This window comes from Nymphalis io, chromosome 10 (assembly GCF_905147045.1).
Source record: "Nymphalis io chromosome 10, ilAglIoxx1.1, whole genome shotgun sequence".
NCBI classification, from domain to species: Eukaryota; Metazoa; Arthropoda; class Insecta; order Lepidoptera; family Nymphalidae; genus Nymphalis; species Nymphalis io.
This window is the reverse complement of record NC_065897.1, coordinates 8,125,269-8,197,357: the sequence shown is the minus strand read 5'-3', so window position 1 is coordinate 8,197,357 and position 72,089 is coordinate 8,125,269. Positions and strand designations below refer to the sequence as shown.

General features: G+C 33.0%; 3 protein-coding genes across 9 annotated transcripts in view; 2 read left to right on the top strand and 1 right to left on the bottom strand.

Annotated features, from left to right (window-relative positions):
• Positions 1–35,440, top strand: part of LOC126771051 (multidrug resistance-associated protein 1) — a 36,351-nt gene extending 911 nt beyond the window's left edge. For 2 of the 5 annotated variants that reach the window (XM_050490726.1, XM_050490728.1), the window contains exons 3-27: positions 218–523; positions 9,226–9,492; positions 9,575–9,768; positions 9,943–10,128; positions 10,556–10,810; positions 11,568–11,808; positions 12,964–13,101; positions 19,752–19,901; positions 21,038–21,122; positions 21,213–21,407; positions 21,825–22,001; positions 23,248–23,381; positions 24,472–24,682; positions 24,893–25,009; positions 25,637–25,743; positions 26,042–26,185; positions 26,469–26,544; positions 29,029–29,252; positions 30,444–30,661; positions 30,981–31,179; positions 31,852–31,950; positions 32,055–32,257; positions 32,328–32,542; positions 32,629–32,795; positions 32,908–35,440. In XM_050490726.1, the coding sequence (XP_050346683.1) occupies positions 218–523; positions 9,226–9,492; positions 9,575–9,768; positions 9,943–10,128; positions 10,556–10,810; positions 11,568–11,808; positions 12,964–13,101; positions 19,752–19,901; positions 21,038–21,122; positions 21,213–21,407; positions 21,825–22,001; positions 23,248–23,381; positions 24,472–24,682; positions 24,893–25,009; positions 25,637–25,743; positions 26,042–26,185; positions 26,469–26,544; positions 29,029–29,252; positions 30,444–30,661; positions 30,981–31,179; positions 31,852–31,950; positions 32,055–32,257; positions 32,328–32,542; positions 32,629–32,795; positions 32,908–33,102 (4,503 nt within the window). In that variant the 3' untranslated portion in view covers positions 33,103–35,440. Of the gene's footprint in view, positions 1–217; positions 524–9,225; positions 9,493–9,574; positions 9,769–9,942; positions 10,129–10,555; positions 10,811–11,567; positions 11,809–12,963; positions 13,102–19,751; positions 19,902–20,571; positions 20,719–21,037; positions 21,123–21,212; positions 21,408–21,824; positions 22,002–23,247; positions 23,382–24,471; positions 24,683–24,892; positions 25,010–25,636; positions 25,744–26,041; positions 26,186–26,468; positions 26,545–29,028; positions 29,253–29,643; positions 29,865–30,443; positions 30,662–30,980; positions 31,180–31,851; positions 31,951–32,054; positions 32,258–32,327; positions 32,543–32,628; positions 32,796–32,907 lie in introns of all 5 variants that reach the window. The other 3 variants (XM_050490731.1, XM_050490729.1, XM_050490730.1) reach the window with 3 other exon arrangements.
• Positions 35,441–43,038: 7,598 nt separating this feature from the next.
• LOC126771061 (A-kinase anchor protein 200) lies at positions 43,039–65,329 on the bottom strand. Of its 2 annotated transcripts, none has more exons than XM_050490746.1 (7): positions 65,191–65,329; positions 58,221–58,404; positions 57,406–57,600; positions 56,194–56,316; positions 46,836–47,210; positions 45,193–45,270; positions 43,039–45,103 (listed from the first exon to the last, which is right to left on the bottom strand). In XM_050490746.1, the coding sequence occupies exons 2-7, from the start codon at positions 58,389–58,391 to the stop codon at positions 45,071–45,073; spliced, it is 975 nt and encodes a 324-aa protein (XP_050346703.1). In that variant the 5' UTR covers positions 58,392–58,404; positions 65,191–65,329; the 3' UTR covers positions 43,039–45,070. The 2 variants fall into 2 exon arrangements, with proteins under 2 accessions (XP_050346703.1, XP_050346704.1); XM_050490747.1 differs by having other exon boundaries at positions 65,270–65,302.
• A 679-nt stretch (positions 65,330–66,008) lies between these two features.
• On the top strand, positions 66,009–71,426 carry LOC126771059 (transcription factor AP-4). 2 transcript variants are annotated; one of them, XM_050490744.1, is made up of 3 exons: positions 66,009–66,395; positions 66,992–67,157; positions 67,567–71,426. In XM_050490744.1, the coding sequence occupies exons 1-3, from the start codon at positions 66,307–66,309 to the stop codon at positions 68,305–68,307; spliced, it is 996 nt and encodes a 331-aa protein (XP_050346701.1). In that variant the 5' UTR covers positions 66,009–66,306; the 3' UTR covers positions 68,308–71,426. The 2 variants fall into 2 exon arrangements, with proteins under 2 accessions (XP_050346701.1, XP_050346702.1); XM_050490745.1 differs by having other exon boundaries at positions 66,298–66,399; positions 66,995–67,157.
• Positions 71,427–72,089: the final 663 nt, after the last annotated feature.

Sequence of the window (72,089 nt, the reverse complement as noted above, 5' to 3'; positions counted from 1 at the left end):
ATAAATTGGTACATTTTATTTATTTTTCTTGAAGATGACATTGTCCATTAATATGAAAGATGAAATGAGATAGTAAGATTTACAGATTGATAATTACTTATCATTAAGGAAAATAGAATTGTTTAAGTTAGTTAATGAGCAATAAAATAATAATAATAATTGTAAGTGTAAATAAATATGAATATAAAACTTTATTAATATTGTAATAAAATTTTAGGACAGTAATTTAACATGGTATACTGAGAATCCCGAGTTCACACCATGTTTTGAAAAGACTGTGTTGGTATGGATACCATGTCTTTTCCTTTGGGTGGCAGCTCTATTGGATGCCTATTACATTTATAATAGTAAAGAACGAAATATACCATGGAATGTATTAAACATAACCAAACTAGTAATAACATGCCTTTTAATAGTGTTAAAATTTGTGGATTTGGGTGTTACTGTCCATAAGTCATCAAAAGAAGAGGAGTATGTATTTAATGCAGACTATTACAGCCCAATCGTGAAGATTCTGACATTTGTAAGTATGATTTATATAATTATTGATGTTGCCTACTGATATCCATCTATTCCAACCACAGCAGGAGTAAAGACAAATAAGCAACTTTAACATTGAGTTGACTTGATATGATTGATTGAATGATCAAGATCTTGAACAATCTATCGCATTCATCATAGAGACACGAGAACATGTCATTTTCAATGTTGGTAAAGTCATCATTAAAATTTTTGAAGTAAAATTTATGTGGATATTTATATATAGTTGAGTGAAGCACTGTTCTTTTCTAAATAAAGATATATTCATGAAGAACTGTTTATAGTACATAATATAGCAGGGCTTTATAATCTGATGAAATATTAAGTCTAAGGTTTGTTTAGCTCTACCAATCCAATCAAAAGATGATTGGAATAGGTTCAACAAATTAATCATCAGTTTGATTTGCCAATCATTCTCTTTCAGTGTAAAGAGTGACACTTATTAAACATACACTGAAATAACTTTAAACCTATGGCAGCACATAAACAACAAACATGATTTGATTTTCTGATTACATTTACAACCTTGACAATTTCTACTGCCAAATGTTGATTAAATAGTCCTCCAAAAAATGTTTAAACTATTCTCTGCCTTACTTTAAAAGCTACTTATTATGCAGTGTTTACTATTATAAATTTCACAGAATTTAATAATACGAGAGGGAAGCCTTAGCCCAGCAGTGGGACATTCACAGGCTATTACTTACTACTACTACTCAAACTCACTTTAATATCTGTTACAAACATTATTTTAAAATCTGATTAATTAAAGTTATTACACATATTTTGCATACTATTATAACATTTTCAATCAGAAATAAATTATTATGTATGTCTAGTGTCTATATCAGAATGGTGAGAAGTCACATATCGCAATTAAAAATTCATATTCAATTGTCTTGCATATTAGGTTTTAAATTGATTATTATTTACTATTCATTCATCCCATTAAACAAAAGTATACAGTTTTTTAATTATAATATTTTCTTAAATAATTTGGTACTCATTGATGGCTTTGTAATATTTTAATTTATTCATCTAAGCAAACTGTGCCTGTACATTTTACCAAAGCCACATCTTAATTTATGAGATGCAGATTCTGTTTTCGTGGGTTGCTAAAAAGTTACTCAAACTCCCTCTGATTGTATTTTATTGCCGTCCTATCTTATGAAACTGAGTTTGTTTTTGTGCACATACTAATGTGCTATATATATGTTATATCATGCGCTAGCCTAGGTTGTTCTCGAAAGAGAATAGCCACCATAGTCGAGATTGCTTAGAAAAACATCACCTATATACATGTAACATAATATGCGCGACATATACATCTACAAGAATCAGTAATGTTGGAGCCCATTTCAAGGCAGTACCAATAAACTGTAGTCTTCAATGACAATCTTGCCATGCGAATGTAGATTTACCTATGATATTAGATTAGCAACTTAATACTGCATTATACAAAAAAAAAAAGAAAACAAAATATTTTATTCAATATACACTTACTTATTGTTTGTCAATATGAAACAGCCACTGTACCGGTTTTGAAACGAAAATAGCCTGACCTAAGAAGAACCGGCGAAAGAAACTTAGCGGGTTTTTTTGTGAGATAAATTGTCTCCTCTCCTATTCGGTGGAGCAGTTCAGTAGAGGCCTCTTCCTCGCGCCAACACACTACCGTACTAATAGAAAGAGGACATCGTCGTACCCACAGATATCCGTAGTCGTCCATCACCTCACGTGGTCAAGCATAGAACTAACTATATTTAACAGTGAGAGGTCCACCAATGGCCTCTAAAGCAAAGTGCTAAGGACATTAAATGGTACTCCATCGGGGTAGTCGATGGGGTATGACGCACCATGTTCATAGGCGTGCATGTTCTCCTGTAGAACGCTGCTGCATCCTACTTGAGGTCGGAACTGTTGCCCACCGCCACCCTCTTACGGCATATTATTTCGATTTCGGAGGTTTGCCTCTAACAGCCGCATAAAATACGTCGGCATCCCATGGTATCGAGGTCCGCCCTCAAAGGCTCAAACAGTTGACTGACTTGACTTCGATGTTCTGGCGACCTGCCCTGAGCCCGAAATACTATACTATTCTTGAGTAAATAATATATGAGTATGTTTTATAAACATTATTCACTAATTTTGTACGTTTCTGCTTAGTAGCACTTCAGAACTGCAATTACTATTATTTACTATATTCGGGTTTTAACCATTATCATATACTTTCAAATTTGCTTGAAGTTTCGACAGATTGGCATCTGCATGGCGTGGTTACCAATTTTCTTCGTCTACGTTCATTTTACTTTTTTTATTTGTCGATAATGCTCAACAATATATAATTTATTAACCGTTTATTATTATTTTTTTGGTTTCTTATATTTTTACTTTTTCTTTATATTTCTAATTACCGTGTCTTTCAGTTAGTCAATACAGAAACTGTATTCGTAATGTTAGGTTGTTGACTTTTCAGTGCGTTTTTTGTTTAGTGATCTACTTTTTTATTACAATAAATTTTTTTTTTTTTTTTTATATCGCCGGGAGGGCAAATGACTCTACTCCACCTGATGGTAAGTGGTAGTAGAGTCCAAACGCGACGACGGCCAGTACAGACGGGAAAAACGTTCTGCACTAGCCGCCCTCGCCTTGCCGGCCCGCAAGATGCCTCTTCACGCCTCGTTTGAAGGAACCCGGGTTGTAAGAGGAGGGGAATACGTGAGCTGGTAAGGAATTCCATTTTTTGGAAGTGCGACAAAGAAAGGAGTTGCCAAATTTCTTTGTTCGCGATGGAATTGATGTCACAGTTAGGCGGTGACATCGAGAACCAGCTCGCGTGGACTTAAGAAGGAAGGGGGAAGCAGGAATTAGAGAGAATAATTCCTCAGAGCACTCGCCGTGATACAGTCGATAGAAAGCGCTCAGTGCTGCTATCTCACGACGCAATTGTAAAGGTTCAAGGGTGTTTGTGACCTTTACGTCGCCAATAATGCGTACGGCACGTCGCTGCAACCGGTCCAAGGCCTCAAGTAGGTACTTAGCGGAGCCATCCCAAAGGTGCGAGCAATATTCCACGCAAGACCGTACCTGTGTTTTGTACAGCAGGCACAGTTGTTGTGGCGTGAAAAAGCGCCGCACCTTGTTCAGAACTCCGAGTTTCCGTGAAGCTGTTTTTATAACAGCCTCGATGTAATACCTTGGACTAAGGTCGCAGCGAACGTCAATCCCCAGCATGGCGATTTTGCTTTGCATCACCAGCGGAGTACCACAGAGGGAGGGAAGAGGGGAAAATGTTGACTTTTTCGCCGTGAGAGCGCATACCTGTGTTTTCTTGGCATTAAACTCAACAAGATTATCAGAGCCCCATTTGGCGATGAGATCTAACGTCCTATCGAGTTCAATGACAAGATTCTCCCGCCTCTCCTCAGTTTCCGCCCGCCCAGCCACTGCGCGTCCGTGGTATCCACCATGCACTGTACTATCATCTGCATGGCAATGTATGTTCCCAAGGGAGAGCATATCATTGATATGCAAAAGAAAGAGTGTGGGAGATAGCACAGATCCCTGGGGGACCCCAGCATTCACTACATAGAATTGTGAAGCGCAACCATCTACTAAAACACGAAGGCTACGCTTGTGTAGGAAGCTGGCAATCCAGGTGCATAGCTGAGCAGGCAGACCATATGCCGGTAGCTTGGAGAGAAGACCTCTGTGCCAGACCCTGTCGAAAGCCTTGGAGATATCGAGGCTGACAGCCAACGATTCTCCATGCTTGTCGATAGCTTCACCCCAGAGGTGTGATACGTACGCTAGAAGATCACCTGTGGACCGTTTTGGTCGAAACCCGTACTGACGTTCATTAATCAGACAGTGATCCTCTAGGTAATGGATCAGTTGGTTGTTTAAAATCCGTTCCATCACCTTACAAAGTACTGAGGTGATAGCTATTGGCCGATAATTTGCCGGGTCAGACCGATCCCCTTTTTTGGGAACCGCTTGCACATTAGCTCTTCTCCAAGCCTCCGGCACACTTCCCGAAGAGAGAGAAAGTTGGAACAGGCGCGTTAACACAGGAGACAGCTCCGCTGCGCACTTCTTCAGCACTATGGCTGGTATTCCATCGGGACCGCTAGCTTTCCGTACATCAAGTGATTGCAGCTCCGCACGCACATCACGTTGCCTGATTTTAATGTCAGGCATCGTATGGCCACATGCAGGTATTGTAGGTGGCAGTGCACTACAATCATCGATGACGGAATTGTCGGCAAAGAGTTTAGCCAGGAGATCAGCTTGCTCTTGCGGACTGTGAGCTAGCGATCCGTCCGGATTTCTGAGCGGTGGCAGCGAAGGTTGACAGAAATTGTTTTGCACAGACTTGGTCAGACGCCAGAAGCTACGGGAGCCCCTAGGATGCGAAACAAGGTCATGACCAATCTGTACAATGCGCTGTGCATCCGCTCTCGTGTATGCCTTTCTACAGGACTTGGAATTTTTATTATAGTTTGCTTTCAGTGAGTCAATGTTAGATGCCCCGCTAATGCAGCCGTTGATCCACTTGCGATATGCCGCCTGCTTAGCTGATACAGCATCGGCACATTCACGAGTGAACCAACGGTTACGCGTACTCCTACTGACGAGATCTGAGCTAGGAATGTAGTATTCCATTCCCAGCATGATCTCGCCAGCAACAGCAGCGGCACTAGCTGTCGGGTCATTCCCACTGAAGCAACGTTCCTTCCAAGGGACCGACGCATAGTAATCGCGCATACCGTCCCAATCCGCCGACTTATAGTGCCAAACGCGACGTTTGCATACCGCTAGTGGCGGCAGCTTGGCCTGTGGCACTCTGGTAGAAATAAGGCTGTGATCCGAAGAGCCAAGAGGAGCCTGAACCACAACCTGATATTCCACCGGGTGAGAAGTCAGCAGAAGGTCCAGTAGAGAAGGTGCTTGCCCATCAATGTCTGGGATCCTGGTGGGCTGATCAACCAGTTGGGTCAAGTCATGTGTGAGAGCAAAAGCATGAGCAGTCCTTCCAGCATGGTCAGTTTTGAGGGATTTCAACCAGGATTCGTGGTGAGCATTAAAGTCCCCCAAAAACACCAATTCCGCGTTAGGAAATTGCTCTTGCGCAGCATCTGCCACCCGACTAAGATGGTCAAATAGTCGGCTTGTCTCCAAGTCACCATTGTGGGATCTGTAGAGGCACACGTAGACTCGGCTCTGACGAACCAGGTCTACACGTACCACCAACATGGAGAAGGAGGGGTCCTCCAAGCAATAATAATATTTTAATAAATTAAAACGTAATCCTAACTGCTAATTAAACGTAAATATGGTTCTATGATAACATTTATAAATAATTTACGTAATGTTTTTGTTGACATCTAATACAATTCTGCATAGTAATATTGTACATTATTAATTTAGTTCGTACTTTTTTTTCGGGTTCACGCAAAAATAACGCATACCAATGTTATCTCATGTTATAATAATTTGTAATTTCAAAAGTGATACAGGCTATAAATAATAATAATAATGTCCATGTAGCTTACGAGACAGCGTCTACATATCAAAGTGGTTAAAAGAAAATTGTCAGTCCTGCTTGCGAATGCTACTAGAATTATACACAGACATATAAAATACCAAAACAATGAAAATTTTAGGTTAATTAATTTGCCATATAGTATTAATTCTTATCAAAACGAACATTTAAAATTTTAAACGTTTGTATAAAGAATGTCACCTTATTTTTAGTCGCATATCTCTGGTTGTGTCGAGACGAGTACGTTTCGTTTGTTGTTTTCCGGTTTGTCGCTAAAACTTCGAAACCGATTGATATGTAACTTTCATATTGTTTTAGTTTATAGTTGCAAGTCGGATAGTAATCGTATATAACGATTAGTTTGTCAATTAACCCGTACTAACTCGGGACGGGCAGCTAGTACAATAATATGTTGATTTAACATTGAGCTTTCGTATTCTAGAGGTCACGTCATCGTAATCTGTTACGTATTTGATGTAATGATACTCTGTAACAATTAAATATTGTGAAACTTCATTTTAACTCTTGTAGCCTCTAGAGGCCATATAAAAAGTCATAATACAATGACATTTAATAATATTATATAATATGAGGGAGACAAGTGTTAGATACCCTTATGTCCTGCACCCCTAACAACATGTATGCAAAATTTTAAAATTTGATTGTTTAAAAAGAGTAGCAAATAAACAAACTTTCGTACATATCATATTATTTAGAATATAAATACAACTATTGGGAACAAATCCCTATTTATATGTATAGTACACAAATAACAAAATTTAAAATTATAGAAATGATCTGTTGTGCCTGTTATAAAGCTTGCATCATGTTACAAAATAATAATAATTTATGCATTAATGAAAAATAAATTAAAATATTCTAAAATTTATTTGCATATAGTTTTGTTTAAGGAATCAGTCATAATATAGAAACGGATATTTCGGACACATAATTATTTAAAATCAAGGTTCACCGCATGTTTGTAGATGTCCGTTTTTTTATCTACAATATAAAAAAGTATCGTAGTATTATGCTGTATAAAGATTGTATAAAGTTTACATGACAATAATTTGTTGTTTTGGTGCTTAAGGCCTTGTATAGACCGGGCAGGTTACGTAACATCACTTCAACTGAGCTAAGCAATGATGCTTTTAGTTTTCTTGTTCCGGTATAATGAATGCTTAGGGTGATTGAATAGGTACTTATGACAAAGCACAATATTTTCCTACCAAATTGGTCCACGTGATGACCCCATGGTAATTATAGCGATGAGGAAACTCATCTTAAAGAGTTTGTACTATTATATCTATGTCTATATCTTGTGATATTGTTTCTCGTCAGTTGTCTGTTTGTTTGATGTTAGAATTATTATTATGTAATTTTACTCTTTCGTGAATTTATACTTGTCAATACCACACAGGCATTATATATGTTCAATGAATTATCTAGCTTATTCGTCATTAAAACATGTAATTATGTGATATATACGTCGTTATATAGTTTTGTAAGGATTTTTTTTTATTTATTAATAACAGAAAGGCAATAAAAATATTGATGACTTCCGCATCAGATACGTGGTCACTTACTACGGGCCACAAGACGGCTCAAGGTCGTAAGAGCAATGGAGTGGGCTATGATTGGGTTTAACATGCAAGATCGAATCAGAAATTATGAACTCCGCTGGTGAATCTAAATAACCAACATAACCCAAAAAATGGCTAAATCAAAGTTTAGTAAGAGGAGCACATCGCTCGTGGAACCGCTGCTGGGGTAGAAAGGTTCTTGCAGCGGAGAACGTAACATGCGCAGGCAGGCATCGTGTACCGACGATCTCGTAAGGGTCGCGGAAACCTGTTGGATGCAGAAGAACAAGTCGGGCTATTGTGGAAAATTTTGAAAGAGGCCGCTGTCCAGCAGTGGGCGTCTTCCGATTGAAATGATTGAATCGTATTGCGCGCAAATGATTGACTTTCAACTAACCACCTCTGCCAATAAGAATAGTGAAACTAACATATTTATAAAACTGCCTCGTTGCTCTAGTAGCTAGATAAAACAGTAGATCCCAGGTTGAGTCAGTAAAAAAAGTTATTAGGTTTTTCTGTTTAAAATTCTCAGTAGCAGCCCATAGTCTGGAATATGGAATGTAGTGTTTGTCCTGAGCTTGAACTCATTTCAGTCGAGTTGGATAGTCGTCCCATCGGATTTAGAATGAGGAAATAGACTGCGCCTGTGCTTACGCACCCACTTGAGCACTATAATATATCCTGCCCAGTTGGCCAATCTCTCTTGAGATTTGCCGCTGTTGCCGGATTCAGGTCAGCAGAACGTCAACCATCAACATTATTCCGTACACCGTCAATGTGGCCAATCTTGATTTTGATGGGATGCTTTATTTATTGTAAAGGAGAAGAAAATTTGCAATTTCTTATTATCAATATATGCAGGTAAATAAACATGGGTCGCAGAATAAAAATTCGTCTTCGAATGTTTGCTACATTGTGTAGACTAGGAAGCCAGTCTATTTAGAAATCCGCCATTGAATTAATCACTAACCAATAGGTTAGGCAATAGCCTAGGTCTATGATTCTACATCCCTCGTGCCTGCAATAACATATTCACTCTTTAATTAGAACACACTACAAGTTTGGCAGTAGAATAACTGATGATTGCGCGGGTACCTACCGACAGTCTAGTTGCTGTTGGCCTCTACAGCCATTAGGGCGAACAGCAACTAGACAGTTCGAAAAAAAAACCGGCTGTTTGAATATTCATGTGTCATGTATATTATACCTACCTTAAGCTTAAAATGAAGCGACTGTTTTTATTATTGTAAAATGTATATTATATTCTTCAGTCATAATTATTCGAAAATCGTAATCGAGATATTTTTTTATTTTAAAAGTATTTCTGTTATTATCTTTATTTAAAACCATTAGAACATTAAAACTGTTTGTAGTTTTTTATATTAAAATAAATACTTGAATAGTTATTAGTCATCACTTTATATATGTACGCGTGATGTAAGCTTCGTCGCTTATATTTTATTAAGATCTCATTGACTCATTTGATTCATTCATATAAACTGAAATTTTATTTTGCTAAAAAAGTAACACAGGATTTATTAAATTTTTATCTTTCAGATTTTATCGGCAACATTACTGTTTTACAATAGAAAGTATGGTATGAGAGCCTCGGGGGTGCTCTTTTTCTTCTGGTTGCTTTTAATTTTAGCGGGGCTACCTCAGCTTAGATCTGAAATATTGTTGCATTATAATTTAACTGAAGATGAGAATGTACAATATAATTTTGTTAGCTATGTGATATACTATCCGTTGATAATAGTGATGTTTATACTAAATTGCTTCGCGGATTTACCACCGAGGGATTCGCCTTACAAATTTGAAAAGGTAAAGCATTTACGAATATTTAATAGTTTGCTAGAAGTTTCTTACTGAAAGAGTACTTCTTGTTTTCTTATATCTGTTTTAGAATCAATGCCCAGAAAGTGCGTCCGGTTTCCCGAGCCGCTTAACCTTCAGTTGGTTCGATCCGCTAGCTCTCACCGGGTTCCGAAGAAGTTTGACCGAAAATGACCTTTGGGCTTTGAATCCTCAAGACTCGTCGAAGGAAGTTGTTCCAAGGTTTGATAAGTTTTGGGAGAGAACATTGAAGAAAAAAGAAATGTATGTATACTATATAAATATTCACGGTCAACCTAGAATTAGAATCAATAATAATAAATATCTTGCCAGTGTATCATGTATATAATAAATAATAATATTTTAAGTAAATATAGTGAACAGTTTCGAATGATTAGAGGAAAAGAATATGTATACTAGTTCAGTAATTTTCCTTAGCGCGAGCGGTCCAAAAGCAACATATAGTAAGACATCAGCCAGCGTAAACTTCAAGCCCGACAAAGAACGGAAACCGGCGTCCATATTGGGCGCGCTGTGTCTCGCCTTTGGAGGTCAATTTCTCTTTGGAGCTCTTCTCAAACTTATCAACGACACACTCATGTTTCTATCGCCACAGCTGCTCAAGTAAGACTGCTCAGTACCACTTATGTAATGATAATTGAATTATAACGGTGACTTGATATATCAATTAAATAAATTAAACTTTAAATAGTATTATTAGTTCTTATCATTAATATATAACGATGAGTCACGCTTAGTATTTTTCAAAGACCTATTATAAAATTATATACCTACAAGTTAAAAATATTGAAAGGTTAACATCAATCATAATAATCGGTATTACTTAATTGTGACTTTATGTTTCGTGATCATAGAGGTCAAGGTCCGAGTGAAATCCGGTTATTAGAACTTATATTCCAACAAATGTAAGTTGTAAGTTACATAAAAATACCAATTCACAAGTAAGGAGAGCTATAACTCATTATTTATTTAGACAATAAAATTAATATATATGAGCGTGTTTAAATGTTCTTTTGTTCGTTTGTTTTAGACTTCTTATAGGATTCGTCGAAAGCAAAGAAGCCGTGTGGAAGGGCTATCTGTATGCGTTGGGTCTGGTCGCGTGCGCGACTGCACAGACGATGTTACTTGCACATTATTTCACAAGAATGTACCTCGTGGGAATGAGAATAAGGACAGCACTCACAAGCGCGATCTACAGGAAATCGCTCCGTATATCTAACTCGGCTAGGAAAGAGTCGACGGTCGGGGAAATTGTCAACCTCATGTCTGTTGACGCGCAGAGGTAAATAAAACATGCCGAAAGTACGACAAGACTGTAGTTTATATCAAAATAGCATTGACAAGGTCGATTATCGACAATGGCAAACGAATAAAAATAATAATAAAAGATACCAAAGCCACTTGTCAGTTGTAATTTATATAGAATCTTGTATGAAAACCTGTCGAAAGACCATTTTCGAAATAATATCGAACAAATTTATTGCGTATTTAACAATGAAATAAGTAAAGTTAAGTTTTAAATTCGTCTGTGTGAATGCCATTTCTGTAAATTTTGGTCTTTTCTACTAATGATATTGTCAATTGTCATAACCGTCTCGGTCCACGGTTTCGCATGACACGGTGACGTCTATTATTACACAATACTCGTTATATTGTGAAATTATGATAAATGTATTATTGTTAAATTAGAAAAGTACTCTAGCAATATATTATAGGTATTCATAAATGTCTCAGATCCAAAAGCCTTAATGAAATTCAACACTCTCCTCTATTTAGCATTTTCATTCAAAAACTATATCTATGATCCTACATTCAAAGATATCTTGTTAAAAATATTGCCGTGCTAATTGATTGGTTTGTCAAATGATTGATCATTGGCACACATCGACATGATTGGTTTAAGTTCATATATCCAGCGGTTTAAGATTAGAATGACTTGCATTTTCAACCGTTAAACGACATCCATTATACTTAGATGTGGTAACCACGGAGTTACTTCTGCTCGTTACCAAATATACGATGATTACTATATATTTTAGGTTCGTCGAGCTGACAGCCTACTTGAATATGATATGGTCGGCTCCTCTCCAAATCGCATTGGCTCTGTACTTCCTCTGGGGCATTTTAGGCCCCTCTGTATTAGCTGGTTTAGCGGTGATGATAGTACTTATACCCGTTAACGGGTTGATTGCGAACAGGGTCAAAACTTTACAGATAAGACAAATGAAATACAAAGATGAAAGAGTCAAGCTAATGAATGAAGTTTTGAATGGTATCAAGGTAAGATCGTTTTTATTATGCAATATAATTATATGTTGCGAAAATTATACACATATTAAAATAATTGTTTAGCTTGTTTTGCTTAGAGATTTTTATCACTCAATCGGATGATAAAAATGAAGATTGTAGATTACATCACTATATTGTATATATTTTCAACTCTAAAGCTATAGCAGCTTTAACGTTTTCATTTCAACTAAAACCAGGCCAATGGCTCTGATAATGGCCATCGGCGAATAAACGGATACAAATTCAACTGAATTATATTCATTTTATTTTATTTGTGTTAATTTATGTCTATGGTATTGAAATGTCGCGTTACATTGGTGGCTAGTTTATAAGGCTGCAAATCTTCAGATTTTTACCTGTCAGGTCGTGCAAAAAAAAAAAGGTTTTATTCTATTTTTTTTTAATGTAATTTTTGTAATATGTAATAACTTAAATAAAAGTATAATTGAGCATGAACATTAAACTTGTTTCTAGTATAATATAACTTATTTAAACAGTCTCTGCATTCACTGATTACATATATTTGAAATATTACTGTAAACGATACGAAACTAATTTTCAAGGTTCGGTGCGTTATCATCGGTTATCTTTGCTTGTATCTGTACTATATCTATAAGGCGGTGAAATATATAATAATAATAATGAAAATTTTACATCTTATTCGAAAATTTAATTTACAATATGCTTTAAAACAAGTTTTATAAGAACAACTTTCGTTAAAATATTATGTAATCTATAAATATTAAGCTAAGCAAGCTATTTCAAGAGTTAACAGCTAACATTGTCTGTCGCACGCATAAAACCATGCCAAATAATGCTAGGTAATTGCCCTACTAGCATGCTGATACGAAGCATGTTAGTAGATAGCAAGGCAAGCACGTGAGATTTAAATGCCAGCTACACGCATGCAAAACATTTCGTACGATTTGGTAATAGATCGCATATGGATGCAAGCAAATGTATGGTCTTCAACTGATATTAACTGACGAGAAAGCTAACACACGTAGCCAGCATGCCGTAGTTTGCAGGCGTGTGTATCACAACCAATATAATCTTCTATAATACAAAACAACGATGACAATAATAATACAAACTTAACCTCACACCTTATGTTTATAACGTTTAAATAACTTATTATTCTTTTAGGTACTTAAAATGTATGCCTGGGAGCCTAGTTTCGAAGATCAAATATTAAAAATAAGGAATGAAGAGATGAAAGTCTTAAAACAAACCGCCTATTTAAACTCTGCCACGTCATTTATATGGTCTTGCGCACCTTTTTTGGTAAGTTACATGTAGTATATAGTTATACAATATTATCGACTTTTTTTTATAAAATAGGCGGACGAGCATATGAGCCACCTGATGGCGAGTGGTCAATCGCGCTAACGCTTTTATCGCCAATGCGCGTCCAACCTTGGGAAGTAAGATGTCCCTTGTGCCTGTAATTACAATGGCTCACGCACGCTTCAAAACGGATCACAACGATACCAAGTACTGCTGTTTTGCGGTATAATGTCTGATGAGTGGACGGTTGACTATAAGCATTATACAACTTTTTTTTATTTTTAATAATATAATGATTATTAAATTGATGGTAAGATGGTCTCAGACCGCATTGCACAAAACTCGGTAGATTTTTATTAAACTCGACTTCAATATATTTTATATCCTGGATATTGAAAAAAATGTCTACTGGAGAATTGTCAAGAAATTACACCCATATTTTGTCTTATACAATATAATCAATATACTCAGGAAAATAAATGCGCAACAATATAAATATACTAACTTTACAGGAGAACAAAAGAAACAGCTTAACCCTTTTGTTTGATCGTATTATATTGTCATATGTATATCTTTACAAATATTATATGAACCAAAGTTTGTATGTTTATTTATAAGTTTGTTACCCTTTCACATCTTAACTATTCAATCGATAATCCGTCGGATACTAGTTCCGTTTATAATTCATCTCGTGCTTTTCGGTGAAGGAAAACATCGTGAGGAAACCTGCATGTGTCTAATTTCACTGAAATTCTGCCACATATATATTATTGTACTTGGTATTTTTAAAATAATTTAAGAAAAGAGCTAAAATAAGAGATTTCTTTACGATTTCATTACTTACCACTACTGATACTAGTATCCGAAACAGCCTGTAAATGTCCCACTGCTGGGCTAAGGCCTCCTCTCCCTTTTTGATGAGAAGGTTTGGAGCTTATTCCACCACGCTGCTCCAATTCGGGTTAGTAGAATACACATGTGGCAGAATTTCGATGAAATTGGACACATGCACAAATTTGTAAATTGAAGCGTGTTGAATATTTTAAGTTTTACGAAAGTTTTCCTTATAATTATATTATTATTATAATATTTAAGACAAATTCTCAAAAGTCCCCTAATCAACGTTTTCAAAATAATTGTAATACATATTGTAACTACACCGAGACTATGACTATTTACGGTCTATTTGGATTTATTTTGTTTCACACAAATGTATACGAGGGTATCTTTATTTGTCAAAAAATATAAATACAAGTTAACGTTAAGAGTAACAGCCTGTTAATGTCCCACTGCTGGGCTAAGGCCTCCTCTCCATTTTGAGGAGAAGATTTGGAGCTTATTCCACCACGCTGCTCCAATGCGGGTTGGTAGAATACACATGTGGCAGAATTTCAATGAAATTATACACATGCAGGTTTCCTCACGATGTTTTCCTTCACAGTCAAGCACGAGATGAATTATAAACACAAATTAAGCACATGAATATTCAGTGGTGCTTGCCCGGGTTTGAACCTACGATCATCGGTTAAGATTCACGCGTTCTTACCACTGGGCCATCTCGGCTTAACGTTAAGCCTGAATTAATTATTTTTTTCGCAATATGTTTAAATACATTATTAATTGTAAGCAATATTATTAAACCATATATTCTCTGTTAAACGTGAGAGTTGACTGGAAGAGAATTGGCATTAGGTCTACCTATAATCATAATTTATGCGAATAAATACTTATTAAGTAAATATTTCAATAGATTTTAGCAAAAAATATGTTTTATTTTATATTATATATTTGATATTGCACTTTGCTATAATAATAAACTGCAATATAATAAAAAAAACATAAATATATTACTATTTATAAACTCCAGTTACAATTAATGATGAAATGGTTACATTATAAAAAATGCGGGAAAACAATAAATCGTGCTATCAACAAGTAGGTACTTGAAATAAAAAAAAAACAGGATTATAAAATGTATGTATGTATTTATAAGTACACCGATTCATTTTATAAATGTAAAGTAATTGCTGATTTTCTTGTCGATTTTCTCAATAGATTCAAAGCGTCTACCACGTAACTTTCATTACGTGTTTTCTTTTATAATTTGCCTCAAGTATTAAAATTTTTACTAAAGATATATTTCGTTTATTATAAATAGCGATTCTAATTATATGTAATAAAAATTTAGCCTACATAAATGTAATGTTATATCAAGAAATGTTTACAAGATAAACACAAGTTTCAAGTAGTCTGATAAGCAATACGAAAAATCAACAGTGTTTTATACACTGCAGTAATAATACATAGTTAAAATTGATATATTACTAGCTATCCGCCCCGACAACGCACGAGTAAAGTTAGTAATGGTAATAATGGTGCTTAAATAAAAATATTGATTAAAAAATTATTAATGTTGCAATGCTGATAATTGTAATATATGATATTTTTATGTGTGATATCCAGAAACATTAAAGAGAACCTTTAAAAAATAGAAAAAATATTATCGGTCAAGTCGTTTAGTATGAATAAAATTACGAACACCGGAATTTTATATTGTAAATGAAAAAGTGAATTTGTTTGTTTGTTACGCTTTCCTATAATAATAAACCTATCATTATGAAATTTTGCATACACATTGTCAGGGGATCAGAAAAGAACATATATTAACTGCCACCTGCCCTCTCACACGCGAGTAAAGCCTCTGGCGGAAACTAGTTATGTTTATAACGTTAAAGAAATCTATATTATTTTACGTAAAGTATTAAGATAATAGAAATTATGAAATGTTTCTCATAACAAATATGTCACCATTATATATTAAATTAAATGTAATATTTAATTAAAACATAAGTATTCTAGTTCCCTGCATATTAGGGTTATTATATTTTAGTACAATTTTTATCAAAGTTACTAATACACAGTAAATTTCAATAGGATTTGTAAATTATACAAAGGAATGATAATATTATTTATTTTGTTTAGTTTTATTATTTTAGTTTGAAAAACATTCATGAATATGTATTATGGACGTTTTAACGGTTTTTACACTATACAGCTAAATGTAATTTTGTTGTTTTTATTTAAATTTATATTAAAATTGTCGATTTCATCATAAGATAATACCAAAAAACGTTATAATGTTCTTTTGAATTGTAAATGAAGTCTTTACATTGTTATTTTGAATAATGACGTACGTATAGAACAGGCCCGATGGCTTGAATCCAGTCGAGTACCACTTTATCTTCTAAGCTCTCAATTTGACTTTATAAATCAGCTCGTACTCTAAAGTCCAAACACGCATGTGTGATTTGCTTGCTTGTAACGAACCCACACTTAAACAGCGTGCTGGAATGAGCTCCAAGCCTCTTCAAGAAGAAGAGTTATTTTTAATATCACCACTTAAATACAAACAAATTAAAGCCTTATCAAATAGGCTGGTAAACACGAATGTAATATTAAAATAAATACGACATAATAGCATGGTTGTATCAAGGTGAACGAGTGTTAGAGCACAGGGAAAAAACATTCATTTTATATTTTTCACGAGCATCTTTAAGATCTCTAATAATTTTAACTATAATATTCATTTCAGTTTTTATATTCTGTTTTTTGATTTATTTCAACGTTTGCATAATGCATCGCTGTTAATGCGATTTCACCCGCGTTTACGTTTAATGCGATTCGCCAGCTGATTGTCGTTAGCATATATATCCTTTCTTGGGATCCAAGCTTGTTTCGTACCAAATTTCATCAAAATCGGTTCGGTGGCTTTGCCGTGAATGCATAACAGACAGACGAGAGTTACTTTCCCATTTATAATATTAGTATAAGTCCTTTCTCAATAAATTGATTATCTTAGGCCGAAATATGCTTTCATATTGGCGTGGTCTATTGGACACTGATGTTAGCGCGAATATTATAAGATATAAACGAGCAAATAAATATATTTATATGTGCAATATTCGGTTTAGATACACGTGATGTATCTGTTCTATCACTGGACTGTCTTTTCTTTCGCAACAATAGATAATGTCCATATAATGACTTATCGCATTAGTAAATATATCGAGTAGATTATTTGGATTGATTGCTTGAAATCAATGCAATAATCGCCGTGTAAATATATCAAGATAACATTAATACCGTTATTTAACGTCAATAAACAATACAAATAATTATTTAATTGATAACGATTATAGTACGCCGTCCTTTTGAAATTATCTGTCGATGATTATCATTTTAATTTTATATTTATCCAAGAGTCTTCTGTATTTTATTAAGGCAATGACTGTTGTTTGTATTTTTTGTTTGTAGTATAATAGCAAGAGGAATAAAGATAACCGAACCATAGATTTACATATTCCTTGCGATTTGTTAATAGCTATTATAAGAGTCAATAAAATTGTAATATATAATATTAAACGTAATACGTATTATAATTAAATTTTGTTTAAACAATAATATTCTACATTTTTAATCTGTAAACAAGAACAATGACAGATACTCTTTACGGCGGGAAAGGGATAGACTTTAAAATTATCTTACGAACATTGCGCGCTAAATTATAATACAAGGATTTTATGATTGCAAAGAATACTATTATAATTAATAATTAATACGTATTATAATTAAATTTTGTTTAAACAATAATATTCTATATTTTTAATCTGTAAACAAGAACAATGACAGATACTCTTTACGGCGGGAAAGGGATAGACTTTAAAATTATCTTACGAACATTGCGCGCTAAATTATAATACAAGGATTTTATGATTGTAAATAATACATTAATTTCATCGAAATCTCGTTTTATTTCTGAGAATAATCTAGTTCTTTCACTATGCTATGTTATGCGCTACAGACAATTCTTAAACATTCAACTATGTACTTTTATTCAATTTTTTCATATTTTAATTCATAATGAATACCATACATAATTAATTGATGTCCATTCAAGGTCAAATGTTGTTTAATTATCTTTGCCCCGCCTGCCATTAAATAGGCTATACGATGTGACGATCGTCCGCCTCATTGACATAGGGCACCATTCTGCTAACAAATTGTCATTATCGCAATCGAATCGAGGCATGATCGTTGCCGTGTATCCTATTCTTTAATTATCGACTATTTGTATAAAATTTAACAATTAATGCTTCGACATAACTGTATATGTTAACATCGTATCGGTTCGGTTACGATCCGAATAATTATAGAATAGTCAAAGTTCGTAATCGTTAAAGATTAGTAGAATTCGGCCCCAACATACCTTTTATCCTTTATATAACGCAATTACACTAGACAACGCTAGTCGTTGATATTTTTTTTATATAGAGTTATCGTTCTAAGCTAAAACGTGTTTAGAGAGAAAGCTTAGCCCCAAATTCACATTGAATCCATAAATATTTCATATTAACCATTATCTATTTAAAAAAAAATTAAGTTGTCCAATGTGGCACTGTTTTGCCTGTAAATACTTTTAAGAACACTTAACCTCTAAAGAACTCATTTAGATGTGGATGAAGACTATTTCCGACTAAATAGAACATTGATATTAAATTACTTTGGTATCTTGTTCACTGTTTTGCGAACAAAATCTTGTTCTGTTCAGGAAAAAAAAACATAGGTGTCGACCATAAAACTACTCCTTTTTAATTGATTGGTTATTAAAGTCTTAATAGTTTTGCTCTTCAACGTCCACCATGATTTAAATAATAAAAACAGACTAAGACCGATGAACGCACAAGGGATTTAAATCTGCGATCAACGTTAGTTTTTCCACACAAAAAAAAATAATAGTTTTACAAAATTTAATTTTATCATTACGAACAAAGTTAATCAATACTTTAATTTTTGAAAATCAGTTTTTATACAAAGGACGTAGTAGGTATTATACATTTATTGACGATACAATAAATAAAATTATATTTTAGTAAATAGATGCGAAATTGTGTATCTTTGTTTGTACGTTCTACTTTTCGCTAAGATTATAATATATGTTTATATACGCTTTATCTCATTAGATACCTCTATATATATAATATAATTATATCTATGCTAGATACGATCGAAGTTAATACATTAGTATTCATGTATACCTGTTTAATATTTACTATACCGTTATGATAGTTTTTTTAATTTAAAGTTTTTAATATGAACCTATTTTTAACAAATATACCTCGTTCTTTGTCGTATTTGAATGATCAATAGGAACAAAATCATTTAATCTTTTACGTATACTTTGTTTGAAATTTAATTTTCAACAATCTGGTAACTACCGATATAAGGCCATTGTTGCACAACCCCAAGGTTGAAGTTACCAACAATGAATGACATTTTGTAAATCTTCTCTATTTGGAATTGACAATTCGAAAACATCGATATTTTTTTTAATGTTTTTTTATTAGTTTTTTTTTTAAGTTACTCTGTATGACACCTTGGTACTTTTTAGGTTATTGACCGATTTTTAAGGTGCTTTAAAAGCCGGTTTTGTAACTTTTTGGTGGTTTTAACATTCGAATGTTACATTTTATAATATTTCAAAATTCATTTAATCAATTATTTAATATATTTTATTATGGTTTTTACATTTCAGGAACAAAAATAATATAATTTGAAACTAAAAAATGTATGTTAATTTTTTTTTTAAGGTAACGTTCCTAACTTTCTTCACTTATGTGATATCTGACTCCGACAACCATATTCTGCGACCTGATAAGATATTCGTGTCGATGTCTCTGTTCTATATTATGCATTTGCCTTTAGGCTTGCTCCCACTCATCATCGTCTCGATAATAGAGGTAGAACCTCAAACGTAAATCTTCCTAGCTTATAAGAGGCTGTGGTTCTATTTGGAATAAGTCATACTAACATTCACTCATTAAACTTTGAATGTAGTTGAGCTTAGTGGCGAAACTGTATTATATTGAAACGAATATTATTCGTTATCAATATAAGAAAAATAATTGCAAGAATGCTATGAGCGTTATGATGACGAATATAAATGTCTTGCCAAGTGACAGACTTTATACAACATAATAATATTACGTAACATTACAAATGTGAAAGCTATTTATTGTAACACAATGCCCAAAAGTCTGAACGAATTTAATGAATTAAATTATTTATTTTAATTTTATTATTATTAATTCGTAAAAAGGTAAAATATAGCGAAGTTTAATTTACACTAAACGAATCTCTCCGGTATTAGCTATATAACAAAAACTTATTTTCTTGTACTTTTGGCGTAGTGTCCAAACTGCGACACGGCCATGTCATTTCTAACATTCACGGCTGAGACTAAGTTTCATACACGGCTGCTATTCAAGTTATAGTAAATCGAGCTTCGTGCTTTCATATCGAGACTATTGTAAATTTATTCAATATTTATAGTAACTTAACTTGCAGCAGTTCACATAACACAACCATGATAGGTATTTTAATCCTCTTTATTTCCTGGAATGGTCGTAGGTGTCGCTGATGTCATTTGGGTGCTTTGTTCTGGTGAATGATAAGGAAGTTCTGGACTCTAAACGCGCTTTCGTTGCGTTGTCTCTTTTCAACATACTACGTTTTCCACTATCAATGCTGCCTAATGTTATATCAAATGTAGTACAAGTAAGTTCATGTTAACAATAGTCGAAAATATGTAGACGTTCAAAATTCACATTGTTAGTTTCATTAATGTTTAATTTTCACTTAATTCTAACGCATGTCCGGTGAATGGATTTTTTAGATTTATATAATTCAACGGAGGAAAAAACTACTCTTAATCAATATTCTAATAAACGACCAAAAAATCCAGAACATGAAAATGTATGTGAAATATGTGACCGTGACCAATTTATTGAGATCGATCAATCGTAGCATTTTTTCCCTCCGTTGTTTAGAAAATGTGACAATAAATTCGATTTATAGCTGCTTATTTATGTTGTAGACATCTGTGGGTATTAAACGATTAAATAAATTCATGAACTGCGATGAACTGAACGTAAGCTCCGTGGAACACGACCCGAAAGAACGTAAGTACGATTAGCTGAAAGTGATGTCTTGCAATATTTACCAGTACCAACGCTTATGATGTCAAATGAAACGTACTATTCAATCGTCAGCGAACCCCCTGGTGATCGAGAACGGTCACTTCACGTGGGGCGACGACTCCGAGCCCGTGCTGAAGAACATCAATGTACACATCCCGAGCGGGAACCTCGTGGCCGTGGTGGGCACCGTGGGCTCCGGAAAGAGCTCGCTGCTCTCCGCGCTGCTGGGTGAAATGAACAAGATCTCTGGACGTGTTAACACTACTGGTACACAATTAACTTTATTTAAATTATTTATAATTAACAGCGCTACAGAAAATATATTTTTATTTGGGCTAAAACAGACGGATTGAAATTAACTGGACTTTTAGTCCATCAGTTAAGTACCGATGGGTATATCGTCCAGTCATCAGCTATTACACAACAAAACTTAGATTTGTGTATTACTGAGTTGATAAGTGAGCCATTGTAATTACAGGCACAAGACATATCCATTGATTTCACTGTCGACAGCGCGTTGAAGACATGCCGTCAATAGTCACTGCTCTCATGAATTATTGTGAAAAACGTATGCTTTTTACTCGACCATATTACATTAACGATTTGAATATGTATAAATTATTTCGTTTTTGTTGTGGTTTAGTTGTAAGCTGCTAATTAAATTAAATATTTTGTTTCGTACAGGTAATATAGCATATGTGTCGCAACAGGCGTGGATTCAAAATGCGACCCTGCAAGACAATATTATTTTCGGCAAGTCACTCGATAAGAGCAAGTACAACAACGTGATCAACGTGTGTGCACTCAAACCGGACTTCGATGTTTTGCCCGGAGGTGATCAAACGGAAATTGGAGAAAAAGGTGAAACAAGAATCAGTTTTCTTACGACTCTGTTACGTTTTGTTTACCGTTTTATCCTAAATACATGAAAGTGATATTTTTTAATTATAGTTTTGTTTTCATATTTCTAAATTCGTTTTAAATTAGTATCATCCTTTTCTTGTTCTTTTTCTATTTAGTTGCAAGCAATGCATCGGATCCGGTATCAGATTTAAACGTACGACCACCATTGGCGCTTGTATGACATATGTTTCGCGTATCCCGTTATCGTTCACATGTATTTTATCAATATATTTGCTAAGTTGTAGACATGCTCTAATACTATGAATTATCGTCGTTAATTGCCTTTTTTGCTACTTTACATCGATGCGGTTTTCACAATTATTTAGATAATTTGTAATGAAAAATATAATACATTTAATTAATAATATAATAATATATTTTATTTGATAATAACAAATAAACGATGTTTTTATGGCTTACGTTGGCAAACTATAATAAATACATCAAATCTAAAATTAACATTAAATTATATTAACTTATCTGTGACATAGAATTCATTCTTACGTTAAATATAAATAACAATGTAATTTTAAGCGTTTCCTGTAAATTTGCCATGTACCTTTGTAATTTAGACCAGTATTAAGCGAGGGTTTTACATGAGAATTGAATAACCAAACAACGTGCAGTGTGCTTTTAGGAATAGGACGGGCGGAGAGGTATAGGGATTAGGCCTATCCTGATCCCTATACCCCGAAGAGGCTTAATGGTATGGTCTGACATCGAAAGGGACGGGACAGCGACGAGGCTTATTTTATTTGTTTTTTTTTATTGTTGTTTCACATCTGCCGAGCATCCCAGGCGACTTCTTTAATGATATGTGTTTTAACTTTAAATAATTATGTTTGTCAAGGATTTATCAAGTGAATTTTTTAATGACCAAAGGTACAGACTTATCCGGATCGTTTATACGAGTACTTGTCTACAGTTTTTCATATTCGCGTAAAGTGCTGAAGATGCATAATCATAGCTTGCGTAGCTATGTAACGGATTTTATAAAATTATTTAACTGAATCGTTTATACGTGATCAGTGCATTAAAGATCACAGATTCAATGGTTATATGATATAATGTAAAAATATAAATTTCATTTTTTCATCATTCAAGATGACGATTGACTGTATACTGTTTTTAATGAGATATTTCACAATATAATACAAATTGTATTTTGTAATAACAAAGTATGTGAAATGTTTTATACTTTCAGGAATTAATCTGTCGGGCGGTCAGAAGCAGAGAGTGTCGCTGGCCAGAGCGGTGTACTACGACGCAGACAATTACTTCCTCGACGACCCGCTGAGCGCGGTCGACTCGCACGTCGGCAAACATATCTTTGATAAGGTACTTGTGTTGATATTATGAACAAACAAACTTTGGTAGTAGAAAAAAAGTGAAAATCTCACTGACAAGAGTAAGAGTCAAAGACCATTTACAATTACTGCAAGTCCTCTGTGACGCAATATTAAAACTGTTCAGGATTGACCGGTTAGCGTGTCGCATATTTTAATTATATTATGTACAGTTTCACTTTATATTATCTACATTTAAATAGGCAACGACAAACCAATTCAATGCCTAATTCTCAACTTATAGACATAATATTCGTTGACAAGCGAATAATATATACTGAAGGATATAAAAAAATCCACAGATCATAGTTAAAAAACATATACTTGAAACATTTCTCATACGCGTTTTAAAGATATTGTTATTCGGTTAAATGAAAATTATAAATTATATTAAATATGAATGCAGCTCAATGGACAAACACTTGTAATTTTTTATCCATTTTGCATCGATAAGTAAACAAGCTCTTGTAATTGAAGTGCAGTAATAATCTTTGCCCTTGCGTAGTCTTATAATTAAACAAGAAACTTTATCATCTAACGCCTAATTTGTACTTTAAAAACTAATAAATGTTTTATCTGTTACATGAAACAATTATACAGTAACAGTAACAGCCTGTTAATGTCCCACTGCTGGGCTAAGGCCTCCTCTCCCTTTTTGAGGAGAAGGTTTAGAGCTTATTCCACCACGCTGCTCTAATGCGGGTTGGTAGAATACACATGTGACATAATTTCAATGAAATTAGACACATGCAGGTTTCCTCACGATGTTTTCCTTCACCGTCAAGCACGAGATGAATTATAATCACAAATTAAACAAATTAAACAATTATGCCGATTGTCAAATATCTTTTTAGCTACTTCGTTAGGTTTGCTTATTAGGCTGCTAAGCCAGAGGTCCCTGGGCTTGAAAAGTTCGGGCCGATATAAAGTTATTGTCGACTTTCTGTAAAAAAACAGTGTTTAAATTCCGTTCTCTCGGAAATTCTCGCTAACATCGGTTAAGGCAAACAAAAAAATTTTCAATATCAACTAATTTATTTTTTAGTGTTTAGATATTTACTCCACGGCCTAACTTATTGCAGGTTATTGGCCCGAATGGCTTACTGAAAAATAAAACTCGTGTGTGGGTGACGCACAACGTGTCGTACTTATCGCAAACCGACCACATCTTAGTTCTGCGCGATGGTGAAGTCTCCGAGGCCGGAACGTACCAACAGTTGCTGGAGAAGAAAGGCGCTTTCGCTGAATTCCTTTTGCATCACTTGAGTGATGCAGAACGTACTTCTCCTGAAGGTAAAATAATATAATATTTAAAATAGCATTTCTGTCCAATAGATCTCTTTAAATCTTCACAAAAATCATTTTTAATTTAGGGTTCCTATTTTTAAAATATACATCAGAGGGTTTGCTATAATATTTATATTTTTTGTAATACATATATAAAGTTGTTTGGTTCTATTGTACATGTTTCATTAATACATATTTCTTTTTTTTTGTTTACAGAATTGATCGAATTAAAGCATGATTTGGAAAGTAAACTCGGATCCGAGTTCCAAAATAAACTGCAAAGAGCTCGTTCACTTTCGGAAAGCACTTCAGAGTCTGAACAACCGGCCGCTGGTAAGTTCAACTTCTGGAATATACTCGATACTTATACTTCAGTTAAATTACAAATTACTTCAGTTTACAGCTTTAGCCTTAGACTAAAATGGCTATAGTACGTTTTTGTGTAAAATGAAAACCGCATTTTGCCATTTGCCAGATCAATTTAAAAAATAAAAAAAAAAACTGTGCTAAATAGGTATAAGTTTACCATTATCATACTCAAAATATTGCGCAAATAGGCTTATGTATTATATAAAACAATTAACATTAGTTCATTGTTTCGCTTCTCATTACCATAAGCCCACTGCCTGTTTGCCTCCTGATATCCCACTATTGGGCTAAGGTCTCTCTCCTGTTGGACAAAAGGTTTGGATCTCATTCCACTATACTCGAATGCGGGTTTGTCGATATATGTGTAGCAGATTTTCATCCGACATATACAGGTTTTCTCACAATGTCTTCCTTTGCCGGCGAGCACGAAATGAATTATAAACATACAATTAAGCACATTAAAGTTTAGTAATTCAAGTAGTAGTTGCCCGGATTTACTTTGGTTAAGATCACGTGTTCAAACAATTGCGCCACCTTAGCTCTTTTACATGTAAGCTAATTAATAATTATTGAACGTTTCGTTTATCGTAGGAGACCGTCGCGGTAGCAGCATGAAGAGACGTACTCCTGAAGCTACTCCCAATGAATTGAAAGAAAAGAATAAATTAATCGAAGCGGAAAAAACTGAAACTGGCAGCGTAAGTTTTTACTATCGTAGCGGTTGCACAATGGACTCAATACTGTCACGTCGGTGTTGATATCTCTTGTATTGATATTACTATTAAAGGAAAGTACTTGATATTATGTATAAGGTAGTCGAAACATTAAAATTATAACTATATAATTATTATTAAAAAAGAAAATGTTAATATATTTGTTTTTCCAATAGAACCGTTTAACCGTTAGGTATTTTGTTAAGATCGTTGTAGATATTTACAAAATGGCTCAACAAGTGCGAGAGGTCAGCTCGATGAGTAATAAGCGTGTCGTGTGCAGGTGAAGTGGAGCGTGTACAAGCACTACCTGACCAGCGTGGGCGTGTCCGCGTCGGCCATCACCGTGCTCATGAACCTCGTGCTGCAGCTGTTCCAGGTCGGCTCCAACTACTGGCTGGCGCAGTGGTCCAACGACGACTCCATGGTGACTAGCTTTTATTTCACTTTTTATCTTCACCCCCATAGTAGTCATAAGAAAAAACATCTCAGATTCCATGGTTGACATCGTATTAACCGAGTAAGGAATGACTTATATGTTATCGGCGATGGTGATAACTTACCACCAGATGGCGCATTTGCTTGTCCTTTCTGTTCAATATAAAAATGACAACTAACTGACGAACTCGAGAGTAAAAACTTAAAAACTTAAAAAAATATATCATAAAAATATTTTTATCTTTGTCAATAAATAATACTTAAAATTACAGTTGGTTAACGGTACCGTAGACAAAAGCAGGCGTGATCTGTACCTCGGCGTTTACGGAGGACTCGGCATTGGACAAGGTAAGTTTAGTTAATAAGACTCATTAGGGCAGTATGTACAGACAAATATATCATTTAAACGAAAGTCAAACGCTTCGCACTCAACGTCACTAAAAATTATTATGGCTAATTCACATCTATTATATTAACATATTAAGTTCGTTTTTCGGAACGACAATGTGATCCGTATTTTTTTTTACAAACAAGCGGTTAATAGACGATTCGATTCCGTTTTATCGCTCAGAACACGTTCTGAAATTAAGACACAATGAAAAATTTAAAATTGTTTTGCTCAAATGGATCCAAGCAAAATTAAAACTCGGTATCGCGGGTGCGGTAGAGATTATCAACTTTGTTTAAAACAAATTTTTATTATTTCTCATAAACAATTTCTTATTGTCTCCTTAATGTTCTTCCTCCGTAAAACTTCGTAAACTGACAAACTTGAAATGCACGTGTGTCGTTAACCGAGGCTTGAGAGCCACAGGTCTACACAATTATACAAGTTTTATCACAATTTGTTTATATATCTCTTTCATGTGATTTTAATGGTTACGGACTAACAATCCTCATTAACTCTTGGCAATATTGTATTTATACTAATAATATTAACGGTAATATTATATGTCCTACGAACATTATCTGTTTTATTTTATTAACATAAATATGGTTGTGGTTTAAAATCGTTATATACATATTATTTAATAAGATTCTTTATATTAATTTTGTTTTTATATTTATATTATTACGTCAATTAAATAATGAATACATTATTTCAAGGCTTTTTGGATTTATATTTAAAAAAAAAACTAATTTCCGTATTAATTTATTTTCAGTGTTACCTAACTTGTTATATTTCGATTCAAAATTTATTCTCGCATGTGTCATTTAAAATATATTTTATTAAAGTTAAAATAAAGCTTGCATGCATTATGTTTATACGTTACTTTTTTATTTTAATTATGTACTTGTTGTATAATTACTTTTTACGATTTGCATGGTCTTTAAGAATCTAATAATAAGTTAGTACGACCTCCGTGCCCTTATAACTTTATATTTATAACTGGCAATGAATTTATCGGCAATACTTTATCCGCCATTAGTTTTCACCCGCGTGTGAGGGGTGGACGGCAGTTTGTCAGGTATTAATTACCCTATGTCCTTTACGTACCCCTGAGAACGTGAATGTTAAATTTCATGATGATCGGTTGAATAGTTAATATTTTTATTATAAATAAACAAAATTTGATACTCGATCGTTGAGCAGTTATTTCCTCCGGACAGTGGCCTATGTTCCTCTTATGAGGAAATGGTTTTAATTCAGCTAACAAGATTTGACCTTGTAAGTCAGTCTATACTTATGATGTATACTTTAATTTCTGAGCTAGTAGCATTTTCACCTAAATATGTATATATATTATATACGTAACTATCCGCTCGATTGAATTGAAATTTGTCACAGTTACTGCTTCCCCGACGTAGACGCTCACTAAGAACGAATTGTACACAAATTCTATTCAAAATACATATTTCTTATTATCTACGTGGGAAGCCGGGGCGATTGGCTAGTATATCTTTACTAATATTATAAAGTCGTTTTTTTTTTGTTTAAAGGTCCCAATCCCGAGATTTATCAATCCGATATGAATAAATATTTAAAGTTAGGCGGTATATTGAGCAACGTTATCAACTAACCATTTTATACGAGTTTATTACGAGCAGTAACGTTTAACGCCGGTAAAACTGCGAGGAGCAACTAGTTTTAAAAATAGAGACTCAATTTATATAATACGCCTTTTTGAATTATTTTAAACTTTATTACGTAATACGTGATTGTGTTCCGTTCCTGTGAGGGCAAATTAATAAGTTTTATTATTTTATGTATATAATTAGTAGATGTTTATTTATAATTCGTTAAGAACTATTGTTTTGCTATACAAAGAGTTAGTGAGATTTGTATATCAAAACAATTTAAGTATGCATGTTTACGGAACACTCACGCGCGTACATCAAATCGTGATTTGAAAACATTAATCGAAGCGTCAAGCCACAGGTATTATGCATACTTCTTTGTGTTTTCGATGACTTTTTTAAACGACACCAGAGTTTCATTTACACCAACATTCTAATATATCTGGTTATGTCATCTATATCTGTGTCGAATAAGCAACATAATTCATACATTAACGGATTTTTTTCTAAATATTAAAAATTATTTATATGCAGTGTCTTATTTTTGAATACGAGTAGAACACGTTTCATAAGATATTGAGAATTTAATATAGTTTAATTGTCAAATCAATCTTATTAAAAACCATCTGCCCACTCGATTTTGGAAGATAAAACAAAACTCGAGGTAATAATATCAGTGTGAATTTAAAGAGATGAATTCCAATTTCAAATGCTTCGGAATGATTAGTCGGTCGGACGTAACGGAGCCGTCTATGTATAAAGTCCGATGAGAATGTGCGGCGTGAGTGTACGAGGTCCGTGGGTGGTGCGCAGTGGCGTCGGTGTCGGTGTCGTCGCTGGTGCTGTACCTGGGCACGCTGGCGGCGGCGCGCGCGCTGCACGCGGGGCTGCTGGCGGGCGTGCTGCGCGCGCCCAGCATCGGCTTCTTCGACTGCACGCCCGTGGGCCGCGTGCTCAACCGCTTCAGCAAGGACGTGGACGTGCTCGACAACGTGCTGCCCATGACGCTCCGCGGCTGGACCTCCTGCTTCTTTGCGGTACGCCACCCGAGACTCTAGCCCGCTACCCTCGGAGGCGATTCGTTCGACGCATTGTAATGCATTTGGGATCAGTTTATTGTTACGCGTGCGTTCACCTCGAACCGATTCCATTTCTTTGGCCCTTTACCATGTAGCGTACCGGTCGGTAATCTCACTCTGGCTTGCTTAATTTTCAGTTCTTTCGTTAAATCTTAGAGCATGTTTTTTTATTAGAAAATCTAGCGCACTCTGTCAAGTTCGACTATGCACTTCAATAATTTCTTCGTTTCGTTCGAGCGATCCGACTGTTCGACGAACGCCGTAAATGATGTATTCATTATTTTGTTGACTGAAGCGAATCGAAGATTGTATCGGGATAGATTAATGTATTTGGTGGACGTTTTTACAGCGCTATCGTCATTTTTCACGGACTTAATGCCATATTTGGCGTGCTGGCGGGCTGCGCGTATTCTGCATGAGCTTCTGTTGGACAATGTACTTAAAGCTCCTTTACAATTCTTCGAAGTGACGCCTGTCGGCCGGATACTCTCTAGGTTTTCTAAAGACGTTGACGTTGTGGACACGTCGCTTCCTTCGCAAGCCTCGGACGTTATATATTGCGCGTTTGAGGTAATCAGGCCATCTTGATCTTGTAATATCTGCAATATCTCTTTTTTATTTGACTACACTTTCATAACATAACTTAAAATTATATTTTAGCTTGTCATTATTGCTAACTAACCGCACAATTAGAGGGTAAAAGCTGATGTTGTGCCCTTAATATACACATTGAATATCAAAGCGGTATTTAATTTATTCATTTCTGTTCACGGCACTATAATTTACACTTTCTATTATATATTTAAATTGCTTATTGCTTTCATGTTCTAGCCTTATATTCACATTTTCATGGAATAATGTGATACTCTTAACAATTACATTACCACGTGGTATGATATAAATTATAAACTGATCCCAAGGTATGTTTTTAAATTCAAACTTATTAAAAGAACGTTTACGCAACATTTTATTATTCAATTACGAGTATATGCAATTCTATAAGGTATTTAATGCTTTTAAGAAACGGGCACAGTATTCGAAGTAGATTTTGTGCAATAAGTCAAGGGAAATGTATTTCTGAGAAATGAAATTGTTTTGCGTAAGATTTAACGTTTGTCAAATATATAATATGTTAAATGTCTCGTATAGGTTCTTGGAACTCTTTTCGTGATAAGTTTCTCGACACCGATATTCATGGCTGTGATCCTGCCTATCGGCGTGGTCTACTACGTCATACAGCGTTTCTATGTGGCCACTTCGCGACAGTTGAAACGACTCGAGTCAGTTTCGAGGTCCCCAATCTACTCGCACTTCGGGGAAAGTATCACCGGGGCGACTACAATTCGAGCGTATGGAGTCACGGAACGGTATTTCTTTTTGTATTAATAACAAACTTTTTAATGTATTTGATATTTTTATCGCGTAAATTTTGTAGCAATTTCTCGTCTCTTCTAAGTGTCGAAGAACGATTAATACAGTATTCAATAATTACTTGTTATATAGAGCGAGAACAGTTATTTTAATCGAATTCTTAAAGTTATAGTTATTTGAAGAGCCAGTCGCATTATTATTTTATTTTTAGAGCTCAATGTTACAATCAACATAAAACGCAAACCGAATTCGATACGGCATTGGTGTACGGCTGTCCGATCTCTCGTGGTCTCGAGTTCAGTGTGTCGCCCGCAGGTTCGTGGAGGAGTCTGAGCGCGGCGTGGACCACAACCAGTCGTGTTACTACCCGAGCTGCATCGCCAACCGCTGGCTCGCAGTGCGGCTCGAGATGATCGGCAACCTCATCATATTCTTCGCGGCTCTCTTCGCCGTGCTGGGCAGGGACACCATCAATCCTGGCCTCGTCGGACTCTCCGTCAGCTATGCCCTGCAGGTGAGTATTCACTTCGTAGTACAGTTGTAAGAACCCGACTGTTTCAAGCTTAATAAAATGTAACTACGATATTATGCATCCATATTTGTATTTCATAATCCATAGTATGCTAAAAGAGCAGTTAAGTGACAATCGGAACTCATTAAAACTCATCAAACTTAACAAAAGCTTCCAAACGAGAAATAGCTCGGCGCGCACACGACAGTGAAAGTATTAAGAATGAACACTGAATTGCAGTGTAACAAAAGTAGGGTCTACTTTTGTTCGACATTGCCGTTATACCATATGTCGATATTAATAAGACCTTGATACCATTGCCTATTTTGCTGAACACAAGTAAAAGTAACCTATCTATTAACGCTATGTCTAATTAACGGTCAATCCATTGACATATTTAAGTATTAAAATCTACAAATTTTATTCACTTACCTTGAAGCCGTCTTAGGTTCCTGCTTTGATTTAACTTTATTGAATTTCATCAATAAATGTACGAATTAGCACCGAAATTAATGTTATAGTTTGAGAGTAGTAATTATACAGAAACGTGTTTATAAAAGGTAAAACATCAGTTTTGGTTTTGAATTCAAACATCTTAAATTTTTTTTCACATTTCTTTTATAAATTGAAATGAAAGGTCGGCAGAGACACTGATTAACAATTTGTCTTTGCTAGATAACACAAACACTGAACTGGCTCGTGCGAATGACCTCCGAAGTGGAAACCAACATCGTAGCCGTCGAGAGAATAAAAGAATACGCAGAGACGACTCAGGTAAATATATCGTCGAACGAAAGCAACGACATTAATGAATACCGGTGACCAAAAGCGAACACCGCTTAGACTCGTCCGGTGCTCTGAGAAACGTCCGTGCGCAGGAAGCGGCGTGGACGGTGGCGAAGGGCCCGGGCTCCACGTGGCCCGAGACGGGCGCGCTGCAGCTGGAGCGCCTGTCGCTGGGCTACCGCGCGGGCGAGCCGGCGCTGCGGGACCTCACGTGCACCGTGGCGCCGCGCGACAAGCTGGGCATCGTGGGCCGCACCGGCGCCGGCAAGTCCACGCTCACCCTCGGCCTCTTCAGGTACCTCCCGCCCCCCGCCGCCCGCCGCCGCCAGCTTCGCCCACTCACGCTCACGCTCTACCTGTTGCAGGATAGTTGAGGCGATGAGCGGCAGGATACTCATCGACGGAATCGACATATCCACGATCGGCTTGCATCAGCTCCGTTCGCGTATCACCATCATCCCGCAGGACCCCGTGCTGTTCTCGGGCTCTCTGCGAATGAACTTAGACCCGTTCGGCGTCTACACCGACGAGGAGATCTGGCGGTCCTTGGAGCATGCGCACCTTAAATCGTTCGTGCAAGGTGGGATGTTAAAGATTACGTCGAAGTAACATATTTCACAATAGAAACATATTTAAACGATTCTGTCGACGCTCGCTCTCCCGCAGGTCTGCAGGCGGGACTCCTGCATGAGATCTCTGAGGGTGGTGAGAACCTATCGGTCGGTCAGCGGCAGCTGGTGTGTCTGGCACGCGCGTTGTTGCGCAAGACGCCGCTGCTGGTGCTGGACGAGGCCACGGCCGCCGTCGACTTGGAGACCGACGACCTCATACAGGTCCTTCTTACATTTCTTAAGTTCATTATTACATAAAAAATATAATCAATGTGGATTGAAGTAGATTATGAAAACTCCAAAAATAACGCATATTGACATTTTATTATTACAGAAAACAATCAGATCGGAATTCGCATCCTGCACGGTTCTGACCATCGCACATCGTCTCAATACTATCATGGATTCCACTAAAGTCATGGTACTGGACAAAGGTCAACTAGTGGAATACGCTCCACCAGAACAGCTATTGCAAGACAAAAACTCAATTTTCTACGGTATGGCTAAAGATGCCGGACTTGTTAACTGAGTTTCATAATAGTGCATTTATATAAACACGTGTCCAGTTTTCTATTTGTTACTGACCTGTCGAGTAAACCGATAGGACGATGTTTTTTACATATATACTTAAACTTTAATTCCTAATTTGAAAATATAACCTGAATAGCTTTATAACTTTAGAATATATTTTATCGAAACGGTTTTCTCGAAATGTCACTGACAAAAACTTATCTAAATAAGAACGATGAATGGGCGATGTACATTAACAAATTTTATAATGTTTGACATTAAAATACTTTACGTCTGGTGTTATATAATACAGCCTCTGTGAATAATTAATATATATCATTCAAAACTCAAGACATTTGTACTATTTACATTTAATTGATATGCTCGAAACAGAAGCAATAATTATTCATATATAGTTACCACTCCAGGCCGCCCATTAATTACTTAATTATTTATATTTTATATAATTTCACATTACTTATATATAGTACTTACTTTTAAGTAATTTAAGTATTCATTATTATAATCCCGTTTTATAAAGGATGACATTAACTATACAATCCATTATCCGTCTCATTAATTTTTTATGAGAATATTGTTAACAGTATCCATAATCATTTCAGTATTTTTTATTTTCATAATGTGTGCCAATGTCATCCTCTTCATACACGAGATTTTTCTAAATGTTGCTGATTAGTTTATATTAGTAGATATGTTATATTCATTTGATTATTTCGTACCTGTTTATTGAAAAATGCGTACTTATTGGAAATTAAGAATTTAATTAATAAGTGTTTTAATTAAACCGAATAGTATCAATACATATTAAAAGAACTATTTTTTTTTTTAAATGAGACATGGGTTAGATCTTACATACACTTGAAACTAAAATCCTCGAATTTATTTACCTTTTAAAAGCCTCTCAAAACTGTGCGACTTAAAAATTTACAAAAAAATATATATAATATTTTAACGTTTATTTTGTTGATAAAAACTTTACCATTTGTTTTTTTTCGCTTCTTGTTATCTCAACTATAATAAAAGAAATATTTAAGGATCTTCCAGCACTGCCAGATAGCAGTTAACAGTTGGCTATTCTTACACATATGATATGCTTATAGTTCTTTTATACAATTCACAGGTGCAATCCACATATTGTTGTATATATGACTTGTTGAAGGTTTTTATTTAATGATTAGTAAATAGTGTTCATTCTAACTAAAAAGTTTACACAGTACACATATTTTACGAATTAAAATAATTAAATATATATTTTAATCAGAGTTTAAAGCACAAATCACCTACTGACAGTCTTCTGAAATGAAGAGCATTTCATATTTACTAATCAGACTAAATACTGAAAGCTTATTGGTCGCGTATTACTTCATCCTCTGTCATTGACCAATAAACAAGTAGATTGTAGTCAACTAATTAATATGACTTAATCAACATTTCAGAAGTTGGACTCTATTTTTGTTATATGATCAAACATAGTCTCTAAACAATGTTATGTTACTTGTTTACATTTTGTTAAGATACGCCATGCCTGTAGTTATGTTGCCTGTTCCTTAGGATTAAAAGTCTGTGTACCTCTAACAAAAAATAGTTTTACAAAAAAGCATTTTGAATAAATCGTGGAACTTATTGATTTAATTTAAATAAATACGTACTTATATTATTTTCGTCATAAGATATTACAAATTATTTACAAAAAATTGCTTTAGTTACCTTAATTGTTAACTGAACGATTAGTGTTAATATTATTATTTCCATGATAAAAGCATATAAACGTAAATTGAAGGTTTAAGATTTTGTGCCTGAGACACTAAGGATTTACTTAGTTTTGTAATAGTTTATATTAGAATATCCATCATTTTTCGATGATTTTTTTCATTCAAATATAATGCTCATTAACAGTATAAATTACTGTCTAAGTTTGCGATATATCTACATTAATAAAAGCTGCATAAACAGTTAAGTCAATTTTACTTAATAAATATGTTAAGCCATTTAAATATAAAAACTTTTACCATGTTTTGTTGAAAGAACTTATTCAGTTATTTCTAAGGCTAAACTTGTACTTATTTAATTATAAAAAGTGTGAAAAGTAATGACATATATATGTCTTTTGTAGGTTGATTCGCAGCTACAAATAATTCTGTATTGTATGATGTATCTTGCCTATACTGTTTTTTTTAATAATAATATAATTTTGTAATATAAAAATAATTTTGTGTAATTTTATAATATAAGAGTTAATTGTAAATAACTGTAATAATATGAAAACTCTTAACAATAAATTCTTATTGGAGCAATTATACAGTTAAATTTTTGTCAATAAAATTTTTTTCAAAATTTACATTTTTTTTTTTACAACAAACAAGTATTTCAGCAAGCAACATGAAAATTTTTAGGCTATGTTTACGCAAATATTCACAATACAGGAATAAAAAAATCGTAATATAAAGTTGTATTTATTTTATTTTCCATATTTCACATCAATAATTTATTCTTTAATAATAAAAATTAGCCGGTGCTAATCGACTACATCAACAAAGAGTCTGTTAAAATGTGAAGTATTCATAAAAATGTTCGAAAGTTAATAATACTTCTTTGCTGTCGTTATTTTGAGCAATGAACTATATTGTTTCATCACATATATACTAAACGCTATTGTATAAACACAAAACAAAAAAAGTCATTTAAGATTTCAACAGTCGCTATCGTTATCGCTAGTCGATAAAAAAATACCCAAGATCCGGAGGCGAAAATGTAAGAATAAGCTGTGGTATTGGTGCCTTACACCTGATAGAAATGCCCCCGGAACTGGTTCTATTATATGTTGATCCAAGATTAATCTTTCACACGCATTCACGATCACCAAGAAAAAATAATTCACTAAGAGCATACATTCTACTTCTACTCTTTTTACATGTATAATAAACTCATTGACTAGCCTTACCTGTGAGTCTGCTTGTATTTATTTCTATTGTGGACTTTTTTTAATTTTATACATTCATATATATATACTTTTTTTTATAAAACAGTACAATTTAATCGTTAAATATAATATTCATTAGTTCGCAATGATTTTATAAATACACATACCTCGTTAATATACGGGGTTATTGTTAATTCGACGTATTCCCGTATTAGGATGTGATAGGGACTATTTTGCGATAATTTTAACCCCCATATGCATCATGCAAAAGTGAACCATGTTTGAGTTAACAGGTTTTTTAGATTTTTTCAAAATAAGTCAAAAATGCAACATCAAAAATTTATTAAAATAAAAGTATCAATTTAAATCTCATTTTTTCTTCTGATTTATAAAAATGATTAAACACTTGTCAATATATATAATATCTTATCAATATTAAAACAACAATGATCGATCCAAATTTAAAAATGCGAAACGAAAAACGATATTATTTCAATATTTTTTTGAGATTTTTTTCCACTAAAGTTCCTTTAAAAACAAAATAAAACGTTATGAAACTTGGCTTGCAGATTTTTTTAAAAACACAACCGTTTTCTTATTTCTCCAACAATGTATAACAACTAGGAACTTGTTTCAAAGAAACTGAAAAAAAATCATCACAAAGGAAGCAGGCGGTAAATGAATATTCCTATTCAAACTAAACTTAAGGTCGTTCTTTAAAATTTCTATAAAATTTTAAAGAACGAATTTTCTATAAAAAACAATACCCCAATGTAAATAAAACAAAAAATACTAATTTAAAATATAAATTTAAATGACAATAACAATTAATAATAAGTAACAATTAAGACATTTTGTGATTAAGCCTCATTGAAGTTCTTGATCGATGTGACTTCCCCTATTGCACATATTTACACAAAGTCGCAATGTGTTGTGACTTAACTACCAAAGTATTCCGCATTGCATTTGCTGCATTTATAATTCGAATTACCAATATCCCTGTATATTATTTGTACAGTGTTAATAATTAACAATATTATATTAGTTACAGAGTCAAATTTCTCAAACATATTAAAGTTTGCCACAATAATAAACGTAAACGTGGGTACTGACCAGTGTTACGGGGCGTAATGTACCTTACTATTCGCAGCGGGTATGATATTATGTTACGCCGAGTGCTAAAATCTGTGTGACACGTTCGTTTCGCTCGCCCGTGCTCCAGATTCCTAGCCACTCTTCAAGATATCCCGGGTTCTATAAAACAGGTTCTTCTCTATATTTTTCTATGAAATACAAAGTTTTTTTTCGTCCCACTCCATCTTTTTAACAACAAATAATTATAATTAATAAACTAAAGGCCCCAACTACCTAGAAACGACGCTTGAGCACTGCTGCTTGAACACTTTTACTCATACTCAGAGAGAAGAATGAGTCCTCCATACAAATTTTCTTTAGCGATCTGGTCTATGTTCTGCACACTAAAAGTATAGATAGAAGTTAGGGTGGGAATTTCGAATTTATTGCATTTTATGCACAAGTACAGTGCATTTCTCGATAGTTTCCTACAAGATGGCTAGTTTTTGCTCAGCAATGCTAGCATCTAAACAGAATCACAATCTAGAAACACAGTGTACTTGTACATAAAATACTAAAAATAATCTGTAAAGAGTAATAAAACAAAGATTAGTACTTTAGTTTTTTATTTACCATGATAATAATCATAATTTATCACATTCATTTAGGCGACATATATTATCACTGATTTTGTATTAATTCATGAATTTATTCACAAATCATATATATCATGACATATAATGAATCACAAAATGTCGGCAAATCTAGAACACAAATTAATCATGAAAAGAAAAATGAACAGTATACCAGCGATATTCAATCTTTTCTTTATAGCAAACAAAAATATTTAGGTAATGATTTCGCAAAACCAATAGACGCAATGACGATTTGCTTCTCAATTACATAAGAAAGAGAACGATACGTTACAAATGGCTTAGACATAGCGAAACAAACTTGACAGTTGGTGCGTTCATTGTGCTTATTGCTCAATTTTTGCTTATTTTTATGTCAGAAAACGATTCTAAAATCCTCATATAATATTGAAGGTTATACAATGGTGCATTGTCGTATTATTTCATGTTAAAGCGTTTAAGCGATAGCAAGAAGAAATTTGCCGGCGTGTGTTTTAACGCGCAAGTACGACGGTTTTGTCCATAAATATAGTTTCTCAGTGATATTTATTTATGCCATAGCATGACGGAACCTTATATTGCATTAAAGTCCTGAAGATAATAGGATTTTCTAGTTTTTATCATTCATAACCTATAATTATTTATCTTGTAAGTGTTACCAGCGACAGCTAAAAAAATGTCCCGATTTTCAATAAAAATATCGACTCGTGTACAATCTAAACAAATATTTTTTTTACGTTTTCCTATTTATAATTTATTTATATTTTAGGAACAATAACAATAACAACATTATTTAACATTCTTCATGAATTTATAATATTATTAGTTTTCGTTTATCAAGAGGTTAACATTGAAATATATGTGGCAACCATTCTTTATTAATAATTTAATTGATTGTTTTAGATTTCAGCATCTGAGGAGAATGCTAATCCAGTACCACTTAAAGAAGCTGAAGATAACGGAAACAAAAACAAACAATGCAACGGTTTTTGGGTGTAGTTGGAAAAACAAAATATTTGACCCCTTGGTCTATTAGTTTTTCCGTTTACGACCCCATATCAATTTTATTACTTAATAATCAAATAAAATATTATGTTATATTTCTTACTAAAATATGAGTAGAGCTGAGTGAGCCAGTGTAATTACAGGCACAAGGGACATAAAATCTTAGTTCCCAAGGTTGGTGGCGCATTGGCTATAAGCGATGGTTGACATTTCTTACAATGCCAATGTCAAAGGGCGTTTGGTGACCACTTACCATCAGGTGGCCCATATGCTCGTCCACCTTCCTATTCTATAAAAAAAAAAAAAACAGAATTATGTATAAAAGGTATTTTCAAAGGAAATTTAGAGAATACCAAAAATACACTTGTATTTTTGGTGGCTAAATTATATAAATGTATATATTCATCGCTTTAACTCTGATATCGTTGTCTCATTGTTGTATAAAAGCCCACCTGGTAACCGTTTATAGAACAAAGTAGACAGGTCCTGTTACTTACTGAATCGCGTAATACTCAAAGGATTCACTAAAAACCAACAGCGGAGTGGAGTACACGCAGCGAGCAGCGAGCCGCTCGTTGCGAGCTCCCTGTTTCTTCGTACGGTCAGTACCCGCCTTTAAGCCAACAAAAATTGACAATGACATGACATTAGACATTATGCATCCTAGCGGGTGTCAGCTGTCATAACTAAGCGAATTACGCCTTCCGTAGAAACGCTATTTAACTTTTTAAGTACCATATTTTTTTTATAATTAATTGTTAGTGTACTACTAAAGTAAGATAATTTAAAAGACAATAGTAGTAAAAAAATATATAATCTCAAGAGTATATAATAATATGTTTTAGAATACACAACACTCCAAGAATAAGAAAAAGATTTTTTTTCAAATCTAAGACAATAACTAAATTATAAGTTAATGAGCGATTATGGATATTATATTTAATGTTGATCTTGAAGAAAAATTTAAAACCGTAGGTATCGTTTCTTAAATAACCAGGGTTAATTTGCTAATAATTTTATTTATTACAAATTAAGCATTTTTTAGGTAATTGAAGATACTATAACACATTTATATGACAGACAAATTAACTCTACAATATTAAATGAGCAAATTGTTAAAACGGCTAAAGAAGAAATTAAGGAAATTCTTATCAAAAGCAATTTCAACAACCAGAAGGTCCAGGAGTTATTATTATTGAGAGGTTACAATGAAGAACGGATAAGCGCTTTTTCTTCTGTAATTCAAAATAGAAGAGATGAATTACTTTATTTAACATTAGTTAATTTCAATAGTGCTTACGGTGAAACTCTAGCAAAATTTGATTGGATTTTAAAGTTGGTGTATGGCACAAGTGAGCTTAAAAAGCTGAAATATCCATTACTTCAATTGGCACTGACAACAATCAATGATGGGCAAAGTCAACAAAGAAATTATGATATTAGTAAAGATATGTTAATAAAAATAATTAGTGTATTGGAAAATATTGATTCGTATTAATTACATATTTTTAAGATGAATATAATATATGCATGTATTAAAATACAGAATAATATGAAATATTTATTAAAAAAAAAGTAATACAGTTAACTTTTATATTTAGAATATTTTTAATTAGGATCTATTAAAACAACCTTATTATTTCATTCATTAATTGTATATTTTTGATGTAATACATGTGGGCACTTATCAAATCGATGATCATACCTATATTTTTATGTTTATATATATATTATTATAAATTACATAGATTATGTATTAAATATATACAGTACAGTAACAGCCTGTAAATGTCCCACTGCTGGGCTAAGGCCTCCTCTCCCTTTTTTTTTTTTTCTCATTAAATATATAATATGTATTAATTAAATACAGCTTGTAATATATAAATCTACTAGATGTATAATTATTATCATACTTAATTAAGAAATTTTTATAACTTAATCACAAAGCTGATTGCAATCCACAATAGAATTCTACACTTTACTTTAAAAGTTGTAGTATTGTTAGCAGTAACTGCGGGTTTTGTTTGGGCAATTTTTGTAATAAAAGACAAGACAGTAAAACAATTTTATTTACATCCTCACATTATGTACATATATTATCTTTGCTAATAATAATTATTTCATTAATTCAACACATTATGATGTCCTCAAAGAATTCGGCAATGGCGAGAAGTGATAAGTCGAATTCCATATATCACTATCTGAATTTATAAATATATAACTACCTGAATTTGGGAGCTTCTTGCGGACGAAATAAGGACTATTATTTTGTTTATTAGAATCCTGAAACTCCATAGCAACGCCAACAATTGGCCTCCAATTTAAAACAGGGTTCAGCTCAATCACACACAAAATAATTTGTCAAAATCGGTCCAGTCGTTTCAGAGTTCAGTGACATGATGACAATGATCATGTCTGACCGATTTTCGCCACAGCAGTCAATCTTAAAGAGATTAGCCAACTGCGCAGGACATATTATAGTGCAGTTAAAACACAGGAGCATTTTCTATTCCCTAACTCTCATAATCCGATGGAACGGCAATCCGACACGACCGGAAAGAGTTCAGGCGCAAGAGCAACGGCTTTACGTACTTTCCTTTTACGGCCTTTTATCTTAGCCACAAGACCAACTAGGCAGTCAGTGACATAACAAACAGTTAGTGAAAAAAGTGATCTAAATTTGAGAGTATAAAATGATCAACAAAAAAGTTATAATAAAATTTATTGTATTACTAGCTGACCCGCCAAACGTTGTTCTACCATATAAATTATATCTACTGAATATTTTGGTTTTTAAATAAAAAGTAACAAATTTATTGTAAGTGTGTAGGGATGGGAACTATAACAGAAAAAGGAAAGGAGCGCTATAGACGATAACAAAACACCAAATTCATTTTCTTAATTTTATGTATTTCATTAATGTAATGGACATTTTTTTTTATTTTTTTTTATAGAATAGGAAGGAGGACGAGCATATGGGCCACCTGATGGTAAGTGGTCACCAAACGCCCTTAGACATTGGCATTGTAAGAAATGTCAACCATCGCTTATAGCCAATGCGCCACCAACCTTGGGAACTAAGATTTTATGTCCCTTGTGCCTGTAATTACACTGGCTCACTCACCCTTCAAACCGGAACACAACAATATCAAGTATTGCTGTTTTGCGGTAGAATATCTGATGAGTGGGTGGTACCTACCCAGACGAGCTTGCACAAAGCCCTACCACCAGTAAGTATTCATTGTCACATATTCATTGTCTGATTAAAAGTTAAATATAAAGTGATAAAAGTAATATATTTTTATCCTAAAGCAGTTAATTAATTTCGAAGAGCAATTAAGTGTACGATATTTTTTGTCAGTCAGTCTTTAGCCAAAACAAATAAGCTCGATTGTGTGCCCACCCGAGAACATGCCACGCATAATTGTCCGTGTGATAAACATGGTGTGCCCAAATCTAAGTCACAAACGGACATCGTTTGACCTTGCGACTTAATGATGTCATTATACATATATGCATAAAGCACCACGCTGCGAATTTGTACTGGTGGAAGGGCTTTGTGCAAGCTCATCTGGGTAAAAATTTCTGGATAGGGACACCCTTATCACCTTGCGATATGAAATATACTTTACGTCTTATTCTCATACCCCCCAAATATACATAAGAAAATTTATAAAAATCGGTCGAGCCGTTTCGGAGGAGCTCGATCACAAACACCGTGACACGAGATTTATATATATTAGATGACAAAGCAAAATTGTGGCAAAATAATCAAATTGACATGTGAGAGGAGTAACATCTCACAAATAAATTTGTTTTAATGGCATCCAGCGTAGTTCTAGGTCTTGATTTGTTTTAATAAGTTCCGACGATAACTGCGCTTTCCAAAAATGAGATGTTAACTTCGCCAAGAAGTCATAGCATCTCAAATTCTTGGTTTTTTACCTTTACAATTACGACGTGAACAGTTTACATGCTAAAAAATATAACGGGTCGTTACGTAATGGACAATAAGTTTGTTTCTTTGAGCGCACAGAAAAAAAAAACAAAATTTTTTACATACATACTTTTTAATCGGACATCTGAACGATTATAATAATTAAAGAATTTCTGTGGGACTTCGTTCTAACCGATATATATCATGGTTAAAAAATCACATAATTTAATTTCTTGTTAATTATCGGTTTTACATTAAAATCGCGATTCATTCAACTGTTATTATTCGTTTTTCGGTTCACCTGAAGTCGTGCTTTGTGTTATATATTTTTTCAAGAGGAATCATGATGGAAATAAAAATCTGATATTTATTTTAAATTTTATTGATTAGAGACATTCACACATCAAGATTAAATTTCGGTAAAATAGAACTTAAAAATATTTATATAAATGTTTAATGAATACAAATTTTAAATTTCTATTTATTTTAGGTACAATATAATAGTAAAATGAGCAGACAACATAACTAAATAATATTTTAGCATTATAATAAAATATACATACTTCGAATTGGCACTTCTGCATTATAAATACATATACGTGAATATATAAACGTGAATGAAGAGTCGATGGGATTGATTTTTGAGAATTTGTGCTTTCCGCTAACTTACTACTAATAATTTTGAGCGAACGTAATTTCTAAAAAATAATCTCTAGGTTAGTTTTTTTTATAAATTCTAAAAACTAGTTGCCTATTGATATTAATACGTAAATCACCCGTCAGCCTATAAAAAATTTCGTCTATGATACCAGTCCATTAACTAGGAATGCAACCGAAACAAATGGTATTTTTGATAAAATTTAGCGGATTCGAAGATATTTAACAGTTTAGTCTACGACGGCAGGTTCAGGTATCGTTTAGAAATAGATTTGATATGGAATGTCTCACTTGTATTAACTGCTAATATGTTAGGAAGTATTTCCGTCCTCCATTCATGCAGATGTGTCACTTCAAATTTTATAAAAAATGTATAAAATTACAAAAATGTTTAGGAAATCATTTTGTTGGACACAATACGACAAATGACAGTAATATAAAACCTTACGTAGGTAGTCTAATTGTATGTATAAGTGTGAAATAATTAACTACTAATAGCAGCAATACCCACTGCTTTCTCTAAATCGTTACAAATACTACACATCTAAATAGTACATATAATTGATTGTATGTTTGTATATGCATAAAAATGTATACATTAATCGAAAAATTGGCCACTGAATATTAAGTCCAATTTTTTTTTTTTATATCCACGTCTAAATGTATAATGTAACACAATTTCTTTACGAAATGCCTGACATCTTATACCATATCGCACTAGGCGAAAGAGCAACTTAAATATACTGGAGTTGATTTCACACGTGCGATTTAGAAAGAGAGCTCAGATCCAAATTTACAAAACTTATAATTAAAGGAGTAGAATAATAACATAGGTGCATAAAATATACTTAAAGAATTAAATGAAATCAATTTTTATATCACTTATAACAATATACAAATGCAAATTTCAACTTCAATTCGACGATAGGATTTAAGAAAAATAAGTTTATGAAAACGTAATTATTCGTATATACATAATAGTGTATCATTATTAAAACCTATAATATTTTTATACTTTTCGAGTAACGCATTTTTAATTATCAATATTAGTATTTAGCTGCAACACAATCGAATGTGAGGCAAGTTAAACATGTATTTGTTATATATTGATATTTAACTATACAACGAATACATACATTCACATCGGGTTATGGTTTCAAAATCCTTCTTGAAAATGTAATCAGTATTACTGTAACTCGTATGATTATATACTAGATAATTTTATTTTTACGTACTAGTAATTTTGTATGCTATACGATATTCGAGCTCGTAATGTCTACCACAATATTCTAAATTGAAAAGAATGCCAATTATCATACGAATATTAAAAAATGTTTAAAATTTTTCTAAGAGCAAATAGAAATTGCGAAGTACTTAAGGATCGAGTCACACGCCAGACGACATAACTAATACCCCTGTAATAATGGCACCAACTTATCGCACCGTATACTGCCTATATAACTTTGTTATTGTATATAATCGTAAAAGGTCATTCTAGCGAATTAATATATATATATATATAAAACCTTAATTTAACAAAAGCAAAGCACGCTAAACTTAAACTATACTCGTTCTAGATAGTAAGGTCTTATTCAAAATTGAAATTCTCATATTTGACGTAATAAATTGTAATCGAACTTAGTTCGATATCTCACCGCGATACTTAATGAAAATAAATTAAAGGCTCATTTTTAGACAAACGTCTTGTGGACTGTTGTATGTGAAACTCACTCAGCGGCTATTAATTAGCTACCGCCACATCGGTCGTCGTCTCCTGAAACAAAGTACAAGCTTTTTAATAAATACTACAACTAGTGTGCTAAATATACATACACTGGACAATCTGGAAAATCAAAAACTTACAATTTCGGTTTTCAGCTCTGGTATAGTGGGAACCTCAGGGATTAGTTCCTTCATCTTATCAGATGTTGAAAGAACTTCCTGTAATTGTGATACATTTTGGTATTATTTATATTGTATCAATTAAATACTCCCGATTCCTTAAGTGTATTAGGTCAATTAAATTTTAAAAATATTTACAAAATAAACGAATATTATTTGAATAAAGCTAAAACGAATTAACTTTTAATTATAACAAATACAAAAAAGTTTTAAATTCTTTGTGAATAAACAATAAATATAATTTTCACTACAATAGTTCAATACGGCAAAACTATTTTATTATAATCTAATCCAAGTTAATATTAGCACAAGCTAGTTTTCATGCAAGGGTTTATAAAAATATTCAAGCATAAGAGGCAGAGGAAAAGGAAAGGAAAGCAACGAGAGCGGTGACGAGCTGCAAATCAAGACTGCAATATTAACATCGACACGTCACGATCCAGATATTCTTCAGTTATTGACAGTTCACACATGCTGGAAAAATTTGATATTAACTAATTACAACATTTTTCAATGGATTGTCAAAACCTCCATAAATAAGATACTAATCTTCTACTAGAGCAAGACTATCCGGCGGTATTCACCTGTAGCGTGTCCGCGGGCGGCTCGGGCGTGTCGGGCGGCGACATGTCCGACTCCGAGCGGCAGAGCTCACTGGGCGGTAACGGGAACGACTCTGACGCGTCATTACTGGCTACGTCTCCGCCACCCTGCGGCAACGACTCCATCGCTTCCGATAGTGAAGGAGGCATGGAATCTTCTGGTGTTACGATCGGTTTAACTGATTCCGCAATATCGTCGACTGCTGATTTAGAGTCACCATTCATTATGACCTTGTCAGCGTCGGTAGTTACGACTGTTTCCAATTTCGCTAAAGAAGTTTTCGATTCATTTAAAAGATTCTCTTTTTCAATGTCATTATTATCTATGATATTGTCTACATTTGAATCGGTTAGAACATTTTCAGGAATTGTATCACTGTTTTTTATGACTTCTTCACTCTTCTCTAGGTTTTCCTCATTTGTGTTAATTTTATCATTATCTACTTGTACATCACAAACAAGTTCCGCCTGATTCTGATTCTCACAAAGCACTTTATCATCAACTTTTTGAGCGGAATCTTCGATTTCGTCGGTGACATTATTTGTAACATCAGTGTCCGCCACTAACGAAGTTTGAACATTAGGTTTCACATGATCATCATGAGAAATGTCGTTTGAAATAATTTCTTCAGTCTTTTGAGAATGGACATCGGATAAGGGAGTGATTAAAAGTGTTTCGTTTAAAGTATCGGTGATTGGGACTGATGTCTCTACAATTTTATCAACTGCATTAGTTACATTTGCTTGGGACTCGACTTCAACTTCAGAAGATACCGCTTCTGTTTTTTCTTTGTTAGTTTCGGATGTCTCATTTTCTGTGTGAGTTTTGGATGTCTCATTGTGAGTTGAATTTGGAATGATATCGGCATTATTGGCGAGCGAAGCATCTGTCAATTCTGGTGCCATAGTGGTAGCGGCAAAGGAAACCACCGAAGAAGGGGGAGGATTTGCGGGGAGTGGTGGAGGCGTAGGCTCTATTAAAGGCATTTTTTCAACACAAACCTCATTTATGACAGGAATTTCAGTAGCTGGAACGGGTTCAGTCTTTTCGATAGTTGGTTCCTCAGGTTTGCTATTCTCACTTTCTACTGCTACAGGAGTTTCAATTTTAGATTCTTCTGCGGTGAGACCATTGACAGAGATTTTCTCCGTTGTCACTTCAACTTTAGGTATCTCTGGCCTATCATTCTCTTCAATTACTGTGGCAATCGGCTCATCAGCAGTAAGAGATTCTTCTTTTGGCGTTTCAGGCGTGCTGCTGCCATTTGTAATCGGTTCGGTTACAGGCGTCTCAGGGGTTCTTTCTTCTTTGATCTCTGTTTCAGCTTTATCTTCTTTAACGATATCATTTTTTTCTGTGTCAGGTGTTTCGGCAATCTGAAAATAATATAAATATAATTATTATCGTAGATTTCATGTATTATTATATATCTAATAAGTAAAGACCGAAACTAGTTTAGAATTTGGATGTGTGCCGTCTTTAAATATAGCATCAGAAGAAAATTATCGAATATAATATTGTGAAATAAAACGGTTTATAAAATATCAAGTACGATCAATTATACACATAGTACAAAAAAATTTAATACCTTCCTGTCTGCCATTTTTATTTGTAATATTTACAAGACTTTACCGTGCTTACTGAATGACTGAGGACGTAACCAATGTGACCAGAACATTTATAGCGTTAGGTTTGGTAATCGGAGACTTATATATCTTTACACTTCAATGCTTATGAGCTGTAATATTATCTTACAGATAATAAAGGTAACTATACTATAATTCATTCGACGAATAAAATATTAAAATATATATATATAACGCAAAACTATTATCACAAAATATTTATTTTAAAATCTTTTATTGTATCTATATGAAATGTCTTGTAAAAAAAATTTAAGTCAATGGTGTTGTGAATATTTGCAGTCTAAAAATATCAATCGAATATATTTTATTTTATTAATTTCCAAAATAAACAATATTACTTATAGTCACAATGTATGTGTGTACATAAATGATTAATATAAAGTATATAAATTTATATTTATTTTATAACACTCGTGCACAAATGGATACAATTATACACAAAGTTATCTTTACATAACACAGTTCCAAGTCTGACTTAAATTATACTTTTGCTCGCGTTTACTCACATTTGTCATGCCATTGTAATATTGTTATAAATATTATATCCCCCTAATGGCCGAAATTATCAAAAGCAAATAGAATTCAAGCGCTAAACTTAATGATATATTATTTTCATATAAGCATTTTTCTCAGGTCATGACTAAGAAAAACTTCTAGGGAATTAGTCATTGACAAGTGAATCATGTAATGTATAACGAACGTTGTGATGTGACTCCTAAACTAATATGACTAAAAACACCAACTATGATTTCAAAGTTATAACAAAAGGCAAATATTATTTAATATTTTTTTTACTCATGAATCCCATTAAACATCGTATATCGGTTATAATTGTGTATTTTTAAATATAGAAATCCCAAGTAAATATAATGATTTTTATAATTGTGCTTATAATTAATATTAAAAAATTTAAAATATTGGTTTGTGGACGTTATTGTCATAATTTACATCTTTCAATAAATAAGAATACTAAAAAAAAATCAATATATTTTAAAAATAATACATTAACCTCCTTGACTCGAGACTTGAGGTGAGACCTCTCGCAAGATATTTATATCATCGCAATATACTTGCACCGTTAATATTCCTTTTTCCTTATTTACTTTTAAAGATAACATTACCGTTTACTGTGTTATCTGAATTGTAATTGTATGACTAGTTTCTTTTGTCCATGTTTCATATATACTGAGATCTTTAAATAACAATAGATTACGGGATTTTGTCGTCCCTACATAACTACGCGTAGGTATACAAAACGGTAGCTCGTCAACTTATTATTTGCAACACTTCGTTTATATGGACTTCGAATGAATCATGGTTTAATAATGTGCGATATTTTTAATTAATAGAAACACAAATGTGTATGTTTAAAATATAGACACTGTTTTATTGTAGTAACGTGTAATTATTAAATCATATATATATTATTTTCATTACTAAATAACAATGCTCAACTAAAAATATTTATATTATAGTACCTTTTCTTCTTATATATTTTTTTAATTCAATATTATAATAGATAACTCCTATTAAGTAATGCTTGTTTATTGTTGCCGGTTATCTCGGAAAGAAAAGCAATTGTAATATATGTTTGGTATTTCTTCCAATGATATAGCCTGGTATATATTGTACATTTAAATCTATCAATAAACATTAGTTAATGTCTACTTGAATGATTCCAACAAATGTTTAATTGCTAACGTTATTTCGTTTCAAATTTACTCAATGAAGATTATGCGGGTGTCGGTCGCTAGAACCTTCGCTGCGGCACAATTAAATAAATATATCCACACATTCCCATACTAGGATTTCCTGTACAGTTGTCAACGCGTCAATCAGACCGGAAAACTTTTTAGTATAATTGCATTTAAACGATATTTCCGGGACCAACTAGATATATAATATATACATACATGCGTCATATATTTAACAATTCGTTACGTAAAATTATTATACCCTAATTAATATCTTAAAGAAACAGCAATTACTAGTAATATAGATAATATTGATAATTGTTACAATGATAATAAACATGAAAAGCTAATTCGACTTGTTATTTATTTTGACGGTTGTTTAGCTATCTATAATAATTAAAAACATTTAACCGCGCGTAGTGTACAATAAAGGTCGAAACGATGAACGAAATCATTGTCCGAGACGAACACAATATATATGGTACGGCAAACATCCGAACGGCACGCACAGGAAACTAGCTACCTGGCATTGTTGAACAGATTCATGTACATAAATTGTTTTTTCTATATCACTGGTTGCTTAAATCGAGTCAGTCAATGTCACGACATTGTTTTAAAAAATTTAACGGTAGTTATATTTACAAACAAAATAACAATAATTTCTATTCTTACGTTCTGTAGATACGAGCTATTATACCAATTTAGGTTTTAGTTTCCAGATGTTCCCAGCCGCTATGGTATGATTGTACATTATTCATATAATTAAGTGTGTCGATAAAGTCAGAGTAAATCGCGTTTTCATGTTCCTTTTTATGTGCGAATAGTAATAAAGTTAGTAACTTTCTTCGTTAAGCAATGTTATAAAGCTATGTTAGTGGACAGTCAGTTAGCGATTGATTTAAAAACAAACCATATTTCGTTGATCTCTTTGTAACTCAATAGTTACATAATAAAATTATATTAATAAGTATAAATAAATTAAGTATAAGTAATAAGTAAATTGAGTTAGTTTAAGAAATTCTACAGATTTATTTACCAATTTATATATTACTAGATAGTTGGAGAAGGATAGTGAAAGTTTATTGCACAATACAATGGCGATCATATTTATTATTATTCGGTAAAATATTATTTTATTTGGCCTAGGTACAATCTCTTCGACAATTTTCTTACATTTCAAACAATAAAATACCGATACCGTAATATATGTTTATTTGAACTAAATATGCAAATTATTCTGTTTTACCTTCATTTAGTTTTTTTTTTTTTTTATAGAATAGGAAGGCGGACGAGCATATGGGCCACCTGATGGTAAGTGGTCACCAACGCTCTTAGACATTGGCATTGTAAGAAATGTCAACCATCGCTTACATATCCAATGCGCCACCAACCTTGGGAACTAAGATTTTATGTCCCTTGTGCCTGTAATTACACTGGCTCACTCACCCTTCAAACCGGAACACAACAATATCAAGTATTGCTGTTTTGCGGTAGAATATCTGATGAGTGGGTGGTACCTACCCAGACGAGCTTGCACAAAGCTCTACCACCAGTACTTTCGAGTTTTAGATAACAACTTTTTTAAGAACTTAATTATCGATTTTAATGACAAAAATAAATGTTTTAATTTTTTAAAACGGAGCATTACTAAAACTCTTGGTAATTGGCATGTACGAGTATGAATGTAGTGAGTCACTAACAATGAGAAAATGTTTGCTAATTTCAATATTCAATGTTCCAAATGAGCGGTTACTTTTCCGATAACGGTTAACAGTCGATGAATCAGCAATATCATAATAGAACGGAAGGTTAGTATAGAATAAAGATTTCACGCTACATTCTACACTACTACGAAATTGTTTTTGAAATATCAAAATATTAAAAAACCCTCGCTGGCTAAATGGACTTACTTTCAAAGTAATATTAAAAGTATAGGTATTAAGTACCTTACTAGTAATTAGGGAGCTGATAAGAATTGCAGCATTGAGAATATAATTGATTTGATCATTGTCTCATAACGTTAGAAATTATTCAAGTATCATAAACTGTTATTATTTATTTCCAGCCTCTTCGATTTTCTGTTTGTCTAGAAGGATACTGAACATCGGTCTTAACCGTAACATAGAGAGCAGCGGTACTCAACCTGCGGCCCGCGGGCTGCTAGCGACTCGCCGATCTTTTGTGGTTGCGCACTAAATTTTACTTTATTTTAAACTATTCTAATTCTCAAAGGTTTTTATTAACACCGTTCGATAAATCCGTTCATAGTTGTTTCATATAAGTTGTAACACTTCCGAAACCTAAGAAATTATTACCTAAATACGTTGTTTGCGGCCCGCGACACCATGACTAACACGTGTTTGTGGCTCCTATAAAGAAAAGTTCAAGTATCGCTAATACAGACCTTTTTACACATTTGAAGATTTCAATGAACACTATAAAATTAGCGCTTGAATACAATTTAATCGAATGAATTATAAAAACGGTTACATTTTCGGAATGAAATTGTTAGTGTAAGCCATCTGCTTTTAAATAAAAAAGCAAAGCAAACAAAGCTTTGCTTATTTATCTAACAAAATATTTATATAATGGTAACGAATCAAAAAAGAAAGGTTGATTTTGAAAAAAAGGTACAAATAGTTGGTGGTGTTAAACAGCAAAATAAAGGAAAGTACTTATTTTGGAAGGTATTTTATAAATATCGGGGTTTCGACCGCAGTCATACCCTTTTTCGTTTTATGTTGCTCGTCGTTTTTCGACGTTCGACATTGAGTTGCACCTGTCGTGGTCAGTCTAAAGTCCAATCAATACCCGAATATGTTCAAATAGCATCAAGTCGCTTTTCCCATCTGTCCTTTTGTTTGGTAACTTTCTAAACAGCGATATCGGGTTAGATTGCTTGTTTTATATAAAATGAATAATATACACATATCGCCGAAGATTAAAGCAAACAATTTATAAACAGATTAGTAATTTCAGGTCTTCATGCATACCAGTTCAGAAAACTATTGATACTGTTTGACACTGAAGCTTATTTTTTTATACAAACTATATACAAAGTCATTGACGAAAACGCAAAACAGTACCTAACATTAATAACAAAAAAGATGCTAACTATAACCGGGACCGTACGGCCCGGCCCTTGTTATACGTATTTATTTTAAATTAATTAATTAGCTTTTGTACAAATGAAAGCTTACTCGGAACCAAAAGAGAAACCTTAGAAATGATATTAACGATATAAGTGGTCATATTGCAGACAGCATCGTGTGACCGGCGGACGGGTATAATTTGCATAGGCAATAAATAACGGTGGAGATAGCAGTAGCATCTCGGCCGGCTCGGGCGCACTATCATACAACTCATAGTTGTCCGAGTTCGCTATCAGAGGTTGTCGCCCTGTCTTGGCACCGATTACACCAATCGCTCTGAATGCGTATCCAGTTACCTTCACTTCGTAAAGAACCTTTATAAATATCAACTGTAACTACATGCGACTCGACCCGACCTTCGGTTTAATTCATCCCGAGGTTTATCCAGATTGTTTGATTTGAATTTAGTAAATAAACCAAGCATATATTTTATCAATTGCTCTAATACTTTAAATATATTCTTCCAAATTATAAAGTTATAACATAACCAACTATAACAAAAGTGCCTGTAGATCCATGTTTTTTTTTTATTGAATCATTATATTGAAAAAACCTTATATTCAAACAACAACTTAACCTTTCACAATCTTATGCTCTTATGCTGTCGACGTCTTGAATCAAGTAAAAAAGCTATGCTATAACACTAGTAGTTAACTGATGGTAGGGCTTTGTGCAAGCTCGTCTGGGTAGGTACCACTCATCAGATATTCTACCGCAAAACGGTTGGTGGCGCTTTGGGCGATGTAAGCGATGGTTAACATATTTTACAATGCATTGACATTATTCTCGATATAGAGATTGGTCTATGGGCGTTGGTGACCATTTACCATCAGGTGGCCCATTTGCTCGTCCGCCTAGCTATACTATAAAAAATAATAATCTTAATATTCGAAAATAACTTCCGTTACATAAGTTCGTTAAAGTCGATCCATGATTATATTAAAAAATAAAGATCGTAACCAGTCCAGTAAAACTAGTTTATGTGAAACTGAACATTGATTACAGACACAACTATAAATATACACAAATTAAACATGATTTGTACAGACGGCATATAATTACTATGAAATATTAAATACTAAATGTATTTATATGTATAGTAAATGTAGTATATTGGATGTTTTTGTATTGTTAATAAATAAATAAAGCTGTTTAAAATATAACAAACTATCATTAAACGTTTTATATTTAATTTGTAATGAGCCGCTTATATCGGAATAATCAATTTAGAACAATAAACAATACGATACAGCTCGACATTCTCACAAGAAAATAAGACACGTATTCAAAGGAAACGAAATCCTTCCTTGTTATTCCAAAGCTCTATTCAGCGACTGTATTATCAAAATACGATAGATGTACTGTCGGCCATTTGGTAAACATGCAACGTGAACTCTTCGCTCTTCAAGTTACTTTGCCGGTAGCGAGTTTTGATACAAGTATTCGTTACAAATACAAGCATACCATTGTCTACACGATACTATACGCACTGACTCGATATAAACTGGTTCCATTTATAGATATCAGGCTGATGTTTTTTTTTTTTTGTTCGCGACATTAGGTATCGAATGCCATTAAGAATAGCTAATGAATGTATATAGTGGTGGTTTATTTTAAAAATATTTTAGACATCTAAAATGGTACTGAAACTTTTTTTCCGTATAAAGTTTTTTTTAATATCTCATGTAATATATTAGATCGGTGACGATGAAAACTGAAAATCTAACGACAAGTAATAAAAAGCAATAATGTTAACCAATCTAAGAGTCGGCCTTCGGTTCATGCGCCCACTGCAGGCCTCGGAAAACCTGCCACGGACTACTAATTTTATTTTGCACAAACAAGTTTGAATGCTAAGCAAGGAACCGATTTACTTCAGACAACCCATGTTATATCCTATAAACTAATATTATATTTCACTAAAATACACGACCAAACTAAGTTTTTAAAAATTAAAGCAACAGTTAATTTTGTATAAATATACTATAATTGTAAAGATTAGTTATCGATGAAAGTATCAAAATCTCTTGGTGGGAGATCAGAGTTAATGACCCTACAACAAACACGTGGTGCGCTTGATCGGTCTTAAGCAGATTGAAGCTAACAACATACACAGACTTACCTTTTTAAGATATTTTATGTAGCTTTTATTAAATTTAGTAATTTCCCTCATGTAATTAAGATAATAATAGCATTTCTAATAGATACGTCATTTTAATCTAATTAAATTTGAACTTTTGCAGAGTATTGGTAAAAGCTTTGTACAAAGCTCGTCTGGGTAGACACCACCCACTCATAAGTTATTCTATCGCCTTAACTATGTATGTACCTTGTGTTAATGTTTTGCGGTTGTGTAATTAGACACAAGCATCTCAGGATTGACGGTGTACGAAACGGAAGAAATAGTCATTATATCATATATAGTCAACTTCTCCGGCAACGGTGACCCTTATTACTTTTTTTTTTATTGACCCCACTTATAACCTCTGGTTGTGACATTGGGTCGTCTGCCTTTCTTATAGTATAATTTAAATTAAAAAATAAACTTCGCAACTTTTTGTCCGATTATTCCCCTTGATTTGTAAATTTTAACAATGAACTAATCAATCAAGTTCTCGTAATTCTAATAAAGAACGCGATGCATGATTTTATAATCTGGCTACGGTATATGATATATAGTATGGAGTCGTTTGTCGTCAATGAATTAGTATCTGTAATGGCATGATACGTCGATACAGTCGGTAGACAATGTCGGCTCACGTTTGGTTGGCGCGGATATAACACCACTTTGAATTATAATGTGCATTGTTCTTCACGTCGCTCCGGTTTGGGTGCAATGCACTAGCTACGTCGCAATAGATTCTTGTCATAGAAATCGCCGTTTTCCACCCGGTCAAGCCACAAGGTTAAATTCGAAATGAAAAATATTAAAGCGATCAGAGACAATTATTAAGTAGTATTGCTATATACTCAATACCAAAACGATCGTAAACTCGTTATAAACTTTTATGAATCATTTTTGTTTGTTAATACATTTAATTTCGTACAATCTATAAAACGCGTTGATTATTTGCAATGTATATGTGATTTCACATCGTCTGGCAGTTTCTCCGGCTAGGTCAATGACTCGAATAATTATCAAAACAATTTTAAGGTTCAATTACGGCCACATGTTAACAAATATAATATTAAACAACACATCAGAGTATAAACAGAGTTCGCGCCTTGAAAGTAGGCCAAGTCAGTACAATAATGGATGGTCGGCAACCGAGGGGCGAGTGTTCGCCGCCTTCACTGCATTGTGTAGCGACCGCGTTGACGGAATACGAATAAGATGTAGTACGAAGTAGAAAGTTATTGATTATAGTATGATCATTGATAACCACTAATCAACACTGCTCAGTGTTGATTAGTGATTATTGTGTAGTCAGTGTTAGTAGCCATTGTGCAAGAGAACACAATTGTAGAACTGTTTTAATAAGATCAGCGTCTCGTGGCGAGCGACCCTCCTCCTACTAACACTAAGTCTGCTCATCAACATCTTTCAGTTTCAAGCCTACTGGACCAAGCTATAAAGCAATAATAAAAATAAAACACATCAAACGGTTAATTTTACTTTTGCACAATATACTGATGAAAGTCTACTCCTATTTCTCTAATTATTTCTTTATTACTACCGAATTAAAAAAAAAAAACCTTGTTTAGGTACCGATGTTGCTTCCATTTCCATTTTTATATAAAAAAAATACACTTAATTTGATTAAAATACCGCTTATCAATAGTTACTAGTGTTAAGCGAACTCAAATAATATACAACATTGTTAGTATTGTGAACTACAATTATATTTAACGGTTGTCACAACTCACCTCCTCGGGTACTTTTTCGGGTTCACCATTCGCTTTGAGCTCTTCCTCTTTCTGTTTCTTCTCCTGTTTCGGTTTGTCCTTTCGGCTGAAGCTTATCGATCTCAACGACCATTTCTTCTTGACCTGTTAATAACATTCACACCGTTACAGTAGAGTTATAACCTGGTGGTGCTGGTTGGAGGAAATACGATGATTTCTTTACAGCTGCGCAGGATATGAATAAAAATATGTAAAATTCGATTTCGCTTGCCTGGATTTAAATCCACGATCGTCGGTTAAGATACACGAGTTCGATCCACTCGCCATTCCGGATTAAACAGTTAAGGTAAAACTAATTTCAAGATCGCGTGTTATAAGTAATCAATAAATAATTTAGTATCGAAATAATTGTAATAGGAAACACGAGCTTATTGTTAGAGCCGCACAAAAATAAACCAACAAACAACGGCTGAGCTCGACTGAAAGGTCAAATAAAATTAATTAAAGTTAGTCGTTCATACGGTTAAAAGAGTTTATAATTAATATCAATAGACTGTGCTCATGAAAATCGTAACATAACGGCTTTGTTGTAGCGTAAATATGATAGTATTGTTTTTATTTGAGTAAATAACTACGTAACTCTATCATTTTAAACATATACCATTTGTTAAAACATTTAAGAATGAAGAATGATAAATCATATTATACTCTACTGATTTATTTTACTAAAAAACATCTAAATTCGTTTCGAATATAAATAATTATCATATATAGTCATAGATTACTATAGAAATGGAAATATTACAAACTTATGTAACATATTTGGTGTAATGTTTTATTGGTAGCAAGAATTGTTTACATTTTTATCTACATTAATATTTGAAATGTGAGGCAAATCTGTCTGTTTGAGATGACCTCCCCCCCCCCCTTACACGCCGGCGAGGCTGCGGACGGAAACTAGTATTTTTTTTAAATATTAAGCAACAATCTCAAGACTCGTTACACTATTTATTACACTAGATATTTAAAGGTTTTCACAACCTAATTTCCTTTACTATATCGTCCTAGACTAAACATCTTATTATAAATGATACTAAAATAATAAAGCAACGAGTTTTAAAGCATCAAATAAAACACACATATTACACACAACTCAGTCGTATGGCTTATTTCTTACGAAGATATATTTTGATTCCCTCAAATCGCACTTCCCCTACACAACATGATATTTACCTTTTCCTTCTTGGGTTTCTTGCCGTCGTCTGGCAATGGCGTAGATTCTCCGTTCTCTTCCTTCTGCTCGGCGTCTCCGTTTGTTACCGGAGTCGATTCTTTCTCTTTCTCTTCCTCTTGTTCCTTACCCTCTTTTTCGGTAGTCGCATCCTTTTCATTTTCCGGTGTTCCACTATCGAGTTGCTTTTCTTTGTCCTATAATATATAACCGGATGAAGTGACGAGTTCGGTATGTCTTACTTAACATTCCGTTATTGCAATCTTAAAAAGGTAAACGTCGCATACCATTACTAATATAACGAACCCTTATCTATAACAATGCCACCAGCACAAATAATACTCATAACTAAATTCTTTCGTGATTATTTTAGGGTATGGTAACGAAGCTTCAATAAGGGTAACTTTGTATGCGGGTCAGTGAATTGTCGAATAATAAAAATTCTATTGTAATATTTAGGTGCCCCCATGGTTTAATTGTTATGGTTAATCGCTTGTATTATATGTATATTACACATTGGTGGTGATGAGCAACAATTTACGTAACTAAAGATGCATTAAATTCATGAAAGACTTATATTCTATTTGATCTCCATGGGAGTTATTATTGGTTCACAAAAGCATATCAAATTATTTATTTTAATGAATGATTTAATGATGATGTTAATAATAATGTTTAACAAATTAAACGTAATTATCGACTGGCATATACATATACGTGAGTATCAATATCTTTTTGATTCGGAGTCATCGAAGCGGGTCGTGGGGCCGCTACTCTCTCCGCTATAAGGTAAACATGCACATTGTAGCGAGCTTACCGAAGGTTCGTGTATGTGTGCATCGCCGTTGAGTTGCGGCTTTAGCGCATCTGCGTCGGCGAGTTGCTCGACGCGCCCCTCGCCTCCCGCGCCCGCAGCCGCCACCTCGCCTGCTCCTTCTGCCTCCTTACCACTAATGTCCACCGAGCGCTTACTCTGCTTAGCACCCATACTAGCTGATAGCCTGGTTTAAAACAATTAAGTTTATGATTTTGGGGGATTACTTTTTATCTATTGCGATATTAGTTGAAAGGCAATATGTTACATATATAACGTATTTATTGAATTCAACACGACTAATATCACTGACTAACCGCATGACTTATATTTCAAATGTAACATACACCGCATTCTAATAAATATGAATAATATGGATTTATCCATAAGAACAGCTATTGTAGTTTTATAACAACAAACAGACAATAATAAAAGTAATAATAATAATAAATAATAACCGCCTCGTTGGTCTAGTGGCTTGATATAAGGCCGCAGACCCGGAGGTCCTGGGTTCAATTCCCAGGTCGGGCCAATAAAAAGTTATTGGGTTTTTCTGTCAGAAAAATTCTCAGTAACAGCCCGGAGTCTGGAAGTTGGAAGTGTGAACACTCCCGTGCGTCGGAAAGCACGTAAAGCCGTTGGTCCTGCGCCTGAACTCTTTCCGGTCGTGTCGGATTTCCGTCCCATCGGATTATGAGAGTTAAGGAATAGAGAGTGCACCTGTGTTTGCGCACACACTTGTGCACTAAAATATCTCCTGCGTAGTTGGATAATCTCTCTTGAGATTGGCCGCCGTGGCCGAAATCGGTCTGGAGGACATTATTATTATTATTAATAAAAGTAATACTTTACTTTTATTAGTACTTTTATGCAGCCTATAATTGTCCCAAAGCTGGGCTAAGGCATCCTCTTGATGAAGTCTAACAAAATATACTTTTTGAGAAGGTTTTTAACGACTTCATTCTTAATAAAAATTATGGTTGCAAATTTGATATTATGTATATTTGAGTAAGTTCGTACTAATTGGAATAAAAAGTATTAATTATTATAAGCTTAAAAAACAGCTTATAGTCTAACATCGGAGCGTAAATTGGTAGCAAGCCCAGTTGCAGGACCGGTAGGTTGAGGTCATGTTTGGTCACCCACTTGTCAATTATTCCAAATCGTCAAACATTAATAATACTCTTTATCGTGTTCATCGTGTTGGTGTAACCGTGTCCGGTTTGTAGATTGAGTGAGCCTATGCAATTACCGGAGTATTTGAAATCTTAGATTTTATCTTTAAATGTGAACTTTGCACACAAAATATATAAACACAAACGACATATAACTATTTGAGATTTTCAAATAAATTAACTTTTTAGGGTAAATCGCAACATACAAAATAATGGTAGATTTTTTTGTTTTTAAAATAGAGCTACCGAGTCCGTGTGGTGTCTATAATATAAAAACAAATGTCAACGATATCTCCGTTAGATGAAAATAGATAGGGCAGAACAAGAGCTAATAAAGCTGATTATAGAATCGTCAATAGGTCAGGGTGCTGGGAACAAAACTCAAAATAAATGTTAACGACCGAAATAGTATCAAGATGCAACCGCTCGCTTGACTGTCCCATAGTATACGAGCGCTAGATGTGTCTACCCTACAACCAATTGTTTTATATGTCTATGTTTCATAGATACTTATAGTCAAGACATGTAAAATAAATACTAATAATATCCTGGGACATTATTCACACACAGCAAAATAATCCCAAACTAAGCAGAGCTTGTACTATGGAAACTAGACAACCGATATACTACATATACTATTTTTCTTTTGTAAATACATACTTATATAGATAATTACACCCAGACTCAGGACAAACAGACATGTTCATTTTTTTTTATAGAATAGGAAGGCGGACGAGCATATGGGCCACCTGATGGTAAGTGGTCACCAACGCCCATAGACATTGGCATTGTAAGAAATGTTAACCATCGCTTACATCACCAATGCGCCACCAACCTTGGGAACTAAGATTTTATGTTCCTTGTGCCTGTAATTACACTGGCTCACTCACCCTTCAAACCGAAACACAACAATACCAAGTACTGCTGTTTTGCGGTATAATATCTGATGAGTAGGTGGTACCTACCCAGACGAGCTTGCACAAAGTTCTACCACCAGTAATTCATGTTCATGCACACAAATGTCTGTTCTGGGTGGGAACCAGAACCTTCGGCGTGAAAGACAGTATCTACCAACCACGCCAACCGGCCCGTCAAACATATAATTGATATCAATTATTACAAAGTAACGGTATTTATTTGATCTTAAAAATTACTTACGAATTAAGAAAACTAGAATTGTTTAATTCTACAATCATACGTTATCTAAATATATATTCAACTAGTTTCTAGCCGTGACTTTTCCCGCATGTGAGGGGGGAGGTTTTAGGTACTCCATGTCGCTTTTCATACCCCTGACAAAAAATCATGACGATTCGTCGAGTAGTTAAGACGTGAAAGCGCAACAAATAAATAGATAAACTTACTTTCGGATTCATATTGTTATGTTAAGTTTTATCATCGAACATATGAAGTCAAAAAGAAGGGTTATGATATAGGCATTTTATATAATAGTTTCATCTAAAATATCTGTTTCCGTGTAGCTCCAGAGCTATTTATCGTTTTCTGACAAATGAGGTGTCGTTAGTTAAACCCAACATGGCCGATATGACTTGCATAGTACACCAATCAAAAAAACGATATATGCACCGAGTTGAGATTATCAAAATGTATAGTTTATACAATTTTAATAATTACTCGTGCTTTATTGTAGTCAACTTTTAGTTTTGTTCTTATGGCAGAATACTTGTTTTTTGATTTATTCAATTGCATCGAATTTATCCATGCATATTTAGTCACAAGTGTATATTTATTACGCATGGTTATACATATACAGTTTTTTTTTTTTTTTTATAGAATAGGAAGGCGGACGAGCATATGGGCCACCTGATGGTAAGTGGTCACCAAACGCTCTTAGACATTGGCATTGTAAGTAATGTCAACCATCGCTTATATAGCCAATGCGTGTCGCTTATATAACCAACCTTGGGAACTAAGATTTTATGTCCCTTGTGCCTGTAATTACACTGGCTCACTCACCCTTCAAACCGGAACACAACAATAACAAGTACTGCTGTTTTGCGGTAGAATATCTGATGAGTGGGTGGTACCTACCCAGACGAGCTTGCACAAAGCTCTACCACCAGTAAAGTATTATAATGTATATAAAAAGTCATAAAAAAGATAAAAAAAAAAATTTTAGGCAGTTTACAAATATCTTTGTTACGCATTTTGAAGTTAACTTTTATTTACATTTTACTGTAATTAATGTTATTTGACACAGCCTACAAAAATATCCTTCTATTTCCAAGTTAGTTTTATTTATTACACCCATTTTCTTCAAACTTTTAATTGTAATTTATTTTAAAGTTTATAATAGTTTTTGAACGTTTACTGTTGTAAAATATATATCAAACAAAAGTACTTTTATCTAGAATTAAAGAGATAAATCCTTTCGATATTTGATCAAACCTTTCGCGTCGCGAAATAATTACTGTCATAAATGACAATTTCATTCATTTAACTTTTATCTTTATTCAACTCATTGTTTTTTCAGCTGTTGAAAGCAGGAGTTGATGATTAACCGCAAAATAAAAATGGCACAATATCAGGCAAAAAACGAACAATCGAGTGTATTGTTGTAAATAACTGTTCATATAGATTTAACCTATTCATATAAATGTACATATGTAAAGTCATGAAAATGTATGTAGAAAGAGTTCAAAGGTTTTTTTTCCTTTTTATCTCGATAAATATTCAATCGATATTACTAAATTTCTATATTAAAGAAATTTCAAATCTCCAAATCGCAGTACAGATAAATCGCGCATTTGAATTATGGTTTTCCTATCTTGAGTTACTAAGTTAGAAGACAACTTTATCTACTTTTTTTTGTAGATAAACTACGATTTGTGTTATCCAATTTAATTAGGAATAGTCAATCAAAGTTGCGACAACAATATTTAAAAACACTTCTTACAATAATACCATATATATTAAAGTAACAGTCTGTGAATGTCCCACTGCTGGGCTAAGACCTCCTCTCCCTTTTTGAGGAGAAGGTATATATATTATTATTATTATATATATTATTATTATTATATATATTATATATAATTTTAAGTATTGAATTAACGTCAGGAACGTTAATTCGTATGGAATAAAATACTTTGTTCTGTTTCAGTCGTTACATTACACACTTGATCCTTTATCTTTGGTGATTCAATGAATTCATCTCAGACAAGAATATTTGCCAGATGTACAATAAAAATAAACGGCAACAACAAAGAAAGATATATTTTTGCAGTTCTTTACATTATTTGTGGATATAACACCTATCGTTATATATATATTGTTTTCATTACAATAAATAGAACACACGTAAACAAAGCGTAACTTGTTAAGTCTTGTTTCCCAATAAAAAACCTCAAATAGTAGTATTACGTTTGTTTAACATGGGCGAGAGTAAAGGCACTGCATCATATCAACTAACATCACGCTACTGGGTGAACGACCTCTGTCCTTCCCTCTCTAGTTTAACTTTTTGTCGTCATCCCGAACTTATCGTCGATGTAACAATAGGAGGCACTTAGGCTGGTTTTTTTATATTTTATTTTACAATGCTGGAATACGACCTTGACTTCAACATATTCAAGTTCAACAACTCTACTACTCGACCGTGATTATATTTAAGAGCGATATAAACATGCGCCTGAAGACTATCTTTAAGGCTCATAACGTCCTCAGACAGATTATACCCTGATCTCGCTTCATAGACTTATTTTAAACAGTGTCTCGAATACATTTTGCATACAGACGCTATGAGTTTGGCCATTATTAAGCTATGTAGATAATTACAATTATAAATTTGAATGCAACAAAAATCATTTATGAAAGCTAAGTTGATAAATATTTAATAAAATTAGTTTCAAATAACGAATTCGTTATATTTTTAAATGAGCTAGAAATAAAGTAATTAATTATTATGAGAACAGAGCTTCGCTCAGTCACCCAGGTACTAAATTAATACAAACCTATATTTACAATTGTAACAGACTGAATATTCGCGTAATGTTGAATAATCCGTTTGTTTTTTCAACTATGTATTCGCAATAAAATAGTGCCATAACGAATATTCTTGTAAAAAATTGTCAATATTCTTAGTGTTATATATTTGTTTCGATTTGAAGCACATTTACTTCTCTTCATTATTGTTATGTGTATCACATTTTTCTGGTTGCTTAAAGCTTTAAAAGCAGTTGAAACTTTTTATTCAAACCGCATCTTGTATTATTTTACAAAATCACTAAAATCTTGATTATTGCGAAAAAATATCCAAATATTCGACCTCTTTTTACCAGTCAATGTCTTTCGTTATTTAAAGCATGCGATGCTAATGACGCTTCAATGCGCGAAAAATGCAGATTTTCAATTTTACAATATGCGTAACGCGCTAAATTCTAACGAATATTCGTTTCGGTAAAATGTTATTACAAACATTAAAACAAAAACAAAATTAAATATAATCACAAAACTTGCTTACTTATTTATTACTATGTTTAGAATACTGTGTCTACTAAGATACCTTTGTTCACAGCTTAGCCTGTAACAATGGCTCCAAAATCACCTTGACAAAATATAACTAAAATAATAAAAAAACTTTTTTTAAAATTCTTCTTTCAAATTTCTTTAAACAAATGTATTGTAAAACATAGATTTATAGTGTTTAGTTACAATTTTACGGTATTCTAACGCATATAATTATCTCATTTATTTGTATTTCTGAATATATAAATAAAATAGATTTGCTTTTTTTAGTTTATATGCTTTGTAACAAACTTGTAAGTTTGAAACAATGATGTTATAAATATTTGAAGTCAGTATGAAATAAATTCTGAAATAGTTATTGTTTTGTAAGATTGTTTAAATAAATCAATTTATTTAAAAATGTTATTGTCATTTGATTTTTTATTAAGGAAATATATTAAAACTAGCTTTTAGTTAAATACATTTTTTTAGTTTAATGAAATATTACATAAAGAAACTTACACAGTAAAGAATCCAAGTTTAAATTTAAAAACGAAATGTTTAGTGTGTAAAATTTATAATGGAAGCAGTGGCATGGGTGTGTCTATGTCATATATGTGAATTGGTCCACATGTGTTTAGCAATTTTGTAATAATAATAACTTTTGTGTTTGAAAGACTCTAAACCCCTTCAAATTTTAAGAGGAAGCAATGATTGTTACTTAATTTTTTTTGTAAAAAAATAAAACTAACAATGTTGTAGTACTCCAAGAGTAGCTAGAAAAAAAATGTTTTTAAAAAACCTTATAAATACCTTAGTTATAAAGAAATAGCAGCAAAAACCTTTGTTTAGAGATTGTCAGTTCAGTTACATTGATGATTCATCGTTGGATTCGATTAGTGAATGCACGAAGAATGGTTTACCCGGAAAAATGCATTTGGTGTGAAATAAAAAGAGTATTGATCTCCAGAGAGTTGTATAACAGAGTTAAAAAATTGATTATTTTACATTAATTTATTTAATTCTTAGAAATGATTTAGCAATGATTAAGTTGAAAATGTAAACTAGTGAAGCGTGTTTCAAAATATAATCAATATTGTATATACAATAATTAATAAAATTTTCAATATATTATGTTTTTTTAGGCAAAATTTACTTTTTTCTTTGACAGAGCGATGACTATCTAATTTAAGAAAATGCTAAAACGTATTATTTTAAATCAACGTTCGACCATATCAAACCGCCGGCATCTTTTATAAAACATTCATAATCATTTTATAAACTATCATAATTTATAAACTTATGACAAAAACTTAACCTTATTTTATTCTTACCTTTAGACTTTTAAATCCAAAATATGAAGACAAGGAATTTACACTAAAATTATAAAATTTATTCACTTTCAGCACTTACAGGCATTCACAATATGGCGACAAGACGAAATCTCCACCCACTGAGAACAAATTCAAAATTGAAAGTCTGCTATTGGTTGGTAGAATTAAGACGCTTCAGTATAGCCAACATAAGTCTTACGTACTGGCAACATTCAAAAAAGTAATAACGCATTCAAAATATTAATATTAACTTAATTTGTATTTTTTTTAATAATAGAAATTATTAATATATTTTTTATTTTGCGAGTAATTAACAAATCAACATCGTACAAAAAAGTAAAATATCTATAGCTTATATACCTAATGTAAAAACTATATTAAAAACTTTTTATTATAAGATTAATTGATAATATTTGATATTTTTTACACATAATTATATAATTATAAAATATCTCAATATGTGACTTCAAAATTTAATTTTATTTGAATGGTAAAAACTAATAAAAACTGTTATTATGTGTGTTCTTCAATTGTTCTAAGTTGAGTACCTTTTTAAGTTTAATTATTAATAACCCGTTCATAAACTCTATACTGAGATAATAAGTACAATAACGAATTTAATCAACGACTACATTATTATAACTATTGAACTTAATATACTCAATATCTCACGGTATATAGCATGTTATTATTGCTTATTTTATAAAAATATAATTTTCGTACTCTTACAAAATACCATCTTTGCCGCAACAATTAAATTGAAGCAAGCAATGTCTATAACATTTATCTATTATCTATGGTGATACATCGGCCATCGATATGTCGCGTTGCTCGTGTTGCCCTTGAGTCCATCCATAAAATTACTGTTTTTTTTTTAAAAAGCCGTAATAATCTAGACAAAGTTAGATTAAATAAAATTTGTTTGATAGTAAGAAGTGTTTTCATGTGATTGACGTGGTTAAAATTGTGGTGAAGTGCAGAAATCGTATAGCGTCACCTGACTGCGCTCATTGTCATTTCCCGCCATTGTGGTTGCTAAAAGTAATTTCGATTTTCTGCTATCTTAGAACTGTTTAGATGCAGAATCATTAATTTGTGTTATTTAGTGGCTGAGTTATGTCATTGCACGGTAATGACGTTTGTTTATTAGAAATAGAAGATTATAACTTATACGAAGAAGAAGCATCTGATCACGCTAGTTCAAGGTAGGTGTAACCGGCGTGGTTATAGATTTTTTTGTCATACCTTAATCGTGGTCATTTGATTAAGTTTAAGGGTAATATTTTCTTTTACAATAACATTTAATCCTTATGTTTATGTTATACACATGATAGTGAGGTCATTTGTGGTTGCTCCCGCCCGTGCCGGTCTGTAGTCAGCTGTTGAGCCGCCATGTTTGGACGGATGAAATAGGCGTAGTAAACGCTGTACATAATATTACAATTACTATACGCATGCTTAAATTAAAATCATATTGTTACAAAAAACTTTTGTTTCATGACAATACCGCGTATTTTTTAATAAGAACATGAATTAAACACATTTTGTAAATATTGGTTACTAATTCTTTTATTACTGCCTATATGCTATGTACAAACATATGATATTAACTCCATAATTTTAATAATAAATATTTAATTTTTTGTATCTAATTCATAAACTTTTTCTCAATAACAATAGAAACATTTTGTAAAATTCAATAGTATAAGAAAAATTAATAAAGATATTTTACAAAAAAAAAAAAATTAAAATAAAGATAGTGAAAATTCTGCTATTTACTAAAAAATAAAATTGTTTACAGAAGTGAAAAAAATTCTTCGCCAGGAAGTAAAACTATGGAAGCGGAAAAGAGGATTCGACGTGAAATTGCCAACAGCAATGAACGTAGAAGAATGCAGAGTATAAATGCAGGCTTTCAAGCTTTGCGCACTTTACTACCACGCCATGAGGGTGAAAAACTTAGTAAAGTAAGTTATAACTTGTTCTTATTGGTTAAAAGTATTTTCAGACATATTTCTAACAACTTTTAGAAGTTGTTAAAAGTTGTGTGGGTTAAAAACATGAGGTTCATCTGTCATATAAATAATGTATTGTATTGGATATCAAATCTTTAAAACTATGTCACTTGTTTGATTGTATATTACGATAGATGGATTTGTTAAGACAAAATCTTGGCAAAAATGAGAATATTTAGATAAGAATAAATTAGCTAATAATTCTAAAATTCTATTGTAATGTAAGTAATTAGTGTTTGTGTTTATGAATAAATATTTTACTAACCTAATATCTGTATAGTATCATACAGTTATCAACTACTTATCATGTAAATAATTCTTAGGAATGTTTAATTAATATCCATATTTTCTTAATTTATAGGCTGCCATATTACAACAAACCGCTGAATACATATATTCTCTTGAGCAAGAGAAAACGAGACTACTTTCACAAAACTGTCAATTAAAGAGATTGCTGAATCAACATGAAGGAGGTGATATACCTATTAAAAAAAGAAAAAATGAAGTTATGCCTGTTCATGTTCCATCAATAATTCCTGACTCAACTGATGACACTCTTACAAGTTCAATATCACCAGAACCAGTTGCAGTCATAACAGTTTCAAATATGTCGCAGAAAAAAGAACCTGAAAACAGTGAATTACGAGTGCAGCTTGAACGTGAACAGCGATTGCGTCGTTTATTGGAGGAGAGACTTCATTCTTTAGAGTCACAAGTGTACACTGAATCTGATAAAGAGCTTCCTCCGCCAGTGGTACACTATGAAGAAACTGATATTGCCGAGTGTAAGTTGGAGAAAGAAGAGGGTGAATCAAAGTTAGTGGAAACACCAGTTGTCGCTCCTCTATTAGAAGCTGCTATTAAAGCTGAACCAAGGGTTGAAGTCGAGGTTCTACCAGATGCTACTCATGATGCTTCATCACGCTTGTATCTTGCTAGCACTAGCCGTCAAAATTTAGAAACAATAGTAGAGGCCATTCGTCACCTAGAGGGTGATCATTTATTCAGAGAGGAAACAGGTGATGCACCACTTGCATTGACCAAAAAGGTTGACCGTGCGCCACCACAAAGACCTGGAGTTATTGTAGTGAAGCATTCGTGATTGCATTGAACTAGTCTCGGACTTTCAGCTCAATAAAAGGCTTCTGTTGAAAGATCCCTCCTGATCCTCCTCGAATATAGTTTTGTAATTTTAGTTGTATAGTTGTCTTTCCAAAGTGACAAATTGATAAGTCTGCGTTTTGTTTATTTTAACATATTGAAGTTAAGTTGAATAAAATATTAATGTTAGATGCATGATATGTGACATAAGTCTATTGGCGCTGTGCTTAGTTTAGTCTCAAATATTATTATGATGAATGATTATTAATTTACTCAGGCTTATTATTAGATAAGTAAATGGACCGAAGATTGTCTAAGATGAGTAAGAATTGGTAAAAAGGGTAGCATGTCACTTGCCGATATCTTTTTACAAGTAATACTGATAAATTAATTTGGATTGTTGTAAATATAATTATTAATTTAAATTTGTCAAATGTAACCTTTGTGTTTTTTTTATTTAGTAGTAAATTAAAAAAATTATATTTAAATCAAATTGAAACAGGATATAAAATAAAGAACATTGTATTTACCCATAAATAGTATTGGATCAGTGTAAAAAGCAATAAAAATAGACACTAGGTGGTTGTTAGCGATAGAAAAGCAATAATAACTGGTTACTTAATTATTTGCAAGAATGGACTATTTAGTCATATATCGGGATGCTCATATGTATTATATGTAATATGGATTCCTAATTTTTTTATTTGGTTAACAGCAGTAACATTGGAATTATCATCTCTGATACATTTTGTGTTAGTGTTTTATGCTTTTCCTACAATTGTATAATTTTTAATAATAAAGCAACCATTTTCTAATTCTCAATTAAATTCTTAAATCTGGCTTAAGGTTTTTACCTTAGATTGCTAAGGTAATGTTATGCCAAAGTTAACTAAAATTTATAACATATATAAAATTAAATTTTCCTACTTGTCCAGTGTATGTCCCCTTTAAAATAAATTCCACTGCTTACTTTAAATTTGATATTAGTAGGTTATTATTAGTGGCTATTGTCGAACTTTAGTAAAGCATTCCAAGTGGTTCAAGTCTCGCTTTATAAGTAAATATACTTACAAAATGTAGGTTATGTATAAATTAATCACCTGGTTAGATTTTTGTATAGACTATTATAATTGCCTTTAAACATTCTTAAAATATTTGTTTAAATAGGTAGCCATATTAATATTATTATTTGTTTGTAACAAAAATACACTTTATTTTAAATCATAATGAATCTCAATAGGATGAGATGTATTCTTGCTGTTTACATTGCTAAAGAATTTATTGCAAACAGCTATATGGCCGGTCTAAGCTGTTTTGTAATTTGGTTACACCAAGACAGAATATTTAAATATTAAGTGTGATCTGTCCTAATATATGGTGAAATAATTGTCACCAATTTGAACTTTTTTATGATGTGGGAAATGTTTGATATTTATGGATTTCCATAATCATAATTTTTATACATTTGAAAGTAATTTTATCATTTGCTATGATGTGCTGACCTTTTTGTTAAAATCTAACCAGCAGTGCTTTTTGTTAATATTTTCTTTAGTAAGTTTGATATTTTTAATTTGACTCAGCAACAGAGTGATATACAATGTATTATATAAAAAATAGTGCCGTGATCCTAGACATTGGATCATTGAATTTATTAAGACTGATCATTAATTCATTATTAAGTTACGCTAGTTCGATCCACCATACTGGTCATATGAGTGTGAATGTGTGCATTTTTAATTATGTAATAATTTATATGTGTGTATGAAATAGTGATACTGAAGTCTATATTAGGTTTTAAACTGACAGATTTTCTGAGATTCTTATGATCTAGCAATAATTGAGTCAATGTTATAGGTAAATAAAATTATTGAAAAAAAAAAAAAATTTAGAATCTCTCTAACTCTGTTAGTTTTGAATAAGCTATTTGTTCCATGACTGATTGTAATTTATTTTTGCATGTGTTTCTTACCTTGAACTATTTGGGACAGTACTTTAGTTAATCGCAGAGTAAGCATAACAAACCAGTGATTTTAAGAAGAGAACATTTTCATTGATCACATAATGTAGTTATTTTTATGTAAATAAACCAAGATAGTAATTACATAATATGTTAATGAAATGTGACTTTCTTATAATATTTTTTATCTCTGCTATTAATTAAACAAGATCTTTAGAACTAATTTACACGCTCTGTTACTGAGTCCCTAGTTGTAAGGAGTTGTCTGCCTACCGCCTTTTACATTATGTCAGTATAGGATTATAAAATAATGTAACATAACGGACTTGGTTATACTATTAGTGTAGTCAAAGTATCTAGTGTTAAGAGATTTTAAGTCAAAGAAAGTAAGTTAAATTGTTTAAAATGTGTTATTATTTATGTCTTAAAGTATTAAAATGGTTATTTCTTATTAATTAGTTTGTAAATCGTAATCTTCAGTATATTAATTACAGCTTTGTTTTTGCGCCTTTGAAAACGATTAAACGTTTTATCATCTTAAATAAAATTATTTCATAATGACTACATTTAGATCATGTCTATATTTGCGAAAATAAATATATTGAATAGTGCTATTGTATTAAAATAAATAAATATAGGTATAAAGTTTTTGTTGTCAATCAAAACTTAATACATTTTCTACACTCTATCTCATGTTCTTTATTGTTAGAAATTAATATTGTAATTGCAATTTTACAAATTCCATAATACATACAATTTTTTATGCATTTTATTATTTGTTTAAAATAGCATTGATTATGTTAAAGAACATATTAAATCAGTTTGAAGAGTCATTTTGTAATTAGAGATGGGGTGAAATAGTAAATTTTTAGTGTACAGTTTGTAATCCTAAACCACCTGCTTTTATTATAAATGAATATTCTATGTAGTTATAGGCGCATTGTAAAATATATTTTCATCCAATCTCTAATTGACTCAAGTTCCTATACATAGATAGTTATGGTCAATATTTTTTACAGCTCGTAATAAGGATATTAACGATAAAGTGTAGAAAACTACGCATGAATGTTTCCTTTTTGATATGAAGATGGTAAAAATATTTCCTCTGATTTTAATTGTATCACATTTGACCTACATTTACGAATATTTATAAAATATTGATATTACTGTGTTTTATTTACCCATACCAAATAAAAATACCACAATATCAGTTTTTAAGAACTCAGTGTGATGTCATCTCACGGCTGAATTGTCAGACCAGAAGGCTATTTTATAATAAAAAAGATGCTGCTATCTCTTTTTTTGATGTGCACGATTAGAGTACATTGAGTCATGTCATATCGAATGGATTTGAAGGTTAACCCTTCGTATGCCTCATGAACACACCATGAGAAATGCTGTATCTGCAGCCGATTTATCAGGTGAAAGAGAAAGAACATATAGCGTACGACCTAAGAAAGAGATGGTTTTATTTGTCTCTTTCATAGGTAGCACGCTGTGATAGATATAAACTAAACATCTTTTTGATAATATTATCGAAGTTTTTTGTATACTCTTTTTTTATCATTAGCTCATATCTAGAATTTTTAAAATATTTGTTGAATAAAAGTCGATGTTTTACCCCTTTATTATGATATTTTTTACAACACAATATTAATTACGTTAATTGTATTAGATTTAACACAAAACCACAATCTAGATTTTACGAATAAGCTTAATGACGTAAAAAAAACTATTGTAGGGATTATGTTATCGCAGACTGGAAGATTTTTTTGATTATTCTCGGCTATGAACGTATAATTGGTAAAAAAACTTTTATATTATAT

What these genes read in the sequence shown, in the direction of transcription:
- LOC126771061 (XM_050490746.1), bottom strand. Translation starts at nt 58,391, where the DNA reads ATGGGTGCTAAGCAGAGTAAGCGCTCGGTGGACATTAGTGGTAAGGAG. An exon ending in AGAAACCCAAGAAGGAAAAG is followed by an intron (nt 56,317 to 57,405) that starts GTAAATATCATG and finishes TGTTATTAACAG; the next exon opens with GTCAAGAAGAAATGGTCGTT. An exon ending in CCGAAAAAGTACCCGAGGAG is followed by an intron (nt 47,211 to 56,193) that starts GTGAGTTGTGAC and finishes TATTATTTTCAG; the next exon opens with ATTGCCGAAACACCTGACAC.
- LOC126771059 (XM_050490744.1), top strand. Translation starts at nt 66,307, where the DNA reads ATGTCATTGCACGGTAATGACGTTTGTTTATTAGAAATAGAAGATTAT. An exon ending in TCTGATCACGCTAGTTCAAG is followed by an intron (nt 66,396 to 66,991) that starts GTAGGTGTAACC and finishes AATTGTTTACAG; the next exon opens with AAGTGAAAAAAATTCTTCGC. An exon ending in AGGGTGAAAAACTTAGTAAA is followed by an intron (nt 67,158 to 67,566) that starts GTAAGTTATAAC and finishes CTTAATTTATAG; the next exon opens with GCTGCCATATTACAACAAAC.